Source organism: Puntigrus tetrazona, chromosome 8 (assembly GCF_018831695.1).
Source record: "Puntigrus tetrazona isolate hp1 chromosome 8, ASM1883169v1, whole genome shotgun sequence".
Taxonomy (NCBI): Eukaryota; Metazoa; Chordata; class Actinopteri; order Cypriniformes; family Cyprinidae; genus Puntigrus; species Puntigrus tetrazona.
In genome coordinates this window covers 21,791,162-21,852,109 of record NC_056706.1, presented here as the reverse complement: position 1 = coordinate 21,852,109, position 60,948 = coordinate 21,791,162, and the positions used below count along the sequence as shown (strand labels likewise).

At 37.6% G+C, this 60,948-nt stretch overlaps 1 protein-coding gene across 1 annotated transcript; it reads right to left on the bottom strand.

Moving 5' to 3' along the window:
- Window positions 1-334: 334 nt before the first annotated feature.
- Window positions 335-48,986, bottom strand: disp3 (dispatched RND transporter family member 3). Its single transcript, XM_043246269.1, has 21 exons — window positions 48,723-48,986; window positions 33,496-34,494; window positions 32,857-33,076; window positions 30,030-30,166; window positions 23,590-23,724; window positions 23,341-23,501; window positions 21,322-21,461; window positions 18,778-18,866; window positions 18,478-18,642; window positions 14,594-14,755; window positions 12,740-12,871; window positions 9,863-9,999; window positions 8,713-8,882; window positions 8,455-8,585; window positions 7,586-7,761; window positions 6,204-6,330; window positions 5,898-6,043; window positions 4,930-5,089; window positions 4,599-4,712; window positions 3,077-3,252; window positions 335-1,773 (listed from the first exon to the last, which is right to left on the bottom strand). The coding sequence occupies exons 2-21, from the start codon at window positions 34,484-34,486 to the stop codon at window positions 1,429-1,431; spliced, it is 4,014 nt and encodes a 1,337-aa protein (XP_043102204.1). The 5' UTR covers window positions 34,487-34,494; window positions 48,723-48,986; the 3' UTR covers window positions 335-1,428.
- Window positions 48,987-60,948: the final 11,962 nt, after the last annotated feature.

The window sequence follows — 60,948 nt, the reverse complement described above, 5'->3', positions numbered from 1 at the left end:
TTTGTCTGACAGCAGCCAGTGCTCCACACAGAGATCTGATCTGATCATCATCAGTCTGTCTGGGATGACAAGAAACACAACAAACTGAGACAGACTCAACGGCTCCAAGATGCTTCAAGAAACCGATACAATCGATGCAGTGAAGCCACAGAAGAAAGGAAAGCATCTTCACACGTTAAAGGTTCTTACGGACTTATTTAGACAAAAGGGTTCTTCTATATCTACAGTGGTGTGAAAAAATGTTTTAGTTTTTTTTTTGCATGTTCGTCACCCTTTAATGTTGCAAAACAAATTAAAAATTTAATCAGAGACAACAAGCAAACGCAGCATGCAGTTTTTAAATGCAGGTTTTTATTATGAAGGAAAAACTAAATCCAAACCCACACGGTCTTGTGTGAAAAAGTGCGGCAATGAAGGACAGCCGTTCGTGACCTCCGTTCGTGACCTCAAGCCGAATCGAACTTGGGTTCTGCAGAAGGACAATGATCCAAAACACACCAGAAAGTCCGCCTCTGAATGGCTGAAGAAAAACAAAATGAAGACTTTGGAGTGGCCTAGTCAAAGCCCTGACCTGAATCCTATTGAGATGCTGTGGCATGACCTCAAAAAGGCGATTCATGCTCGAAAACCCGCCGGTGTTCCTAGATTAGTTCCCAGATTCCTCCACAGCGCTGTAACAGACTCATTGCGAGTTATCACAAACAGTCGATAGCTGCTAAGGGTGGCCCGACCAGTTATTAGGTTCAGGGGGCAAGAATTTTTTCACACAGGGCCGTGTTGATTTAGTTTTCCCTTTCATAATAAAAACTGCATGTCGCGTTTACTTGTGCCGTCTTTGATTAATATTTAAATTAGGTTGATGATCTGAAACATTAAAGTGTGGCAAACCCTTTTACTCTCCAACATTTTTCACGCCGCCGTGTGGCATCTCGAAGCGCTTTGATTTTTAATATTGTTTCTGCGAAGCCGCCTGCAAGTAGCTAGCAAGTGCACAGAGGTCAAAAACCGTTTTAAACACAAAGTACGCTCACACCGGATGTTGATTTGATAGAAGTCAATTGATAAGGAAAATCTGCTTTTGACAGCGTCCTCGTTTTACAGCATTTTTACACAAGTGCCTACCTGTAGCTTTGCAGGTAGGTTTCTTGAAGCATCTTGGAGACGTTGGTGCAGTTCTTCTGGATCGAGTCTGTCTCAGTTTCTTCATGCCACTCCAGACAGATCAGAGCACTGGCTGATGTCAGACAAACTGATATTTCTTAGTGACACACCACAGCAAAAGATAGAAATAACTGACTCGAAACCGTTTTACTGATGCGCTAATAGTTTAAGTCACCGCTGGGCATTAAATCATTTTCCCAAACCTGCTTCCCAAAGAGTTCTCAAATAATCCCAGTCGCTGTCTTGAAACCCGCATGGGTCCTGGAATCAGATCAGTGTGTCCGGAGCGAACTGCGATCCGGTCCACCACAGCACACCTCCACAGACCCCCAGGACCAGGACCACCGCCGCGGCTCTGAGCACGGCTCTGGGGGGACGGCTGAAGTCGGGGGGGCCCATCGTCGCCAGCAGCGCGCTCGTGACGCTGAGCGTGAAGGCGATGGAAATGGCCGTGTTGATGGCCACAATCTGACCGAATTTAGCGAAAGGCACGATGACACAAAAAAAGAGCGGAATGGTTGAAATCACCGTCGTCACGGCGCTGGAAACTATAGCAACGCCCACGTGATTGGCTGCTTCGAGGGTCCGCGTCTGCCGTTTGATGGAGGGCTCCTGCAAGCCGAAGCAGAAACACGCGTGAAAACTCTTAACATTCCCTAAACTTTTTTCTGCTTCGCTGCCCTCACTTTGTTTTTAAAGTCCTAGATTTATTAAATGAAGAAGCGCGAATTGCCCATCATGTTTACCGTTCAACTCTGTCAGCAATTATATTCACAATAGCAGAGAGAGATATTGTGCTTTCAGCCTCCTCTCCTCCAGCTTCACGAGGATCAGGAGTGTTTATCTCATCAGTATGCTGACATTTCTCCTCATCGCCGGATCTGGGCTCAGAAGCAGCAGCTTATAACGCTGCAGTCAGATTCGTGTTTACGGTTTCCCGACTTAGCCTTTAGTTAAGTTTCGCCTACTAACAGAAATATTCTTCATAATTTTTACAGTCATTGATTTGTCCAACTTTCTCCAGCTGAAAATATTTAGTGTAAAATCAGGCCGACTGTTTAGACGTATGAAATGTTTGCGCAGAAACCATGCTAAATTTTAGCTCGTTGATCATCTCTCGAATATGCGCGTGCGTGATTCATAGAGTTTGGTTTTCGATAATGTCCTACTAATATAAATAAACTTAATCTTAAAGGAATAAATATATTATGTACTAAATCTTTAATAAATATAAAAATAAATGAACCTTTTATTAATGCATCAAGAAAGCCATTATAATTAATTATTAAATACTTCTTAAGTAAAAGCAGATTACTCCAACAAATAGCTTTTTGTGGGGTTTTTTTTTTTTGGCAGAAGCAGATAACGCTGCTTTTGTAAGGTTGCATGAAGACATTTCAGCTTTTATTTTTACCCTGAAGAAGATATCACAGTTCATCAAGTTCCACCCTAGACCACTTTTAGTCAGCTTTGATGAAATTCTTCTCAGCCAGCGTCTCTTTCAAAGTAAAAGTAGCCTTGTCACCTGACCTGAAAACAGCGTGCTGATTCGCTAAAATAAACTTACTGGATTCTGTGTTTAGAAACAATAAAGGCGCTTTTCAGCTTCACTGTAAAAACAATAACTTGCTACCCCGCTACTTAAAATGTTTTTGTTGAGTCAACTAAAATATAACATGTTACTTAATGGTAATGGTAAAAGTTGAAAAAACTATTGATTTTTACGGTGTTCTGCGGTAAAAAGCAAACCTGTGATCAGCGTTGCCAAGTCTGTGATTTTCACGCAGAATTGGGCTACTTTAATGGTCTTTCCACAGTACGTTTCGAGTGGAAATTGGGCTGGTTCTGCTGTGAAAACCTGGCAACCCTGCTCGCTATGCGTTTAAGTATTATTGATCTGTTTTTGCAAACATACCGAACTGTGATCCGTCGGTCCCGAGGTGTCAGCGTCCCCCGCCAGTAAATATCCCTCCACCAGATGAAGGCAATAGTCCACAGAAGAGCCCACCAGTATGGAGAGAGAGATGGCTTCAACTGCACCCATCTCCCATCCCAGCCAATACATGACCGCCACCACCAGACACACCATCCCTGCCAACACACACCCAGCTTGTTTAAAACTCTTCATCGCTGTTCAAAAACGCTCCCAATTATTATTATTCCCTCCCCTACTTGAAATCAAGCACCATTGCACATTTTTTGAAATCTATTTCCTTGTTTAGTTGGACACGTAGGAGTGGGGATGATTTTCCCAGTCTCTTTTCATTTCGCATAATTTGTATATTCGTTCAGTCTGAGTAATCACTTGTAGTGATAATATTCCCGGTTGAAAGCGAGTTAAATTACGGTCATGTCTGGCATATTGTATTAACATATAAATGAGATGGGAATAGAGGCGCACATTTCAAAGGCAACGATTTTCACCGTCAGTACATATTACACAAGTCAATTAAATTCAAAAGAATGGCTAAAGCAGGCATTTGATGGCAACGTCCAAAAGGAGACACCGCATTTAAGTATCCTCGATGAAAATTAGTTGGCCCGTAATAAACAGCGGTAAAGTATTTCAAGGGGCTACGGTAAATTACAGAATCAATCTCACATAAGCATGTCCAGGTCATATTTCATTCAGAAATAAAATGACATTATTACCTTTTATCAAGAAGACATTATTAAGAAATATCGAACCGTTTAAAGAAAGTTTGTCATTTTTTTGCATCGCGAGTAATTGCGCATTTAAATTTGTATTTCGGTAATGTTTCCGAATGTTATTTCTATTTTTTTGTTATCATCTCCATTCTCAATGCTTCTCATTAGATATTGTCGCACACGTGGACCGTGTTGTTGTTGTTTTTGTCTTGTGCCATGTGCCCTGTGTGCCTTCCGTTCCTGTTAATTGTATCATTGTCTTCAGCTGTGTCTTGTTCATTTAGTCAATTACTTTGTGTATTTATTCCCTGTGTGTTTCAGCTCCGTTTGTCCGACCTCGTCCGTGTTTGATGTGGTTTAGTTTATCTGCCCGAGGTGTTGCTCCTTTATGTGTGCGTTTTTAAAATGGTTATCTCTATATTCTCGTCGTGCGCTCCTTTTACTAAATATAAAGCACAAATCATTTTTAATAAATTTAATTCAGTGCGAATCCTACTAAATGAACTAATGTAAAACGCTGCATTACGTGTCAATATAATAAATGTTTTTGGCATCACAATAACGTTCGCCTGCTTACAAAATCAATCATTTTAATTCAAAATATCATCACTATGCAAACAAATGTAAATGATTAAGGCTTAACCTTCGTTGTGCATAAAAAGTGCATTTTTTTTGTGATTTTAAGGTTGGAAATAACAGCACGGAGTCATTAACAAAAAAACTAAACGAACAAAAACGTAGGTTTAAAATGTAAACGCTACTAGTTAATGTTTTGAGGTTTGGCATACCCAGAATGCTCAGCAGGATGGGCAGCAGCAGCAGCGGATGAGCGGTAAACACAGCCACTGATGCGACGCATATGGCAAGAGACAGAAGCAGGCTGTAGAGGGCGCTCTCTACACCTACAGTCAGCAGATCAAAGAGGTTAATGCAATATAAATAGAGGATCTGAGCAGAGATTCATTATTGTCAGTTGTTGAGAGTGAAGTTAATGAGCACTCATGTTAATGATGTCTGCGCCTCAGACTAATCGCTCTTAAATTGCTCATTTATTCAAGCAGGGCCATTTTTATCGGAGCTCCTTTCTGTCTTCGCCGCGTTCTATTTTTGCTCTCTTGCCTATGATTTCCATGAAGATCTGTTTCCAGTGCTGGCAGGTCTGAAAGCCTCGTCTCAGAACCGAGGACGCTGGGAGCGATGCGAGCTGCTTCTGCAGGAAACTCTCCCATTGGAGGAAATCAGAGTGAGTCTGAAACGAAGACTTTCCTTTGTAGGTGGTCTGAAACGCAAAACAATTACGGATGTCAAGTCAAAAACATTCAAATATCGAATTTATACATTAAATATTAACGCTGCGATGCTACATAAGGGCATACCAGATTTAGGTTGCGTTTGAGCTCTTTTGAACCAAGAACGTTTTTTTCTAAATAAGTATGTGATCTACAACGGTTTAACATTTGGTTGGTGAAGCTACAAATCAAAACACGGCCTACAATCTGCACGCGTATATACTGTTTACGTGCACTCCCTATTGAGGTAGTTTCTACCCAGGTGACACATTTTTTTTAATTATATGACACAAAATCAACCACTGATACACAAAAGATCACAGTCACAATTTTATTTTCAGTTTAGGCATGTATTTTTTTTCCTTAGCCAAAAATTGCTAATTACCAATTTGCAAAGAAGTGGCGTTTAGGTAGATTTATGAATACTGTTCAGAGGTGGCATGGATGCATTTACACTGCAATTAGAATTGCATGCATAATGCTACGAGGTTTTAATTTGCCATTAATTGAAAGTTCTATTAAAACTCTCCAGGCGTGCAACTGCAAGTCACCATCTTTTGTACTGCTCACAGATGCTCAACAGTTTTGCAATGAACGAAATTGAGAACAATTACTGATATTAAAGTGCTCCTATTATTGATTTTTGAAAATGATCTTTCATGCGGTTTGTAACACAGCTCTAAATGAATGAAAACATCCTGCAAAGTTGTAAATCTGAAAGATTTCCAAACAAAGGATGGAAAAAGTGCCATAGAAGAATGTCAATAAGAACTTTTTGAAATGCAGCAATGAACTCACTGATTCAAAAGCCATGGAGATCCAGTGCACTCTTCCGCCCTGCATGCCCACTGCACCATGGGAGAGCTGCCCAGGCAAGAGGTTGGGCTCCGGAAGAGAGTGACACTCAGGGTGGAGTAACGGCAGGATGGATGTGAGGCTGTTACCTGCACAATATATACAATACAGACGGTTTCTAAACAGCTTCGCATTTGAAAAACAGTTTTGATCTCGTTAAATCATCAGTTCATTTAATCCAGTGTAGCAAGAGTGTCGATATCCATCTTTTAAAGGGTTAAGCGAGCATTTCGGATCGTCGCTCCTCACCTGACGGCAAGCACTGAGCTCCACCAGGCTTCACCAGCTTGGTATTGGCACTGATGGCTTTGCACAGCTTGCACAAGTGCCCGATCTCATTAAAAACATCAAAGTCTGGATCATAGATCACACTACCCTTTGAGGGAAAGGAACGTCAATAATCATTAAATTAATTATTCATAAAACAGCTTCAAAGGAAAACAATCAATATACAGTGTGCAGACTGAGACCTCATCGACAAGCGTGAGTTTTCGAAAAGATGGAAGTCAAATTATTACCATTTAAAGTCTGAAATACCAAACAACAGTCTTCTCTTGAACATCATATTTGATTTCATGGCTTGTATGGTAAGATATTAAACAATATGGCACTCATACCCAAAAGGACGAAACGCCTCATATTTATTTATTAGTAAAATTAAATTCTGATACCTTACAAGGTAAATCAATGAGACCTACATACATGAGATTACATGAAATTCATATAAATATCACTCAGTCGTCACTGTCTGCCAATAATATATGTTAGGAACTTGATATTTAAATGCATAGTTTTATGATTAAAATCTGTATAGTACGAAAAGCCACAAAAGCCTGAATATCGTAATGCTTTAAAAAATGCATCTATGGATAATCAAGTAAACAAAAAGTTGTTTGAGTCCAGTAAGTGTTCATCTTGAGGTATAATTAACACTATAAAAGGAATCCCTTTATCAAAATGAAAAAGATGTATTTCACAAGCTGGATGTGGACAGATTTTAGAATTATACTGAAAGAAGCATAAACTATTAATCAGATGATCGTGTATAAAATCATACAGAAGCCGAACAGGGTTGAGCTTCTAGGTCTTTAATTTGCACGAGGAAATTTGCGTCAATCAAAATATAAGAAAACGACCTGTAGCGGTTATTTTTTTTCCGCGCCTTGCATTTTTATTGTTGTTCCCAGTAGTGTGAGTCGTGGAAAAAAGTTTCAAAGCCTGCAGGGATTCATACCCTGAAAACGTTAACACATTTTTAACAATTACCCAGCTACCTTTTTCTCGCCGCTTTTAAAACACCTCGAGACGAATTAATTCTAATCTCTAACTATTTATTTTAGTATGCCAGGTGGGATATGATTCTATGATTCTCCCCCTAAAGGGAAAAAAAATTTAAATTCGCTTTTCATTTAAATGCAAGTCAGTGCTTTCATTTCGAGTCAAAAAAGCAACACAAATTGAATACCTGTGGTCTACTTACTTTTCACTCTATATACGCCACAGGTATTCATTTAGTAACGACTGACTTTTTGTGAACTATCCATTTTTAGATGTTGACTTTGATTAATCCATTATCTATTTTCACGAAAGGGCTTCATATTCGTGATGCAAAGAGCTGTATTCTGTTGTACCAGGTCTCCGATAACATGGTTGTCTGAGCGCTGAGTGCGGTTGATGCCCAGTATCCCGAACACCACGAACACCATGGCTCCGGTGTCCACCAGAGGACGCACCGCTGGTTTCCCGCACTGACCTCCACCGCAGGGGTTAAAGCCCGACGTCCTGGAGATCTTAACCTGGGCAGGAGCTGAGCAGATACACACCATGCAGCTGACGCTTACGAAAGAATTAAACGACAAACTGACAGAAAATGAAGCGTTTAGTGTTTCAAAATGATTGGGCCAGGTTATTTAATCGCTTTCATTTCGGGAGAGCCTGAAGAAAATGTTGTGCTTTTATACGTTATACCCTTCTGATCGACCCCACACTATTTAGTAACGGTCATATAATTTGGTCAATTTTTAGGAGTCGGAAAGCAGCCTTCAAATCTAATAGACTAAAGCCACAAAACTCTCATTTTAATTTCATGAAGTCTTTGAAAAATCATTGTTCTTACCACAGGACTGCAAAGAAAAAAAAAAAGAAGAAAGAAATAATCAGCTACAACACCTACAATCCTTACTTTATTCTGCACGCGTTTACAGTTCAGTCTAAAATCTTGATGTTTGTTTTTATAAATGTAGATACGCTTAAAAGATCAATTATTGTTGAATGATTATTGCAGAAATAATGTACTTATTAATAGTAACTTGGTTAGGAGTAGGGAAGAAGAACATGGTCATGCAAAATATATGCACTAAAGAGTTAATAACAGGCACGATAATAAGCAACTAATTAATAGTGAGAACTGGTCCCCATACTAAAGTGTTACTGATACATTTTTGGGGTGACCTGGCCCTTTAAATGAAATGCACATCTTCGAATACACTGAAACCTGTACCTGCAGGTAGAGGTGCGTAGAAGCTGCCCTGAGTGGGTCCATCCGGTCCGGAGCTGAACACACACCCCGGAGGCCCCTCACACACGCGGCTGGGATACGGGCTGATCGTGTGCTGGGCGAAATACAGCTTCCTGCCCGAAACACAGACGCCAGCTCATTTCCAGACACTTTGTTACGCCGAAACGGGTCACACGGGGGGTTAACCGCTGCACTAAGAACGATGCGACCGCGTGTTTTGTTTTTGTTTTTGCCACTCGCCTGCTGTGCTGCTGCTCGACCGACGCCACGTAGAAGTCAAACTCCGATGTCCAGCGCCGGGTGGCGTCACACGAGCGCAGAGTCAGCATCCAGCGCGGCCGCGGGTGATACGCGTGAGACACGCACACACTCATCCGCGTGCTGAAGTTGCTATGGGGACTGCTGTAGGCCTGTTACCGTGACAACACATCCATCAGTGTTCGTCAGCTCAGACGGAAAGGGCTGTAAAGGCGATCGACGCGCGCTGAGGTGATACGGCATTACGCTGCGCAAACCCCTCCGAAGACGATGGCATTCTGAGGGCTCCCTATAGACCTCCAGCTTTGTATTTCGACCAGGTATTAGCAGACGGCCGGTAATGGCTTTCGTCTGTGTACTGAAGGTATTTAAGAGATGTGAAAAACACATTTGCCAGCCCTAATTATGTTTTCAAGAAAATGGCTTATCACAGCTGTCTCTCGACACGGCTGTTTGTGCTCGCCATTGTTTTTCTTTTCTTTGCTTAATGGAGAACATTAAACTCGCAGCCGTGTGTGTGTGTGTGTGTGTGTGTGTGTGTGTGTGTGTTTGTCAGTGTCAGGCAATAACAATTCATGAGTGTGAATCTGAATTGAACTGACAATAGCATGCTGAAGTGGAATGACTGGAAGAGGATGTGAATGGCAATTCAAAGATGTTCAGATATTCAGATATACAACCGAGGAATTTCTTTACTTCAGCAGTATAAAAAATATTAATACTGCCATTGTTAATTTTACCACTTATTTGCAAGTGCAAAAAAAACAATAGATAACGGATAAGCTGAACTATTGCAATTATTTAAATAAAACTGAAATTAAAGCAAAAAAAGTGCATTCAAAATATTAATACTGCAATAGTATATGAATCTAAAAACAACACTGGTGCAGTTTGAGGTTTATGTTTATAGTGACAATTAACAATACGCTCTATATTATACAGTAATATGAATTTATCTGAATCTCATTACATTTTATTTCTGCTTGCTTTAAATACAGTTATATATATGCCTCGTTAGTTTAAGTTCATCTCATAACATAACTAGAATTTAAATCCTCAATTCGTTTCAATTAATTGCACACAGTCGTGTGTGTGTGTGTGTGTGTGTGTGTTTATACGTGGCCAAACAGACCTGAAAGAAGGGCACATCCCCGTGTGTAGACGATGACGCCTGCCAGGGTGCAGGTACACTGGCACTTAGTGAATAACGATACAGAGGAACGGCAGAGCCCAGCTCCAGTTTAAACACATAGACGGTAAGGAGACCACCTGCAGAAAATGCACAGAAACGGTGGTTCACTACATCAGGGCGGAAAACATCAGACACCTGTCAATTCTAAATGAGCTTGTTACTTGCTAACCAAAGTGAATATATCTTACAATATACAATATATCTTTGTGGTCCAAAAAAAAAAGTGGTTTTCTAAAAACATTAACAAAAAGGACATTTTTGAATAGTTAACAGACAATCTGATTGATAGCAGTGGTTTTTGAAGCAAAGTTGTTCAGAATGAGGAGATGCATGATATGATATGATATAATGTGATATGATATGAATAACCATGCATATAACAAAATTGCATATATCGCCCCACAGTGGCTGATTTTTTTCAAATTTCTGAACTAGACTGAGTGCTTAATATGCATAGAGTTTGGTGTTAAAATTATAGCTGTTTTAGAAAAAAAGTGTCCATTCGTCTTTTTAAAGTTTTGATGAAATTAATTTCATTTTTTGTTTGGTTTTGACTGGGCGTAAAGTTAGCAAAGAAAAGGCTAGTTAGCAAAATTAGGTTCTAAAAAAACCTCCAAAATAGCTGAAAATGTTATGTCAGTGATATAAGACACCTGAGTCTGTAATAAGCACTTTTGATGTGCTGTATGTAGAACTGATGATAATGGTTGAACTAGGTATTGCACTCCAAATTCAAAATATTGTAGACGTTTTGTTTTTTCCTCCTCCATAAGTAACGTTTGCTTTTGAAAGCAAAAGTTTTACGAAAACCAGTTCAGCTGAGAAACTCTGAGCCTTTCCCGTCAGGTAATATAAGGCATTAGCATCGACTCGAGCCTTCGTTATTTTATAATACATCGTGTTTATGCTAAAACATACTTTTCTCAACCTCTAGAAGTGCGCTCCGTTTATGACCTCGCGGCTAATAGACATGAAATAAAAGCAACAAAACATTCATTTGGATTTAAGGGGGATTTAAAAAACCAATTAAAATTGCCAGCGTGAATATATATCAATAAAGGGGTGCGTTGGCTCGCATTTTATTTAGTGATTTCACAGGAGCAGAGTGTGTGTAAGAGCTGTTTGTGCCACATAAAACAGTGATGATCTATATGAATATGATGCCCTTAATAGGGTCCTGGGTTTTTTTTTTTAAAGGGGAGGATTCAGGGTAAAATATTCTTAGCTGCTGCAGGGATGAGGGACTGCATAATAACATAAAAAAATCATTAAAAAGCCAGTGCAGTTTAGAGAATATCCAAATGTATGTTTTCACAGTACATTAAGTTCATCAGGTTAATTAACTGTGGGAAAATGCACTTTGTAATTGTTAAGCAGCCAGTTTCCGAATACGCTGTCAAACTGAAATCAGGTTAAAACTGAATTTCCACGGTTTCTCGCCGGACGTGAGCCGTTATACGATTACTGCAGATAAGCTGGAGTACAGTAGCCAAATGATGACACGGAATCAAATTAGTTTCGTAACTGATGGATGCTGTTACTGAATCAACACTGAAATGACTCGAGTTTAATAATGACTCCATTGCCTTCAGTGGAAATGCTTATAGCTACTATAATCTTGTTTCATAATTTGTTAGCTTTACATCTGCGGATAGAGACAATATATAATTCCCAAAGCAACAACTTTTTTATTTCGGTGTTATTATATATATATATATATATATATATATATATATATATTACATAATACACTTCTAATTAGATTATATTACATTTTAAAATACCCGTAATCATATTACAGTTACTCTTTACACGTCACATATTATTTACAGAATGACAGTAAATTATTCATAATTAGATTTTTTCTTTCATTTTTTTCCCCCTTATAAAACCCTACCGTTTTTTACATTTAGAAAGTCGTCCTGTTTTTTATTAACTCGCATACCCAGGTTTGCAGGTGTTTAATACACTTCCAATTTTGATAAAAAAATGTGATAAAAAGTGCTCTGTGACCTACTTTCTGTTCATTGTCTTATTGTGTTCAGGTGTTTTGAGTTAATTATGTCGTTTGCTTTGTCTATATAGTTCCTGTTTGTTTCAGTTCAGTCCTATCTCGTCGTTTATTGTGTGGTTTTGTTCTGCCTGCCTGCAGCTATGCTGTTGATTCGTGTGGAGAAGATTAAAAACCGTTGATGTTATAGTCTCATCTAGAGTTTCCCTCTACATCCAATGAATTACATTACTAATTATTTCTATTATGTCATTTTGGTCAGATTGTACAATTTGTAAGTAGCACTGTAAAAAAATATAGTAATAATATATATATATATATATATATATATATATATATATATATATATTGCCATTCAAAAGTTCTGAATAATAAATATTTTTAGTGTTTTGATATTAAACTTAAATTATTGCATTTAATCGATACAGTAAAAAAATATTTGATACAGTAAAAATTATACCGTAAAAAAATACAGTAAAAAACATTAGTAATTAGGGACTATTGCTACAATGTAACATGTGTTAACACATTTCTATATGATTGTGTGTTCACAATAAAGGGATAGAAATGAACCTCGCAGTCGACCATCTTGACCAACCTGGTTAGAGCTAGTTCTAGTACCTCAGTTAAGCAGACGGAGGCCTAGTGAGCTGATTAACCGTGCTCTTAAACTAGTTTGCCGTCCTGACAACCTTCTGCTGCTACGACCTGGTTTTTCCAGCAGGGACTGCATCAGAGACTGATTAAGCTTTGATAAAACAGGTGTCAGTGTTTTTCCAGCCTTTCCTCGCAGCGGAGAAACAAACCTGCGAGCGTCTGCGTGCTGTTGTTGGAAGCTGGTTTGGTCTGGTTTGAGGGAATTGTGGGATGGCTCCCTGAGGTAGAGCTTGTGAAGTCAGCAGTACTGTGCAGATTATGAGGTCGCTCCATAAAAACACCTGTGAGATAAAGAGAGGTGGAAAACTTCAGTCTGTAACACTTTAGGCAATACTTTATTTTAAGGTCCGATTCTCACTATTAACATGCGTGTGATTAGCATATTGGCTGTTATTAGCAGCATTATAGTTTTATTCTAGCCTAATAAGTCGTATTGTTCTAGTCTATTCTGCCTTATCATATTTTAGATTTCTTAATCTCGATATAAACTCAACCACCACCTATATTAACAATAAATACTGCTACAAACTTACTATATATGAGGAGTTTGCTGAGGCAAAAGTCTTCAAATTGGTCCTTAAATTAAAGCATGATTAAATTACCGACATAGTAGAATTATTTAGGCATTTACTATATAGATTTAGCTTAATATTAGTAATATATAATTTAGTTGTACACTACAATGAAAATGACATGATATATATGCTATGGTAATAATTTAGTACCATGGTATTTATCGTAGCACCGTGCCATTACCATGCTATAATTGCTATTATTTAATATCATCAATGGAAGCACCAATACTTGAGCATTGTTATATAACATAATATACTATAATTAAAACATTTTTGGGACTCGTAAGAAAAGCTGTATTTATTTGAACAAAAATATTTGACTAGATTTTGAAATGCAATTAATCACCACTAATTGTTTGGCATTATCACTGTAGTCTTTAGTAATCTAAAAGTAGATTTTTTGATGAAAAGATTGTTCAAAAGAACAACATCTTTCTGAAATGTTTTTATGAGTGTAAAACTATTTTGGGTAATTTTGATTAATTTAGTGCATGTTTTTTTATAAAAGTATATAAGTATATTTAAGTACTTTCGAATATAGTAGAGTATAGTATAGAATGGTATAGTATAGCATGGTATGGTATGATATGTTATAGTATAGTATATTATGATACATATATTATGGTATGGTATAGTATCATACTATACTATACCATACCATATTATAATATGTGTTGGTATGGTATATTATAATATAGTATTGCATCATACAATATGGTATGGTATAGTATCGTATGGTATTGTATTATAGCATATGATATGATATGGTAGGGTATGGTACAGTATCTTATGGTATGATATAGTATAGTACTATATGGTATTGTATCAGATAATATGGTATGGTATGGTATAGTGTAGCATTGTATGGTATTATATAATATAATATAAAATGATATGGTATTGTATGGTGTAGTAGAGTATAGTATTGTATAGCACAGTACATTATAGTACGGTACAGAATAGTATATAAATGATGTGGGGGTCAGGGAAAAGGTTTCATTATTTAAATTTTTTTCAATCAAAATAGTATGTTTTTGTATATTATGACTGCACAAATAACCACTCTTGATTTTGATTCAATTGTGGCATTTCATGGCAACATATTTTTGCTAAACAATGTAACTGATTATAAACACCATACAGTCGGCCCATCAAATCAATGAAAAAATGAATCCCTTCAATGTGTGAGAGCTTATTGATGAAAGTTGCCCGACACCCATATACTGGCGCTACTCAAAAGCAAATGTTTCACCTCATTGCCTGCTGCCTTCATCTCAGAGGCCTCTGCGTAAGTTTGGTGCGGTTTTACTCTTTCCCTAAGCAGAAAATCTGTAAGCTAATTAAATAAGGCAGCGCAAACGAGTCAAGCAATTGTTTTTGATGAGCCACTGGAGTATACGGCCCAGCAGCGGCGTTCGGAAGACCCACCCGAGCACATATGGCAGGCGATGCCCTGGGCGCTGAGGTTGCTGCGCATGTCCAGCAGTCTCTGCAGGTTGGTGTCTCTGTGGAAGAGCACAGGCGCGTGACTGGCCGGCCGCAGGAGACAACAGCACCACACCGAGCCCAGCAGAACCAGAGCATACACACCTGAAACACCAGACAGAACGTACGTGAGAGGGCTGAAGTACGGAACGAGTTGACGGGGGGGAAGGGTGTTGATCACAAAAAACTAATGCTGGATTTAACCCTGATGTTGTGTTATGGTCATTCCGACCCAGAATGCTATATTAAGGTCAAAAAGCATATAACTAATTAAAAAAAAAAATTATATCTATTAAGATATTCGGCAAATGGAAGATGACTTGATATGCAATTTTTTGTGTTTTTAGTCCTAATAATATAACGAACCTGACTGTTTCGCTGCCCATTTAGTCTAACCAGTCCTTTTCAGGTTAAATAAAAATACAAAATTTAATTAGGTATATTTAGATCGTATTACATTTTAAAAATCAGACTAAAGTTACTTTTTTATCGATTACATAATAACATAAAAATGTTAAATGATTCATATTTATTGACTGATCATGATTATTGATTGATCTCTGAAATACAAGCCCTGTTTGTGAAACCTTAATGTAACGTTTAATGCATTTAATGTTATTATATGCATAATAACACCAAAATGAAATATTTCATCCTATTTAAATCAAAGTCATTGAGTTAGGTCAAAAGTAATCAGAAAGTAGTTTAAATATATTACCCAAAACCACAATTTTGGTCAAGTAATTTCAAATCAGCAACAAATCATAATATTACCAAATAATGAAATCAATCTATTTTTTTTAATCTTTCAGCTGCAAAGGTGGGACTAACTGTATGTATTTCCAATGCGATGCTAATAACGTCCCTGCAGGTATAATGGTCAGGCGTCTGAATACTTTTGTCCATATAGTGCAAGCTCAAATCAATGGGGCCTACGATCGATCAGCTCCAAAACGTAATACAAAACCAGTTCAGAAAAAGGCTGAATCCAGTATTGGGGCGATGACAAATCATATTGTGAGATTTACAAGCAATTTATAAAAGACGATATTTGCCCCTCACAACGGGTTAAATGCAAACTGCTACATTATGCATGACCGTATTGTTACTGTCTCTAAGTCTATAATTATAGCACCGTTGTCTCAACACTGCTCAGGCTGCTCACCTAATAAGAGGAAAGAGCAGTGGTGGCCTGGGAGAAACCTGGCTCTAATTTAGCTTATTGACATGCATACAGCTGCATAAATATGCATTTACACAATAGGCGTTTGTGGAAATTTCTTGCTATGCTCCGACATGCTAATACAAGCTTAATTGCATTGTTTCAGACACATAAGGGATGCGGTACATCGCTCCTTTGTCTGAACTGTGAATAGACTGACCTTGAGACTAAGAACCAAATACGGAGAGTCTGAAACAAAACAGCCAGGAAATTTTCATCTTACTCATGCATAAATTGTGTGTACATTAGCGGAAAAATCTGAATCTGACTTGCATGAGTTCACTATTGTACTCTTTGTTCGTTTTCAGATAATCATTTATCAGACCTTTTATACCTTTTGTAAGCATACTTTTGTTAACCATCCTTTAGATCATATGAAGGAATAAAGGTATATTTTTCACAATTTTATAAATAATAATGTATCGGTTTTAGTTATATTTTAGATATTCGATTTTGTAATTTATTATTATTATGATTGTTATTATGCAAAATCGTTGACGTGTGACATCATCGCATTGCATTTTTAATTCAGTGAGTGCTGTCTAGTCCTTTTGCACTAAGTTTGTGTAAAAATGCCTCCACCATTGACAGTCTTATCAAATGCTGAGTGAAGAAGAGAATGTGGCTGATATTACTGGTTCATCCATCACACTGAAGATCATGTCAAGGGAATAAGATTGTGTGATACAGTATTCCATGCAGTAGCTCTGGTGTGTGTGTGTGTGTGTGTGTGTGTAAAGTTTTATATGGAATGGTATAGTATGCTTTCAAGCGAGACGCTGCAGAGGAATATATATTATATATATATATATATATATATATATATATATATATATATATATATATATAAACGAATAGTTATCTCCTTATTTACCCAGCTAACACTGATTACATTGATAAGCGCTACTGAAGTGGAGATTTATGGCTCAGTGTAGGAGAACACTCATTTTGACCTTTAAAAATATTTATTATAATTGAAATTGAAATCTGTTAACAATAACAGTGCTATAAAATAAACACCTAAGAGCCTCTTTTCTGTGTTTTTTCCACTAGTCTGATAAAAACACTTTATGAAAAACCATAAAGCCCAAAATCTGGCGCATTACAAAAATAAACAATTTAAACAATTATTAATTATTGGTTTTTGTCATGCTTTAAAAAAAAGTACATTTATTTTGATGTGTTGACTAACATACTAAAGAACATGTAAAATACTTGATCATAATTTTAACTTAATTTTACATATAGTTAATATCTTTTAAATGTAAAAAAATTGCAGCTTCATCATTCCAAATGTGTAATTACAAATACAGGTTTTAGTGGAAAAGACATTATACAAGTTTTATATAAGTATATTATAGTTGGTTATAAATGCTTGTCAGATACATTCGGCACTTTAACCATATTTCAAAGACAATAGAAGTAACAGAAATAAATGTAAAGGTTTAATTAATCCTAAATTAATTTAAAATCTATATCAAATCTATATCAATGTTTAATTCCTTTTCACAAGAGCAAACTAACAAAAGCTAGGTAATTCTGAGCTTGGACATGCTGTGCTGTAGACACATGAAGTGCTCAAGAACATCCAGATGACGTGCAACAAAATGACTGAAATTCAGTTCTTACGTGATATTTTACATGAAACAAATCCAACCTGGTCTCATAAAAATACGCACCTCTATGCACATCAGTGTTTTTACGTACCTTACTGCACATTTTGCCACAGTTTCAAAGAGAAATGTCCACTGAGTGGAGTTAAAACTCAGGTTCAATACGTAAACCCTGGAGCTTTTTTATTACGTTGATATAGGTACGTATCGCGGTGGTTCAGAATTTAAATATCCATGGACTGTCGCTAATTCTATCGTGATGGAAATATGCCCTACATCAAATTCAATCCTAAACTTCCCCAACAGAGTTAACAAATGCAACCAATAACTGGTATGTTGATGCAACCGTGTCATTTCATTTTCCTTTTACACAGATCTGTTTTTTCGAATTGTGGTTACACGGGATGCAAATGTCGTCTCTCAAGTACATCTCTGTACCCTGTGAGATACAGAACAAACCTACCGTCTATGAAAACCCATAGATATGAAGCTGGATATGTGTGATGGTAACGTTCAAAAGCATCCGTTTTCAAATATTACATTACCAGCACATTACAATTCTTTTGAAGTCACATGATATTTTAAGTAATTTTGTGTAAATTAAAAAACCATTGTGTGAAAAGGAATAAAAGGAGTCTTTTGTTTTTTTACTGCCTCCAGTGTTCACTTCTTTTGGAAACTGCAGTGATATATGTACCTATTGGTACATATTTTGTGCATTTTCACTAAAAAGCTCAACCAGGTACGTTGACGCCGTGAGACCAGGTAGGGCAAATCACCTTTATTACCTCAAACTGATAAAAACCTGTGAACCTGTGCCAGTGAACCAGTGCTTGACATACATCAGTAATCAGTAAGCCAGTGCTCTGTGGGCGGCCTGTGAGAGCGCTGTCTGCGGCTGAGAGCAAAAGAACTAATGCTGAACTGACGCGAGCATCTCGTCTTCCGAGATAAACCTCTAAACATTACTAATCATGACAAGCGTTACACACCTATAATGGTTTTCCGTTTCTCCACAACAGGCTCTGCCACCCATTGTCTCAGCAGCCTCTGAAGGTGAGCGCTGACCACCCCTACACTTCCTTCAGTGGACACGGACAAAGGAGCTTCAGCCGAGAGCGACAGCAGCACCGCATCTGACTCGGAGTCACACACACCTGCACGGGAAATCGACAACACAAGTGGCCCCCGCGGATGAATGTGGTGATCTGAGATAATCACGACTGATTCAGTTTTCCCAATGTCCTTTTATCAAAATGAAATAGCGTTTGTGGTGATGACATCATCGTTACCTGGTTCCATTTCTACCGTTATCAGAGCGACATCGTCTTCGTCTGAGAGCGGACTGGGGCTGGTGGACAGTTTAGTTAGAGTGGTCCACCTGTTAGGGTTAACAGTTAAAGGGAAAGATGCATAAAAAAGCAAGTAACTGTATGTAAATATCAATGTAATTGTGACCAGTTATTACGAAGATACAAGTCAAAAGAAGAATTCATGAATCGGATTTCATTATTTCACTCTCTGGGTCATATCTGGACTTCTTTATGATACATTTTTGGTCCTTTTGCATCATTTTTGAATCTTCAAAAGGTTTCATCTGCATTCAGTGCATTTGAAAAGGAAAGGAAAAAAGAAAGTCTTACAGTGTTGGAACGACATGCTGTTATTGATGACAGAATTTGTCTTTGTCAAAATAAAAGCTCTGTCGCCATTTACTCACTTTCATGTCATTCCAAACCTGTATGACTTTACGTCTTCTGTGAAGCACAAAAGAAGGCATTTCAAATGCTTCGCTTGTCTGTTTTTTTCTATGCAATTAAAATGAACAGGGGCTGAAGCTTTCAAGCTTCAAAAGCAATGCAAAAGAACCGTAAAAGTGGTCTATATGACATGGGCAAGTGGGAAACCAACAAATTTGACACATTATTCCCTAATAATTGGCTGTCGACTTAAAAAAAGCTATATAAATGGATCACTTAGTCAATAAATTTAACTTTAATCTAGCTTAAAATACCATTCATTCATTCACTGACTGATTTTATAATAAATGGTCCTTTTGCATCTTCTTTTTTCGTTTTGAAAGGTTTCATCTCCATTCAGTGTAACTGCAAGGAAAAGAGTGACCAGCACCGTGGAAGAAAAAACAAGTCTTAAAGGTTTGGAATGACATGAATTTGTTATTCAGGGTGAACTATAACTTAACAGATCATTACCCAAAAATGAAGACAAAAGAAGACATTCTAAAGACTGTGCTTTCACTGTTTTCCATGCAGTTACAATGTATGGGGAATACAGCTTCAAAAGCAACCAAAATAAGTATAAAAGTGGTCCATCTGCAATAGCTACAGTAGAGAAACAGACAAATTAAAGAGTTAACACTTTATTTTAAGGACCCATTCTCATTACTAACTAGCTGCTTATTAGCATGCATATGCATAGCTACCATATTGGATGTTTATTAGTACTTCTAAAGCACATATTAATGCATGACATAACTACCTTACCAACTATTAATAATAATTAGTGAAAACTCTTAGTTAACGTTGAATATGTGAATATGACTTTAATTTGAGAAGTGAATAGGCCTGGTTCATGAACATCATAGGGACCAGTTTTACGAACTGGATCAGCTGATTCATTAACAAGATTCAACTCAATATAATGATTCATTAAACAGACATTTCTATTTCTCTCTTGAGTCATATCTGGACTGCTTTTATGATACATTTATGATTCTTTCACATCGTGAAAGGTTCAGTCTTTATTCGGTTTAATTGCATGGATAAGAATGGCAGACATGTTGGAATTTCTAAGAAAGACATACAGGTTTAAAACAGCATGACATTAAAGATGACAGAATTTGAACTTCTTGGCGAAATAGGCCTATGTCTTTAAAGGATAGTTTGCCCAAAAAATAAAAAATTCATGTAGTTATAAAACTTCTGTGAAAAAACATAGTGAATATATTAGTGATGGCTGTTCAGGAGTCCCTGAGCCGGCGGGCTAACGGGACGGCTGGCGGAACCAGGTGGACGAGACGGCTGGGCGGATTGGGCGGAGGAGCCATGGCATTACGTCCTAAACAGTTACGTTTAGAAAAATCCTTCAGGTTCCACAAATTCCACAAGTTTTGCATTAAGAGCCGGGGGGTGAAAACTTTTGAAAAGAATCTCTCAATTTGCCTAAATATCTTTTTTTTTTTAATTTAGTGCTGACCTTTACAAGCTACAAAAAATACATAATTTTATTATATCTTATTAAAACAATTATACACAATCAAAACCATGGTAGCCCATAACTCTGTAATATTTTGGTCAATTAGAGTGTATTTCATCTGAATTCATGTGTATGCTTTTGTACAATCTGCTTATGCTTCTTTGATATTTAAGATGGGATCTTGATGTTTTATACTACTGACATTGTACAAATTCATACAAAATTTTAAAATTAAAATAAAAGTGCTTCACAATGCCATAGATTAGCCTTTTTGTCTAAATGGTCCCGTAAAGAACCTTTAATATGATATATTGAACAAAAGGTTCTTTTTGGTAAAAGAAGGTTTTTTAGATTATAAAAAGTTGAAAGAGATGGTTCTTTAAAGATTTTTTGACTGAATGGTTCTTTGTGGAACCAAAAACGGTTCTTCTGTGACATCACTGTGAAGAACCTTTTTAAACACCTTTGTTTTTTAAAAGTAGATGTTTTTCAATGAAAAACAGGTTGACATATTTAGAAAAAATGTTGGCAAACAAACAGTTTTGGTGGCTATTGTCAATTCGGAAGAAAGAACATGCACATTTCTCAAAAGACATTTTGGAAGAAATAACAAAATCTACCATTTGGGACAGGCGTTGGCATGGGCAGCTCCACACTGGCTCCAGATGCAAAGGGCAGCAGGCATGAGAATGGACACCCAAAGCCAGCAGCAGCTCACAATGAGAGACATGAACAGACCGAAGTCATGAACCGCTGGGATCTAATGACGCATACAAAACAGATAAAGGTCACGCGTCAGGTGTTGTCAGAATTCCTCACTCCTTTGCATGTTTTAAAATAAATTAACCGGCAGGATTCTCATTACGCCAGTATACGCTACTGAATAAACATGAGTCAGTGACAGAAACATAAAAGCCCCATGGGTACAAAAGCTACCGTGAATAAAATAAGACCCCTCTTTAAAGATAAAGCAATGTTTGACTGTCTACTCTACATGTTCTTGCTGCTTATTTCATCATTTGTGCTCATGGTGTTTATTTTTTGATTGATGTTAGATCCTGAGCTTCAAAGTAGGAAGTCACATACAAATCCTCAAGTTCACTCAGAACTTTAGCTCGTTTTATCACACCACTTAAAGCTCAGATGACAGGAAAGTTACAGGATGTACAGGTCACGGGTTGTGACTCAAAGCAGAATTTTTTTAAATTGTGTTATTTTTTTTTTCATTATGAGCAGCAAACAACTCTGAGGAGCAACAATGGGAATTACATTTGTATTTTCAGGTTAGCAAATCGTAACAGAGCTCACTAATATTACACTTACTGGACTGAAGCAGATTTGAAGCAGGTTGAAGTCAAAAGTGTACATACCCCTTGCAGAGTCTACAAAATGTTAATTACTTTACAAAAAATAAGAGATATCATAAATTCATGTTATTATTTATTTGACCATAAAAGATGTTTACATATAATCCACAAGAGAAAATGTTCATTTTAGTTTAGTGATAGTTTAGTTTATTGTTTTTTTTTGTTTATTGATGGCTGTTCATGAGTCCCTTGTTTGTCCTGAACAGTTAAACCACTGTTGTTTAAAAATCCTTCAGGTTCCACAAATTCCACAAGTTTTTGTGTATTTAAACCCTTTCCGACAATGACGGCATGATTTTGAGATGCATCTTTTCACACTGAGGACAACTAAGGGGCTCACGTGCAATGATTACAGGAGGTTTAAACACTCGCTGATGCTCAAGAAAAAAAAAAAAACATCCATTAAGAGCCGAGGTGTGAAAACTTTTGAAACTTTTTAAATATCTTTTTTTTTTTTATTTAGTGCTGCCCTTTAGACGCTATTATATTAAAGCATATTAAATATATATACTGTATATATATATAACTTGATAAAAATCGAACAGCGTAAATTATCATCTTACTTGTGCATCTTGTGTTTTTTGGAAATAACTATAATTTGATTGCCACCGATTTAATTTGTAATTGTAATGAAATACAGTTACTCGTATTTTGTATTTTGAATACGTAACTAATTTACATGTATTCTGTTACTCCCCAAACCCTGCTGGCATAACATGCAGAATTTATATATTATGTAGATACAAATATGAACCCTGTAGGGGTAAATAAAGAACTGTGCAAAGTATGTCCAACTAGCAGATTTTTTTAACCTTTCCATCTAAGAGTGTTTTATAATATCTCATTGGTTTACAACACAAGCTTGTAAATATGGCAAAACAGCACATTTTTGCAGTTTGAGCCTCTGAATAGAGCCTTTTCCAACTCTTAAGTCTGAGCTCCATATTGTCAATGTATCGTACTATATGACCCATAAAACCCTGATGTATATTTTATGACTTATTTTAAATATTTTGACAAAAGCTTCCAGAAACTTGAACTTAAATGTAAAATTTTGACTATGCGAGGAGCAAAAACAGAGTGCGAAATGTTTTTGGTGCAAGAAACCTTGACTTGCATTGTAAGTGAACTTAACAAAGTCCTCCCGAAGAGTAGGTTTCTAGCCCGAGTACATTACTTAAAACGCACCCGTCAAAATGGTCAAAATGTTAGCACATCTCTGTTTGGAGAATAGATTTTCTGGGCATGTTTGTTCTGCGTGGCTGACTGCACCTGTGAGAAGGTGTTTGCAGCATATGCCGCTGCTGTTGTGAAGGACGTCAGGAACGTGGCTCGGCCTGCTGTCTTTACTGTGTAGATCATACGCTGCATTGAACAAGTCAGGTGAGCTGACTGTCTGAACGTACTGATGAACACGAACACGTCATCCACGCCTGGAAGGAAAGAAAGAGGAAGCTTCAGATGGGAGCCGTCCATATGTTCGTTTACATTCCTCGTGAGTCGATGTTTTATCATTCTCACCAATGCCGATGATGACGAAAGCTGCCACTCCGTTGAGAATGCCGAGATATTTCACCCCGAACACCACGTGATACAAGAAGAGCGCCACGAGACAGCTCAGACCAATACTGGCCAAGCCAAAGAACGTCAGAAACACTGCAGAGAAATTAAATGGATACTGTATGAAGCGTAAGGTCAAGTGAAAGAAAGGGCTGTGCTTTCGGTGCAGGGAAAACTATTTTGAGAGTATATCTCGCCAAGTTGTAAGCTACTCAGTTCAACCACAGTAAAGGTCAAATTTAGGTAGCTATTCCCTCCAAGATACAAAAAAAATCAGCTAAATTATTATTTAAAAGGGCATGCTCCTTTCAAATAAATTGCTGCAATGAGATCGGAATAGTATTTTCCACATAATATACATATCAACATTTACACTTAGTTTACTTCTATTAGTTCTCTATTAATTCTAAATTAATTCTAAAATTTTTTTTTAAATTATATATATATATATATATATATATATATATATATATATATATATATATATAAAGGCTGCATTTATTTAATAAAAAATACAGTAAAAACAATTAAAACATTATTACACTTTGAAATAACTCTATAATTAAATAATAATTCTATTTTGTTATTTTGTATTTTTTCATTTGTAAAAAAAAAAAGTAAATCTTTCTGACACCAAACATCTCAATGGTAGTGTAATTGTTTGCTAAATAATTTGCTACAGATGTTGCACAAGGACTCAGTGAACATTTCCGTTTTGAACTAGTTGAGTTCTAACTGAGTGATTCACACACAATAAACTGCTAGCAAAACTAGCACCTAAACCTTGGCTTTTTTACATAGACAGTAATGCTATTTAAAAATGCAAGTTTGCAGCAATAAATCAAGCTAATTTCTCCAACGCTGAGTTCACCAAAGGCCTTTCTGCCAAGTCCCTGCAGTTTTCAATTAACCATTATCCAAGATATTTTTGACTCTTGTGCTTTACAGCAGCGCAAGAAGATGTTTTCTGTGCTTTCACGCTTTTATCCCTGAATTACCCGAAAGTGCTGTGGCGAACAGAGAGTGCTAAAGGTTTCGTAACAAACATTTACAAATTGGTGCGCAAGCTGAGCGGAACGACAGCTTTTGAGAGCTCTCTATTGTTTCTCTAACAAGGCGGCACATTGCAAATTCAGCTGACGTGAATGAATTCTGAAGGTTCAGGGAAGGTTATGTGATACACGGATAAAGCGCAGAGGTCAAGTTACGTAATTTGAAAAAGCGTCATTGAGTTTTTTGCAAAAATGTCAAATGGAAAAGTGGTGCTCCATTTCCCATTATCCGGTTGTTGATGCAGCGGCTGTGAGAAAATAAGCCTCATTTTAGCAATGTTCTGACAAAAATAGTATAATGGCCTGAATATTCCAAGAAAACCAGCTGTGGAGCTGCGAGACGGCCAAATCAATAAGGTTTACTCGATGAATTGCACAACAAGCGAAGTCACGGTTCGTGCGCCTTCGAGTCTGCATCGTCTTGTGCTTTTAATAGAGTCGTAGCCGAAACGCGTGTTTACTGCTGCGCCTAATTAAGTCACGCGGCACAAAGTTGTAAACTCCTGCTGCTGCGTGTCTGGGTAGTCTGCGCAGGTTCACATCAGTCAGATTTCATTTCACAAATCGTTTGCAGCTTATCTGTCGACACATATGTTGGCTCAAAGCGTACCGAGGCCTTTCCGTAGACGGGAAAATCCAGGTGCAGTTCGAATGAAAAACATGAATCGTGTCTGCTGCAATATTTTAGCCGAAGCTGAAGCCATCCATATTGTTTTTATTTCTTTTATAAATGGGAAACACTTTTACAGGGAAAAAAAACAGCATATTAACTGTTCATTGATAATTAATTTTAATTTAGACGACTTGAAATGAAGCAGGAAATATTGGTAGTAGTGTGCAGCGGTTGTAAGATCCTAAAATAAAATAAATAAAATAGACAGTATGCACTCATCGATTCGATTCTGCATTCAAGAAATCAATCGCACAAGCAGTTTCAAGTGTTCAGTATTCAAACCGACAGCACAACTGGCAGCATGTACTGCTTTTATAATGTTTTTATATAGTTAGAGCAAAATGAGACGCGCTGCGTTATCTGCGTTTGCTCTTCCAACAAAATATAGTTCAATATGAAATCAAAGGCAGAACCAACCGTTCATTTTAGAGCAGCACAACGTGGTCTTTCCCTGCTAAATGAATAGGTGCGTTTATATGAATTGTTGAATGAAAAATGTTAGAGCTCATTTATACAGTGGCAGCGTCTAAAATCGCTAAAAGTGCTTACTTTGTGACTATATAGTATGAATGTGGACGGAATTAATTAAATCTTGACATACTGTACTACATTCACCATGTGGTCATTTTCACGATGCATATTTATTTCACTTATTGCCACTAATCGATAAATACAATCTTTTTAACATATATCTTAAATGAGTGTGTGAGACTCTTATACTGTACAGTGCTTTGATGCAACCTGTGTTGTTAAAAGCGCTATATAAATAAAAATGATTGATTGATTGATTGATTGACTCATTTAGTCAAGTGTGGCACCAGCCACTATTCATAACTGGAAAAAAATAACAAAAACAAAGTTTTAGCTGTTAATGCTAGTTAACTACATTATTAATTAACTACATTATTAACAATATACCATTATACCATTTATTAATATTTGTTCATGGAAATTTCAGCATATACTAATGCATCTAAGCCATCGAAAATCTGTTAACAATATTGTTTATTCAACATGAAATCAAAATTGACTATATTTATTTTGTTAGCTCACGTTGCTATGTTTGCGGTGAACAACTAATCTGTAAATCAATCCAAAAAAATAAAGTTTGCATTCATAATCTTTAATCCAACCGTCAGTGTTCATTGGTGAATGCATACTTTACCAAATCAAATCAATTCAAATTTGTTTTTTTTTTAATTGATGCAGTCAATTCAAATATCTCTCTACCCCAGAGACTTTGCAAATATCTTCAAATCATTCGTTAAAGTTGAGTTTAACATTTAAATACTTACATCTATGAATAAAGTATTTGCGCCAAATACAATAAGTTATTTATCAAAAAGTCTAGGTTCTCATCTTTCAACAATGCTCCGACTTTAATTGAGACCACAGTCAAAGGTTGTGCTGTTATATGTTTAGAGTGAAGTCAAGCCAGAAGCTTTGTACAAGTTCAATCAATTCAGAGTAGAAAAAACAAGGAAAGCACTCTACTTTCCTCATTCATTATTCTGTTTCTCTCAGAAGTATGTCACAATTAGGGATGCATCAATCCAGTCGGCTCAGATACGGTCGTTTTCTGTGGATCGAGTATCAGTGAGACGAGACCTATCCAAATCCCATCTTCTGCGTATACTATTCTGTGCTATTCTTAAGCCCCACAAAAGGCACACAAACTTTATAATTAATATAATATAATTATAATTGTAATGTGTTACCATAATAACAAACTACAATAAAACTGTTTGTGCTAGAAACCAGTGTGCTCCTTAATGTGATACCAGTCTGCAACATCAACCAGCAAAATCTGAAATCTGAATCTTTCTTTTAAGCAGCCTGTCCTCCTAAAAAAAACGACTTTATAGGTTGTTTGTGCAAGTACCTTATACGACCTATATTTACGTTTTTAGGTTAGGTGTCCTCTAGTGGGCGTAGTAAATAATAATAAGTAATGACAGTGATGCATTGCGTATGGCTGCCATTGGCGATCAAAAAGCATGTTTTGTTTAAATGCAGTGCGTGGACTATTTTTTAAATTAATTTCACTAGGTGTAATTAGTACGAATGACCACATCTAATCGAACCAATGTAACGGTCTGCGCTACATGAGGCCCAAATTACGACACAGATAAAATTGAGTAGGAGCGGCGCAATTGCAGTACACACTTTGATGGGTCGTATTTTTAGGGATTTCTGCAAACGACCTACACAGACATATTGTTTGGAGGACATTGTTTGCCTTTAAGCCTAATATGCAATTCGGTGCAATTTGTAATTCAAAATATGGGTGAAACATGAAAAAAAAAAAAAAGAAAAAAACCTTAGAGCTCCGGCAGTCACGTGACCCATTCTGTTTACTCCACCATGCTGGCAGGCCACAACAGCCGGGAGTGTATATGAAATTAATGGAGCCAGCATGAATTTTAAGGCGAAAGAGTTCAATGCGCGCTTTAATTCAAAAGACATAGACCTGTACAGCTGTAAAACTCAATGTATTAAACATAACAGATCCCTATAATGCCCCCAGAGTGTTTTTAAGGTGTATCAATAAAGAAACAGATAGATTTCCTGACCTGCAGTATGCTCATATCTACAACTACCTCATCAACTTTCCATCCTTAGATTACTCTGAAGAGTTTTTAGAACCCTGCAGAACCTGGAGTGGTACAGACGAATGAGATCTAATTGCTTGATGAATATTCAGGAGTCTGCCGGCTAAAACCATATATAGACTGTAAAATGTCATCACTGGAAGCATCATACATACTCTAGTGTTCTCATACATGAAGTTGAAATGAACATAAATCAAGTATACAAGAAGATATAACTTCTTTAGTAGCCAGACATTTTAATAAATTGGGACATGACATCAAACCATTAGAACGTATAGGTAAAGACCTTTTTCTTCGCTTCTTTCAATGGAGATCTACGAGTTTTCAGGTCATCTAACACTTTAAACTATGACAGGTCCTTTAATGCAAAAAGACATGGTGAAGTAATGAAACGCCATTTGCTTTTTAAAACCATTTTCCATTTTCACGTTATAATGGTGGCTCGGAAAATATGTAAGTATGCATGTACCCACTAGCCGCCGCTGGATGCCTTCTAGCCTTAACCACAATTCAATCAGAACAGTACATAAACTTCAATGGACTTCAACTTAATATAGTGTGTTTCGCGATTGAATAAAGTACTTTCTAGTGTTCAAAATGGCATGAAAGAATTGTAATTGGGTAAACCAGTATGCAATATTGTTGCAGAGTAGATCTTAAGCATTCAGTGTGAAAATAAGTGTTTTTTTAATGACACTATATATCTGATTTATTTTATCATTGTGCTTTCCATTGGTAGACGTATAGCTTGCTGATGGTTTATTTTAAATGTTGGTTTATAGACCTCGAAGAGCGATAGAGATAAGGTCCCAAGTAACATGTTTGAATAAGAAATATATTGTAGTGCAGTGGTGATTATGATAATGGTTTTGGTATTTAAATGCAATTTGTTTAATGTTAAAATGCGCTACGCAAGTTTTTAATGAATGAACATTGGTAAATGAACGAGGCTTTGTATTGTTAACACACTGAAGAAGGTCTTTGAGCCGAAACGTCTGTATTCTTGTCCTACTGATAATATACGTAAAATAAAACAAAAAGAAAAGATGTGCAGATCATCTTGTATAAAAAGTGATTTAAGTTTGTTGAACTACAGTATCATACATTTCATGAATTCTAACCCGTTTAATCCCAAATGTTGTGTTTGTGAGCCCATTTTATTCCATATTTATAATTAAAGATAACCCATAGATTTAAGATGGGCTGCTTTTGGTGCTCCACACTTATTTGTGTGTTTAACAAATAAGATAAGAATCTTACTTAAAATGTTTTTAATCTATTTTGCAATAGCAAAAGAGGCTTCTCTTAATGATCATGTCGTGGCTAGATGGCATTTCTTGCATGGCTGGTTGGACTAACTCAAAACACGGACTGAATTGCCTTTAGAACAAGCGGCGCTTATAGTTAAATGTGAGCGACCAGCCAGCGGTGGATCGTCAGCCAGCAAGGGAGGTCCACCATGTTTAAATAGCATCAAGTCTGTAAGGTCTAAGTAGTCTGGTTTTAAATTATTGTTCTACAGCTGTCGATACCAAGGCTACGGCCGCTCCAGCGTATTCCTGATTGCTTGCCGAAATGCAGAGTTTAGACTGCGTGATGTCAACTGCAGGAGCTCTATTCTTATTGAAACGGCACATAAGCCTTGTATTATGGAGTGCACAGCTAAAATAACTGCAAGCAGCTTAAAAACCCTGCACAATCGAGTTAAAAATGGCTGCGTTAAAAATAAGGTTGATAGATGTAACCTGCAGAATGACTTGCTGAACAAATACCCACAACCACTGCACAAACTGACAGAAAACGCGGACAAACGAAGTGATAAAAATTAAATGCAATTAACATCGGTGCTCAGCCAATGAATCAAAACAATGAATTCTATGCATAAGTTTCTCTAATGTGTCCAGCATACACTTAATTAACTAATTCCTTGAAACAACTGTGTATTGAATTGTAAACACAATTACATATTGAACAAAGGCATCTCTACTAAGTCAATACGATAGTAACACAATCACTGTGGTTTCTGCAGGTTTATTTGATTAGAATGCTTGGAGAGTGTCTTACCAGAAAATGAGGTGAGAACGTACACAAGGACAGTAATGCATCCCCCACTGAATAAAGCCAGCAACATGTCACTGTGGAAGGTCTTCCGCACTTCATCGTCAAATAACTCCGTGCCCCCATACAACACCTTCACTTTACTGAGAGAGAGAGAGAATCAAAAGCAGGGGATGAGAGAGAAGCAGAGTCAAGATGGGTTGTGGTCTTCCTGGTCTCATGGCATAAACCTGGGCGCACTTATTAGCGAGACACGAAATATGTACCAACAAGTACATATCACTGCAGTTTACAAAAGAAATAAAGACTAGAGGTATTAAAACTCTTTTATTCCTTTTCACACAATTTTTTGATTAACAAAGAGCAATTTTATCTCAATTACTTGAAGACTTGTTATGACTTCCAAACAATATTTATATACTGGGAGATTTTAAGCTGATGCTTTTGAACGTTACCATCACACATATCCAGCTAACTGCAGTATCCTGTGTAACAAAATAGTTCAGATCTGCGTAAAAGGAAGTTAAAAAACGACACGGCTGCATCAACAAATGCAATCTTTTTATATCAGTTTTGCATTTGTTAACACAATCGGGAATGTTTAGGATTGGTTTGGTGTAGGGCATATTTCAACATGACAGAGTATTAGTTTTAAGCGACAGTCCGAGGATATTTCAATTCTGAACCGCCGCAATGCATACCTACATCGACGCAATCAAAATGCCACTCAGTGGACACTTCTCTTTAAAACTGCGTTGAAACGTGCAGTAAGGTACGTAAATAAGAGTGTTGCAGAAGAAATGCACAGAGGTGCGTATTTTTATGAGAACAGGTTGGATATGGTTGACATTAGATGATATATTACAATAGAAGGACCAACTGAGGAGGATGAGAGACAAAATGGAAATGGGCACACATTAGCAGATGGAAAAAGATTATCTTAATTACATCAGGGGGCTCTTAAAGAAGTTATTACTGTATCACAGCTTCAATGAATGCCTATTCTGCATCTGGCCACTGGCTCATTTCTAGGCCTCCTACTATTGTCATCCTGCGGTAATGATTGTCATTTGAAGAGCATCTGCTTACATTGACTGTCTTGACAGCAGTCGATACATTAGGGGTGTTTTGCAGATGTAATAAAGCTTTGAGTCATTGTCTCTGATTCATGACAGGTTTTGTTTCATTTCAAAGTCTGTGATCATCCTTCTGGGGTTTCATTTGCAGAGACGACTACAGCCAAAATCGAAGCATTTGACTTCAGTCACTGGCACCATAAGGAATACTTTGTGACTTAATAGTCTCCCATTGTGTGTTAAATCATTTATATATAACTCGTTAGTTTTGTGTTATTAAAGCGAATGGTATCTCCAGCTGCTTCAGAGAAGAGAAGGAGGACTGGGCTATGATTCATCACCATTGTGCCATTGAGAATGTCCTCGTAAGTTCATGGCGCCATTATGGATGTCAAATTTATGAAAGCAAATTCTGTCTTATGACAATTTTCACACACACTTTCATTTTCATTTAATACAGTACATTACTTTTAGAATAAAAAATGCCATGAATGGAGTTGAGAACTGAAAGGAGTTTTTACAAAACTGATTGCTTTTGGAAGACATTTTGCTTGGCAGCGAAGCTTCATGTTTTTCATTTATGTATGCATTCTGAATTGCATGAATTATTTCACAAAGAACAACTTTATATAGAAAATCAGTCATGCTGAACTCTAGCCTTGATTTCAATTAAAACAACATTTTCCACAGGGTCACATTTACCTTTTTCACTTTGTGAAGTATATTTAGCACATATAGTATATTTAGCAAAGTAAACATGCTTAATATAATAATTTAACCTCCAAAGTTATATTTGATTTATAGTATAAACATGTAGGAATTTGTAGGGTGGAAAAAGAATATTCAAAATACATTATCTGAAAACATGTCCTGATGTTTTATAATTATATCTTTAAATGTTTATATATATATATATATATATATATATATATATATATATATATATATATATATATATATATATATATATATATATTTTTTTTTTAACAACTTGAAAATGTACATATGGACATTATATGCAGATATAAAGAAGTCAACATATGAGGTCAAAACCTATCAAAACCTATCATGAAGGTTGTCCTAAAGCCTAAAACCAAAAATGCGTTCATGTCTTCGGAAAACTCTGATTAACTTTTTTGATCCACTTAAAATGTTGAATACTGTATACAAGGCGGGGAATAAAGCCACCACCAAGTGGGATTGAAGTCAATTTTGTGCATGTTTCTATTCAATATGGACTACACTCTAATTTTTAGTGACAGCTTCATTTTTAAAAAAACAATAGTCCCATGTACTTACATCTAAACTAATAATTTGGAACAATGTACTTACTGTGCACATACATGGTTTTAAATTTTACTTATATTATGAATGTGATTACATACGTAATTAGTTTCTGTAATTACATTTATAACTGTTACACCTAAACCCACCCTTAAACCTACCCATACCAAACCAGTCCCTAATTTTCACCACATCCCACCTCAATAGCAGATTAAGCAAATTAGCAATACAGTATGAATGCAATAAGTACTTACTTTTCCTGTAAGTACATAATAGTTAAGGCAAAATATAAAGTGGGACCCAAATTATAAATGATAAATCCATGCCCCACAAGCAATCACGAATCTCATGATGAATTCCCTGGTTTGAAAGTTTGTTAAATTGATTGTGCTTTAACTAACCTTACCTGCCAAATAAACAATAAGCCTTCTTGTTTAAGTGATCTTTACACCAGCTGTGATCTCAACACCCACCTGGTGGACTGCTGTGACAGGATGCCTGCATACTGCACCACAAAGTCCCTGAAGAGACGTCTCTGTTCTAGAGGTCTGTCTTGAAGAGAGTAGAAGGAGGGAAGAGGAGCTCCGAAATGGATCTCACTGCGAAGAAGAGAGGACTGAAGCTTGTCCGGTGTGAGGGTCTCATCAACGTACCAGTAAAATTGCGGATGCGTGATGGCCAAGCTCAGGGCACCTAAGAATAGAATTAAGAATTATAATTACAATATAAAAAAAAGTTAAGTTTTCATTTGATCAAAATTGTAAAGGGGGCCTTGAACATTACAAAAGTAGCCATTTGGGGTTACTCTTTACAATATATATATATAGAAGGGTGTTCAGTCCTGCTCTGAAAGGAATGCTTTCGCAAAGAGTTTAACTCAACCCTAACTGACCCTTCACATGAAGTTTTATTGGCAGGTGACCTATCATAATGCTGATTCTGCCATTTCACGACAAACAAACCAGATTGGAGAGTAGATCAGCATCAGTGATCCATTCAGCTTCATTGTACTTAATATATTGTACAGCATTCAAAACTATTGAAGTCTGAAATAAATGAGGATTACTGAATTGTTAATGGAGAGTGGGATACTTTGGCCCCTAATGACTCACCATGTATATCAGCTAGATCAGGTCCCATTCCATCGTAGTAGATTTTCCCCCCACGCTCGCTGGGAAAGAGGTAAGACAGGAGGGAGCTTGGAGGGGAACAGAAGGAAGGTCCCAGGGGTAAGTCTCGCAACGCCTCCAGTGGTTTCCAACAGAACTGTTGAAACTGAGGGTGCTGCATTAGAAGTCTCTCTACGTTGTGTATGGTGTGAAGGCGTTCGGAGGTGAAGATGTTGTTATCCCCGTCGCCCTGGGCCACAAACACTAGCTCCATCCTCCACAGAGCCTGGGTCTGGAGATAGGAATAACCCGCAAATCTTCGCTTCCTCATTATGGGTGAGTCTGGTTTCCTGTGATCTCCAGCATCACTTGAATTGAGGCTTACTGCAATGCTAGACTTTATAGATTCTGTCTTTTCCTCTTTAGTCTTGTTGTTTTTCTCATTTCCAAACTGTCTGTGGCCATCGTTTGTCTCCGTCTCAGTCTGTCCCAAGATCCCTGCAGGTTCTGTGACATTCACCATTGTAGAGACGTCCTTCCCTTTTCTGTTTACCATGAGCAAAAAAAGGTCCCTCAGAGCATTGGCTTCAAGGTCAAATCCCTCGGCGTCGCGCCTGTGCCTGTCCCATGACCCCAACTGACTTTTCAGGGCAATGGTGAGAGCGTCAAATCGTTCTGCCGAGGCATGACTCCTGACCTCAAAAGCGCTGTAAGAAAGGTCAATGTCTAGTGGTTCACAGCGGAGGAACATATAAGCAGAGAGGGCAAAGGGTACCAAAAATCCTAGAGCCAGAACCAGCCCACTTGCCCAGGGTTGCGTGTAGACCCAGCCGAAAGCCCACCACAATCCTTTACAGACCTGCTCATTTCCATTTGTTTGTTCTGTTCCTCCTTCTCCCTGCTCCTCCTCCTCTTCCTCCTCCTCCTCTTGCTCTTCAAACTCACTTAGGTTCCAGGTACCTTGAAGCAACAAGGGTTCATCTTCCGAATCCATGGCAGCCACTACAACAAAGACACAAAACACTTACATTAACGCCTTTTGGCCTTCTGGGTGCTCCCGTTTGCGTCCAGACAGGTAAATACAACGATAAAGTGCACTTGATTTACGGAGCATCCTTAAGAGAGTGGCAGGTTATTCTCAGCTGGCCGCTGCTAAGACAAGGACACAGCCGTTAAGTCTGTCATTCTGTAAATGTAATAGTGGAAGGTTTTGGCCTCTGGGTAGTGAGTGGTGAAAAGAAATGAAGGAAACAGTGAACCGAGTCTCACAGGCCAGCGATCAGGCTGGCAGATGGTTTGGCCTCTGGTATGAGATGCTGAACCCAGAGGAAGTATGTGCGTGCATGCGATAATATACTCTTCTCACCAAACTGAGAGGAGATTTTATAGTAGGGACCGTTGTGGGGACTGTATGACCACATCATTTTGGAAACATTACTGTTTTTATGCATTGTAAAATTATTTTCATCATAATTTAGCACATTTAAACCAACCGCCCACATTTATTTTTACAGTATAACAGTTATCTCATTTTCTTTCCTCTAAAAAATCCATTCAATCACTTTGAAACTTTGAAAGATATTTATTGCAAACAGTAAAGGTAGTTTTTTTAGGACTAGCAGCTTTTGAGTACAGATGCCTTTGACTTTTGTTATCTAATGCAGTGGACTCAAATGTCAAACATTTGAACTTTTATTTAACGTTCGACTTTTCCCACCGTACAGGCAAAGATATTTTTTTTATATTTCTGCTGTTATAATGACAAAGCTTGTTCTCATAAATTTCCTTATGTGAAATTAATTATTGACAATTCATTTTGGGATTTGAGGTGATTAAGTGTTTGTGATTGCAGTTTGATTCTATTTTTGTTGTTGTTTTATTATTGTTTTCGAAAAAGGTTAATATTTTGGTTTTGGGAGTCCCCAACAACAGATTGGCATGCATGCAGAGTCAAAAAACACTTTCATTTTCTTGTAATGTGCATTTATTTATACCTTATTTCTTCAACACTTCTAAACTATTCATTCAATTATTAATTTTTCCAAACCCTTCCGGTGATTGGTCGATTTCATTTAAAGCAGTGTTTGTGAGCATGTGATTTTCAGGCATCACACAATATGTTGCTATTATTATGTAATCAAAAGGAAAATCACTACTACTGGTCTTCAATCATCAGTGATAATTGCAAGCTAATTTAATGCATTTACACTACAAAACGATATGGATTTATGCTGATATTGTCGAAAAGCCCGCCTTGCTCAGAGCGTTTTTAAAACTTATTCACACTTAAGAGAGAGAGAGCGCGAACTAGTGAGAGAGAGACAGCAGGGACAGAGAGCCAGAGATAACATGCTATCAGCAGCTGACACACAGTTGGCAGCGTCACTGAAAATTAAATCATTCAACTCGTCTAAGCCTGCCTAATTGCTGACAGAGAGACAGCAGTCCAATGTAAGACCTGCCTAATGTACAATACAGCCCGAGGCAGCGTGAAACTGAGCTTGTACTATTTCATTTTCAACACAGATTGCCCCCAGAGCCCTGTGTGCAAGCACAAGGCCAGGAAGTCATTGACTTTCAGCAGAGTGTAGAGCCCAAAGGCTGAGAGAGAGAGAAAGGGGGAGACAGGCAGGTACGGATGCTTCATCCCCGTATCTCAGGCCTGCAGAGATTCAGCTGATTTTTCTCCTGGGATCAGATGGTCTGTGGTGGATCGATGCTTGATTTAGGCGTTAAATAAACCCTTCTGGAAAACTGATAAGCCGTTGAGGTAGTAATTAGCATTCTGAGATAGGAGCCATTTAAAAGTCACCTTTTAATGCAGACACCGTAGGCTAAGCTCAGGTGTTCGTCTTGTGTAAACTCTATGGGCTCTTATGAGATGGATGCTTCATTTTAAGTATTTGTTTGGTAGCTGAAAGGAATGGTTCACCCAAAAATTAAAATGACGGCATATTTTACTCACCCCCAAGCCATCCTAGGTGTATATGGCTTTTTCTTTTTAAAGTTTTCTGAAAATTTATCCTGGTTCTTCTAAGTTTGGTAATGCTGGTGGATGGTGGCCATTATTTTGTTGCGTCATAAGTCGAGTCATAGGCCAGCCAAGAAGAAGGAACTTGAAAAATAGGAAACATTTAAAAAAAAAAAACTCCAACTGTGTTTGTCTGAAAAAAGAAAATCATATTCACATACGGTAGCTTTGGGGTGAGTAAAATATGCCGTAATTTTAATTTTTGGGTGAACTATTCCTTTAATAGACTTTTATGCATAATCTTTTATTACTATGCGTCTACACGAATCACATCTAAATGATGTGAGTCACTCTGAATCTGAAATAATCTTCTGGTGATTACGTCTGTCAATAATCACCTGATTATGCTCAGTTGATCAATTTTCCCTGTATGGAAAATAAATCCTTCAAAAAATCCACCGCTAAATCAATAAGGAGCTATGAAGATCAAGATATAATTAAACATCATCAGTGATATGATTGCATTTGACTTGTTTTGCATTCATTAAAGTAAAACCATTCAAGAAGTTTTAATTGTTTTTTTGTCTTTGGTAAAGCTTTCCATTCAGTCATGATGACAGCATATTGTTTCTCCACAGGAGAAGGTGGTTATTTTGGGCGAGATATTTGGTTGATGGCATCTCGAGAGGATGAGAACCAACATCTGTTTTCACAGTATGTAAAGAGCTCAACATCTGCCTCAGCAGAGGACAAGTTCATTAGTCTGAGTATACATTTTTGGAAAAAGCGAGAGAGACAGAGCAAGAGAGAGAGAATCTGAAGCTACATTCACAGTCAGTGAACCTTGAAGCTGTAAAAGATATGTTAAGATCTTTTTTATTTCAAGGTAAATGCACAGTGTGTGTTTGTACGTACTTGGGTTGAATAAATACAAAAAAATATTGTAGAATATAAAATGTGTAATATAAATATCTTTTAAGTTTTGGGTGTTGCACCAAATGACATTTTACAACCTGAACTTTTTCCACGAGGACTCTTTTTATTGTTTTGTTCTCTATTTGTTGTTGTTTTTGCTGCCCTTTGTTTTTCGTTCGTGTTTTGTTGTATATTTAGTTTTTGTCTGTTTTGCTTTGCTTTGTTCTTTGCTGTGTGTTTTTTATTCATTTGATTTCATTTAGGTTTTTTTTGTTCTGTGTTTTGCATGTTGGTTAGACCACATGATCATTCCCAAAAGACACCTTAAGTAGTTTATGCAAAATCTTGTATTACTATGTAAGCTTTACCACCACTAAATCTTAGTTTATGTGTAATCTTTTATTATTATTATTATTATAACCCTGATATGTTCTTTTCAAGAATTCCCTTGTCTTTGCTGTATTTTTACTCATCTTCATCATGATATAACAACAGTTGTATCACCCTGATATGTAGTGTGCATGAAAATTAAACATTTAAAAAAAATGTTAATTATGGCTGATCGTGGTGTATTCAGGCAAAATTGCATGTATTTTTTAATACATTTATAAACGACTATGGTTCCATTCATACAGCAGATTTGTTTGTGAACAATAAGTTATAGAATGCAGTTGTTGATCTCTTACGTAACCAAACCGTGTATGAACAAAACCATATTTTTTGACTGTAGTATTCTTCAACTGCCGTAAGCATATCCAATATATAAAGCCGTTACTCAACATTCAAATGAATGGCCACATGATATAACTGCTATTTCCAATATACTCAAAATATACTGTGTGCTCAAAAACTAATGATGGTCACAGTTTCCCAGTCTCTCTCTGTCAAACTACAGACCAATACTGTTTATCACACCAATACAGAGGACCATGACCATCTACACCACCTCAAAAAATGAGCAACCGCAAATCTCTGTGCTTTATGTAAGCTTCGCAAACCCCGTCCTGCTTTAAAAATCCCACTCCCTATTCCAGATCTGTCACTAAATGATTTGTGAATCTTTCTTGCGGTGTAAAATGCGGTCGCACCGTTTTCTGAGATATATAGCGGTAGGTTGTTGAGGAAATCCTAGAGACTGAGAATGGTCATGATTAATTCAGCGCTCCCCGATGACCTGCAATCCATTTGTTGTATCAGCCGTGATACTAAACAGCTTAAGAGACAATGTAAGATGTTGCATTCTGACACCTCAGGTAATGAGGCCCATTATTTACAGCACAGCGCCATTATGCATGCTTTGCGCATTTGCCATTTCGCTTAAATAAACATTAGTTGTCCCCAGATCAGAGGGGGGTAATACCTCTAAAGACATCAAATACACCAATTTATCATTCACACCGAATACACATCCCCGGTGCTGACCACAGCAGCTTTACGCAATTCAGGTTAATGTTCGCTTTGACAGCCGAGAGTCTGATGATGCTTCACCGGGGCTGTATTTTGATGCTGAGAAGACAGAAAATATTCTGAAATGTCAACATGCCAGATCTAATTTGTTCTAATATGTGCTTATTCAGTATGTTCCAAAATAACCTGGCGTGATTTCATAAGAGCAATTACAGCAGGTGCTGTCAGAAATATTCTCTTGCACCATCTCTTAAAGATGCGATATGTATTTTCCAATTTCAATTTCAACGCTTTACGTCTAAAGTAATGAATAGCACTTTTGTCAGGTTTTGTAATTACATACAACTGGCCTATAAAAGCCGTTTTATGTGAAAAAGATTGCTGTATTGAATTTGCACTGGTATTGTATTTCAGTCTTAAGAGTATACAATATGTGACCCTGGAGCACAAAACCAGTCTTGAGTAGCACGGGTGTATTTGTAGCAATAGCCAAAAATACCTTTTATAGAGCAAAATTACAGATTTGTGAAAGATAATATTTAATATTTTGTCAATTTCCTACCAAAAATATATAAAAACTTTTTTGCGTAATATGCATTGCTAAGAACTTTATTAGGAAAACTTTAAACACAAATTTTCTCAATATATATATAAAAGTATGCTAAAGTACCATGACAGCAACAATTTTTATTATGGTAACCCACTCTATTATTAGACACTAGCTATTAACAACGAGTGACAAATATGTTATATTTTTATAATGGCATCAAATTCATTAAAATAATAATAAATGCTGCTTCCACGATATTAGATGTCAGTATAACACACTAGAACTGACCAACATATTCTTAGCCCACCTATTGCATTTTATGTTTTTGTACACTATTTCTCCTGGTCATTTTCTATAGTCCATTTCCATTTTAATTTCATTGTATGACACATTGCAGACTATACAAGATATAGAATTCTAAAAAAACAAAGGTCCCAAAAGTTTCACCCCCTGACGCCAAATAATCACTTTTGATTCCCTAAAGAACCTTTCATTCTTAAAAACAATACTTTAATTATCTACAGAAACGTTTTCACAGTGCCCTTTGTGGAATGGAAAGCTTCAGCGTTCTTCATGAAACTATTAATGCCAATAAAGAACCTTTGTTTTGAGGAGTTTAGAACAAAAAATGTGTGTAAAAACATTTAATCATATGAGACTAAAGCCAGTTGCTTCATTCAGAATAGCACAGATAATGACTTCAAAAATAAAAAATCTGATTAATTAGAATCAAATTAGAATCAGTTCCTCTATCAAAAATGACAACGCAATACTGAGTGTTAAGTGAATGGATGTGAACCCTACGAATGACAATGATATATGTGCATCTTTCAGAAACCACAGCTTGTCAAGAGTGACGTGCATGTTCATATCTGAACTGTGTATTCAAATATACAAAACCCTCCGAGTTTGAAATACAATGCAGTGCTTTTCTGTTTGACTCGCTCCTCGAGACGGTGAGCAGACGTGTGATGTAACACCGTCTACAGCTCGAGGCTGTCTGTACTGGACCCGTCTCAGAAATCACTTTACTGGCTCGTATTCACTCGACACTTTCGCTGATTAGCATGCTTTCTATTGGTTTTTGTAGTTTCTGACCAACTGGAGTGATTTCTTATTGAAGAAGAATTGCTAAGGAGGGAGAGCGATCCAGAGGAACACAGACAAAAATACCCTACTGCATGGAGCTATTATTTAACATTTAGTATTAATGTTTGATTAAATTATATATATGTGTGTGTGTGTGCATATTAATTGGCATATTTGCTACAAATAAACTATAAAGCGCACAAATTGACATTTTCATACAAGCATACGCTTTATGCGTGGTTTTAACTGAACACAGATGCAAGAACAAATAATCTTTCCCCTGATACAGACACTCACTGCTAGTTACCAGGGTCTATTTTGATTTGATGTTGATGTTAAAACTCCCCTGCTGTGAGTGCGGCTGGTTAAAGGGGTTAATAGCTTAATTCTTCTCCCAGAAGAAGGTGAAAAACAGTCCCCAATAAACTCCCGCTGAATGTCGCCCGAGCCGTCATCCGTTTACTGTAAGCGTGCATGCTTGGAGAATTGAAACAGTGGCAGATATAGCATATCATGAGCACATTAATTACGGCTGCTCTTGTGCCGTTGCTGTGCTGTCATTGCTGGTCCCCATGCGTGAAAGACACCGGGATCCTGTACCCGCAGCTGAGAAATGGGACAGACCCGCTCGTTTCTGCCTGCTTGTTTTTTTTCTCTCTCCCTCCTGACTCGTGAAAATGAAAAAAACGGAAAGCTCTCTAATGCTTTTTTTTTTTTCTTTTTCAAATTTACTGGTATTTTAATTAGTGCTGTTGAAAAATTTATCACATCCGAATTAAAAGGTTTGTGTGTACTGCATATATTTTTTTTATGCATATATATATATATATATATATATATATATAAAGGAAAATTATATCTTATATAAAAATAATATATATAAACATTACATATTTTTCTTAAATATATACATGCATGTGTGTATTTACAAATACATAATAAATATAAACAGCACACACATATACTTTATTATATAAACAAAAACACACAATGATTTGGTTTAACAATGGTTTGATTGACAGAGGTGCGACAGTGTTTACTAGATCTGGGAAGCGGTCATGACTATGTAGGGAATGGGAATGGGATGCAACGAGAATCGTGAAATAATTCAGAGAGATTTTCCGAATGCATCACAATCGCTCTCGAATCGATTCTGAGCTTAATTTTGAACATCAGGTGGCGCTGCGTGCTTTAAAAACAGCCAAGGCAGAATGTGCAGAAAAAAAAGATTATTCTGCTTTTAAAATCTAGACTCCAGACGAATCGCGATTTTCGAAACGAAAATAATCAATCCACGAATCGTTTCTGAACCGATGTATCATTCCAGCCGTAAAAAAAAATTACCAGCATTCTTGAAAATATATTCCTTTGTGTTCTATGGAAGAAAAACAAACAGATTTTGAAAAACTTGAGGGTGGTTAAACAATTTTCCAGAATTTTCATTTTTGAGTGATCTATCCTTTTAATCGTGACATGATGCGTTCTATGGTGGATTAGCAGTGATTTATGACATTGTTTGGGAAATGGCCCCTGATTGATTCATTAAAAAAACATTCAAACGTAACATACCCATATGTTATGTCTGCAAAATTATAAAATGAAATGCTACCTTAAAAGAACAGTTCACCTAAATTATTAAATAAAAAAAAGACATATATGACAAACTAAGCCTACTGAAGCGAAGCATTCATTTGTGTAAGAATAACAACCGTAACTGTCACTCATGTAATAGTGGCGTCCAGAAAATGACATAAACGTGAGCGTAGCATAAGCTCACCATATTTTTGTGTTAACTATCCCTTTAACAGGTGCACAACGTAGAAAAAAAAACCAAAAACTGGCTAATTTGAATGTGAACTTCAGCGAAACGTTCTTAGAATTTTTTGAAATGTTCTGAAATGCTTTGAATGGTTTTGTCTCCAATAACCTTGGTGTGGTGTAAAGTAAACTTAGCGAGCGGTTTGCTTTTCTGCTTCAGCTCCACGGTTCGAGATTTCAGCAGCAAACCAAAGCGAAGATTCAAAGCCACTGTTCAATTTTACGCTGTTTGCCTTGACGCTGCAGTCGTGATCCACTTTATGGGGCTATGAAAATACTCAGCTGACCCAAATTGACCCAAAAGTGCGGTTGCCAAACTATTACAGACTCTGTTATTTGCACTGTCTGTGGTTTCGTCCAGAACTCTTTAATGCGTGTTTTAATACCCTTCTATATCTGAGAAATAAAGTGAATGTAATATTTATGGTGCGGTAGCTTACAGCTGTAGTTCAATACGGTGATAAAAAGCCTTCGCGCTAAGCGTGGCGGGATTCTAGTCATTTCTTCTTCCCTGGGAGACTTGCAAGTGGTGATATCTAAATAGATTCAGCTGCTGATTGACAGCGCGGGGATGAGCCGTTATCGGCTGGACCACAGTGTTGTGTTTGCTGAGGTTGTGAGGTACAGTCTCCCGTGGTATTGTGTTTTTTGCCACACCGTGGAAGCCCAGCATGCTCTCTGCCTGTCGCAGAACCGCATTAGCATTCGTGATTGACAGAAAAGGAAAGAGACTTGGCAGATTTCGAGATGGTTTTGTAACGTGATGAACCTGGATATTTTAAGGTAACAGCCGCTCCCTAAAAGTGTGAAATAAGCAGCCCCACATTTCTGTCGTATTTTGTTGCATCTTTCAGTACGGCAGTGTATCTTAATGTCTCTTCTGACTGCAAATAATAAAAGAAACAATGCTAAATGATATCGATAAAACGCTATGCTCTATATGGTTACTATAGAGAGCTGTGTGAAACAAGGCCATGGTTTTGTTTTAACAATGCTGACGTTTACATAGTACGTGTTCTTACATCTAAAAACAAGACATGTTTTTTAAAACTTCTATTACTTTTTACATCTTAGTCCCTAATATTGTCTCCTACAATACCTTTAAATGCATGCATGGTCAAAGATGACTTTCGTTTTCTCAAAATATACACTTAATATCGCCTCATTCTCAAGCGGTTCGTTCGAAGCAGTTCATCTAAAGCCTAGCTTCCCTTGAGCCTACTCTGCTCTGATTGGTCGGAAACAATACACCCGTTGCCAGTCTTAATTTTGAATGGTCAATAGTAAATATAAACGTCTCTTATTTATCACACGTATAGGTTGTGATGCACGAGAGCCAGTTGGTCCAAATAAACTGGGTACCGAGACACGTTTTATGTGAATTCCTCATTGAACTCTTTGAGATTAGAGAAGCGGTTGATAAAATTCGGCTCGTACTGCTGCGGCACAATGGAAAAAAAGAACCTTAACCACTGAAAATAAAACTAAATTACTTTCAGAGCGTAGGACAAGATGTCGCAGTGCAGTTTACATTTGCCTACATCTACATTACACAGCGAATAAAAGGCAACATACGAAATTGCACAATGGGGCTGTATAGTTGAAAGTATAATCCACGTTCAACTGGCAATACATTTCCATCTGGATACTTTAGATCGGTTGCGAGCCCTGTATCTCATCTGGTTGCCCATTGAGGCAATATTGCAGGGGTCACCAGACTCAGTCCTGGTTTAAAGTCGAACTCTGCAGGACACCGGCCCTCCAGGACCGAGTTTGGTGACCCATCTAATATTGCGTAAAGTTTCCTGGCTACAGTTGCCCCGTTTATCATCACCTCAAGAGTTTCTTGACTTAGTCAACAATGAATCCAAGATGAAGAATGTATGCACAGCCCGTTTCCCGTGACTGTTATAAAGTCCACATTTTGTAAAGTTTACATTATAAAGTGTACATTAGTGTGTTTTGATTTTAAAATGGAATTAGATTGGCGTTTCGGCTGCGTTTCAGAAATGATCGCTGTTCACACTACACAAACTAAAACACATGTCACATGACCACTGACGCAGATACAGTCATAAATATGTATAGGTAGATGTATCTATGGGTAATAAAATACCCATTTTTTGTTTACACGGTCGTCAAAGAATGTCGTTTTTTAGAAGTCTCAGTTTTGGTCCGTTTACACTGAAACGCAACCCCGGCGTTTTCAAACTAAAACAGTGTCTGCAGTGTTTTCAAAATCTCTGTTTCAAGTAGTGCAAACAACAGGCGTAACCGTAGCAAAATGTATGCGTTTTAAAACAGAAATGCACGGTTAAGGCTGCTCCAAGCATGTAGAAATATCCGACATCAAATTTTTTTTTTCATTTTAAAGCGCCATTTTAAAATCGAAGTCAAAATTTGTGAGCTTCTGAGAATTCGGAGAAAAAACAATTCTGAGATAAAAATCATTTCGGTGGCGGAAAAAGGCCTTGTATTTTCAGACTGGACCTCACCCTGCCTTCAGTTCTAGTTAATTGTCTTTCAGCCGTGTCTCGTTAATTTAATCAATTACGTTGTGTATTTAAGTTGTGTTTTGAGTTCACGTTTGTCCGATCGTCAATGTCCTTACGTGGTTTTTGTCCTGCCTGCCTGCCTGTTTATATGTATTTTGCCCCTTGAGTGGATTAAACCTGTTTAAGTTTATTTTACGTGCCGTGACAGATTTTGAGGTAGAACCATTTAAATAAATGCATCCTATACATATTAAAGGAATATTAACATATTGCAGAGTATCCCTGCACAAAATTGATCTTGAACTAAAACTAAAATGAAGGAATACGATGTTAACTGCAAAAAAAAAAAAAAAAAGACCAAACATATAGCATATGTTCGTCAAAAGACAAAAAAGCAATTAAGCTTGCATTTGGAAGATGTTTCTCCTTTTGGAAGCGCTGCTGCAGATTCTGCACTTTTGTTTCTCCGTGAACCGATTAAACACCTGTGCACAGCTGCTCCTGGAAATTGCCCGATGCCAGCCAATCGGGTGGGAGCGTGTCATTTCGAGACGACTGTTGTGATTTTTGACTATGCATCAGACAGCACGTGGGCGTGCCGCCTCGGGCCGCGACTAACAATGCTGTAACAGCTCTCTGTTCCTGCTGGAGACTCTCGGGCTGTTTTCAGAGGAGTTTGCCGGAGTGTCCCACTGCATCGGATCTGAGAGCACTAGTCGTTTCTCCAAAAGGTTAAAATGAAACTTTCAGCATTAGAGAGAAACCTCAGGCCATAGCAGACTGATGGATGGCGCGGAATCAAATCTCTGTCAAGGTTGCGGCCCCGCTGAGGGCCCTGCGCTGACAGACCGAGCATATTTTTTTCTTTCACATCGCAACTTCTGCTTTTGAAGAGCTTTTTTTTTTTTTTTTTTTTTTTTTTTCCATGCACACGTGATAAAAGACACAGAAATATCTAAGGTTATCTGGGAGTTCACTGTTCGCTGCTGCAGTGTTTTAAATAATTAAAGCAAAGCAAAGATAACAGAGACGCAGCCGGAGTTGCTGAATCAAACGCGGCGAGGGGGCAACGTGATCGATGTCTGATAGAAATGTATACTGTCTGCTATGTAAAAACAAAGTTCGTGAAACGGCGTAGGTTGAGCAACGGATGCACGTACGGAGCGGTGGTACGCTACACATGAGTTCACCGTGACGCTTGTTCAGCTCAATATACAGTTGTTCCCTCTGACATAGAGAGACATTTTGAGTTCTGAATCTATTCGTAGTGCGAAAACATCTTTTGAATCTAATAATGAATCAAAAAAGAGGTAACAGTTGCAGCTAAGGTCAAGTCGGCAGCATTATGGGATAAAAGAAAGAAGTAGTGCATATTGCCTGTTTTGCACAGCACTGTATATTATATTTTCTAGTGTATTAGTATCACAGTAGCTGAATATTACGATGGAAATATCGTGGGCGACATCCACCAGCATTTTAATAGCTGCTGTTAATATTATTAATATAATCTAAATAACCTCACTTTAAAAGCAGGGTAGTTTCTTACGTTTGTACGAAATATTAGAATTACAGTGCTGTCTTTTATTTATTTTTTATTAGCTGCAATCTGATTTCTTTCTTCTTCTGTTTTGCCTCTCATGTCCCGCGGGATGATTGTCAATAACCAGCTAAACCAATCACCAAGGCAGGATCACTTCACTTTAATTTGTTATCGGAGTTGGAGGCCAGGAACACAGCCGAACCACCCTTAGGAATTAAAATAACAAACACGCAGATATTTAGATTAGGCGTAACTATTATAGTCCGCAAGCAAACATTAACCAGGGACTTCACTGGCATTTCTGAAACGGAGGTGGGATTGCTGTTAGCTCAGAGTATTGAAACACCGTTATTGTGTGCTTTTAATTTATAACGCTTATCCACATTAGCATAATTGTTGTATTTAAACCTCTATATATTGGAGAATGCATTTCTAATTCTGTTCATGCAGAGACGCAATTAATGTGCGCAGAATTCTCAAAGGGCCAGACCAAAAGAATAGTTTGCTCTCTCTCGTGTTACTTTTTACCGAAAAACGGAAGGAGATAGATGCTTTTCTATACGTTGAAAGTCAATGCTAATCCTCCCAAAAATGAAATGAGAATAATATATATAGCCTCAAAAGGAGGTTGTTATTTGTTGGCGCTGACAAATGATGCATCGCATTTAAAATAAACTAAATAAATAAATAAAATCAATTTTTGTTGCACGCATGTATACTTACTATGAATATATAAATACAAACATACGCAGGTGAAAAATGTAGATGTTAAATATATTTATGTATAGTATAATAATAAATACACATGTATAAGCGTGCAAATATTTTTTAAATATATACCGTATGTATATGTGTATATTTCGGTATGCGATTTAATCAAGATTTGTTAACGATGAAATTCGGTATACGCCTTGAACATGATTTATTTCATTAATATCCAAAAAGAGATGCAAAATAGAATTATGGGCGCTTAGAAACACCCCCGAGATTGATAAAATGATGGCATCATTTTTACATCGTCGCTAAATAACACCTACTGTAAGGCACATGCTGCGATTTAAGGAAAAGAGCAGCATGAGCCTTCTTCTGAGCTACTTTTTCGGCGATCCAGAAAGGAAAGTCATATGGGTTTTGAACGAAATCGTAAATCATTATTGATCGTTGTTACTTTTGGGTGAACTATCCCTTCGAAAGGGCACACTTAGAGTACAGTCGGATGCAAATGCCCGGGTGCTATCTTCCCCAGGTGGATGAAACCGTCATTAATAACACCATTCCGGTCAAAGTTTCAACGTGTGGGTTTGCACATGATCAAATAAATCATGTGCAAACGTAACGCAGGTATCAGAAATGACCCTCGCGGGCGTTCCTTTCGAATCGGTTGGGGCGCGAAAAGAATCAAGCCGAAACGTGCCCCGCGCTGGCTCTCGACTTTATGGATGCTGATGTTTTAAACATCGATTTTAACCCAGCGAAGTCCCTTCATAAAGGAAATTCAATAAAAGCAGAGCCAGCGGTCAATATCAATACAATAAGGCTCATGCAAAACCCCCTTTGTTTTGAATTACTCCACGTCTTTCGTCATATTGCCAAGCATTTCTGTGTTTATGTGTGCACGTAAACCCAATCTCGGGTTTATGTGGCAGACTACATAACCTTCTCATCAGATGGGAGCTAAAAATAGTCACACACACCCCCCCTCCTCCTCCCTCCCCTGCTTGTTTCTTTCTTTCTTCACCTGCCTCGGCTCACCTTTTTCCTCATCCTCCTTCACCACCTCATGCAGCGTGAATCCCACCCTCCGTTTGGAGACTGAAGTGTGCGACACCACAGTTTAAACGAGCATCGATCTCGCCTGAACAACAGTGACTCATTCCACCAGTCGCTCTCCAAAGTTCACAAGTATCAATAACTGCTTCCGAGATGCACTGGAGGCGAAGGACAATCAGTCTCCTAGAGGTCTATTAAACATGTTACGGGAGTGATGGAGAGATTGGACGGGCTCCGCGGCAGTCCGTCAGATCCAGCGCTCCTGGGTCGCGCGGGACGAACGATTCCGGTTGCGCGAGAGAGTTCGCGGATCTGGAGGTGCGGAGAGCGCGTGCTTTTAAACACTTCGGAGGTCCGCGCGAAGACAAAACCTGAAAGTCACACGCATTAATGAGGGCCGCGGGAAAACGCGCGAGGGGGTCACCGTTCAGGTTTAGATCACAGACACGGCACCATCTCGCAATAAAAATAGTAGAAGTGAATGGAAAGTAACGGACGTGTGCGTTTTCTGTTTAGGAGCAGCTTCGGAGATGCTGGACGAGATGAAAACAGCTCACCTCAGTGGTCCACGCTGACACTTTCTTCACTCTTTTATCAAGACCAGCGTGCGTTTTAGCCAGAAAGGCTGCTTGCTTTTAGGCTGAATGATGTTGAGGTGAATTAAAAACGTCTTACCTGAGTCTCTCGTGGATGGACGTGAAGGTTTCCTGCGAGTCTGTCAGCTCTGCAGTCAAAGCACTTGTCTTTGTTTCTTAACGTAAACAGCACAAACTACTTCATTGACATCTTAGTGCACCGCGAGGCTCCTTGTGTCACTGAGGGGGTTTTTGGAGGGGAAAGGGGGGCTCGCTTTGTTGGCAGCTGTTTGTTTGCACTGCATCTGTTGTGTCTCTGTACTGTATGTTGACAGCATCGCTGAGTTGAGCGCGCGCTCTTCCACTCTCCTCAGCTACGCTCGCTCTATCGCTCGCGCTCGGCTTTGTTCGCTCCTCCATCCGAGACGATTCATCGGCGCGAGACCGAGAGAGGGGACGGGGGAGACGCTCGTGTGGGACGGGGGAAGGAGGGGGCAAAATCACACGATTGTGGTTCATGTGGCGAGTTTGAACGCACGTGAGCGTTTTGACGCATTAATGCACATTCAGAAGGAAAAAAATGCGATGCCGTTGTGTTAAGACGAAACGCGCACCCCTCTACAGATAAGAATGGTTTATTCTCACCTAGAGAGAGAGAAAGCGGGAGAGAGGGAGAGAGGTATATACTGGAGGAGATGTATAAGATAATGAAAGAGCGCTATCAAGTAATAATGAGGTAATAATTGGACTGGCTACAGCAGAACTCAATGTGAACACATGATAATAGCGGAACCTCGCAGAGCCTGTCGAGAACATCGCGCTCAAATCAAAAGAAAGAAATTAAATGAATCGTATATGAGGAGGGTCGCTAGAAAGTCATCGTGACATCCTTTTCAAAGTAGTTCAAAAAAAGATAGTCGACCAATTCTATTTGGGCTGCACTCACCTTCACGTCGCTCATGGCCGCGGAGCGTTAAGTAAGTTATCGTGAAGAGTGTTGGGCTATTGAAAAATAAGACGTTTCTCAGCACGTTTCACCCCTTTTTGCGTTTCACCGAAGGAAGAAAGAGGAGGAGGTTCGGAACAACACGAGAGCGAAATGATTTTCAAGAACCTTCTTTCGTTTTAGAACTTTCCCAGCTAACACGTTCTAAGAATATCGCGCCAATGTTATGAAAACGTTCTTTCTGAACGTTGTCGGAACGCTCAAAATGTTTTAAAAATCTAAATTTCTTAATTTTTCTCTTTTTTTCTAAATTACATTTTGTAATCTTGCAAAAAAAAGAAAAACCTGTCATGTTATTCTGAAACACCTAACCGCCCGTAAAAAATTATATTAACTTATAATTAAAAAAACACAGTAAAGAACGTTTTGAAGACCTTGTTGGTTTTTCTACAGTTTTTAAGTTGACACCTTTAGACCCATTGTGCCAGGTTGGATGCATTACTCAAGTATTACTTAGTAACCTTGTAAATGTATTGCTAATGTAACTCCTGTCACGACCGTGTAAAGTCACTAAACCTTCTGGCTTTCATTTGATACACAGAAGCATAAGAGACTGTTTACAGAAGACAACCCACCCACGGGAATTACATCAGTATCACGTAACCAGGAGCTCATCCATCCGTCCCGTCTCTAAAAGGCCGATTTAAACGAAAAGCGCATTTTTAGGTAAGAATTACGCAACGCGAGCGCTTAATAAAAACACAAGCTGCACAACACTGCTTCCAAACCCACTAACCTGTCTCCAACGCTTCAGCCGTGAATGCATCACCTACAAACGCAAATCTCTGCATCCACAGAGCTTTTTTTTCAAACAGAAAACGCGTATATCAGTAAAACAGGCCCACATGCAGACACACGGTATCCATCACGACGCTAAACAGCAGTATTTGGATGACATTTAGATCCCTGCTGGCTTTTTAATTAAAGAAACTGCCATTGTGAAGAAGGCGACGCCGCAGATATAAAGACCCACAAGCATTTCTTTTTTTAGAAAAAACCTCTCGCAGTTAACCTTCACATTCACCAGCTAATCATTTTTTTTAATTACGCCTCTAGGTTTTGGGGTACACGTGTTCAGTAAGTTACAAGTGCAAAGGTGGTTGCGTAACAAACCACCGTTTAGTCGTAAAATGCCGTTGTGTTTCGGCATATCTGATATTTGGAGGCGCTTTCAAGGAACATGATAAAAAGCGCCGAGCTCCGTTATGACACTTCATCATACGTTATTTTAGAGAAGCCGCTGTGTAATCACCTCCACTGCTCGTTCAGTGCCTCCACCGAACACAAGCACTGGGGTGTGTGAGACACTGGAGTGATGATGATGATGATGAGGATGATGATGATGGAATTGCTATTAGGTCTGTGATATTGCATGGAGAGTGGAAACTTGTTAGCAGGACAGAAAGTGTGTAACTAGAATAGAGAAAACCCGAACACTTACTCTATTGTGTGACTGGGTGGTGCTGCAGGATAATTGCATTTCTCCATCGCTGATATGATGACAAATAGAATTGGTTTGAATAGTAATGCACCAATATATCATCCAGGGTGATTAACTGGCCAATATGTGGCTGTTATGGAATCAAACACTGTGATAACCGGGATGCATTTGTCAGTTGACATGGACTTTTTGCTTTCTGTCAGCAGCAGCCAATGCTTAGGCCTACACTGTTCTGCCTTTTTTATTATTAATTAGACTGTTCAATTTTTGGGGGGGGATAAAAGTTGCAAAAACCACTGATTATTTGAGTATGTTTTTCCACACCAAAAAATGCAATTTCAGTCTTTCTGCTTTTTTCAGTGTTGTTCTCAACCCATATACTTGATATAAGATTGATAAGGGGTGAGAGGACGCTGATTACAGCTGTCGAGCTCCAAAAAGCACAAATATTGTAACGTTTGCGAGCTCAGCTAAGCTCATAAGTTTACACACCCCTTCCAGAATGAGCAGAATGTTAATAATTAAAACAAAACAAGAGGGATCATGATCGTGCGCGTTATATTTGTGTTATGGGGATGGTTTTTATAATTGGGTCGTTTGCGTATATTCCACAAGACAAAATAATTGAATTGATATGTAAACATCTGTTATGTGAAATAGTTTAGTCAATTAAAAATATCATATAAGTTTCAATTATTAACATTTTGCCCGTTCTGCAAGGGTTATGTAAACTTATGAGCACAGCTGTATTTCTAGATATTGCAAGAACAGACCAAAACGTATTCACCAATGTTAGTTTAAAACATCTAACTACTACGGAGCAAATGTACGTGTGAAGGTGAAATCCAGGCAGCTTCTTTTACTTTGTCTGCCAAAACACACTCGGTCTGCATCGTCCTGCCCATATGTGATTACAGAGCCGCCGTGTCCAGATGTCACCTCCAAAACTCTTCACCGTGACTTTTATTCTATTATAAACTGCCTATCTTTGCATATTAGACAAGAACTTTATTGGCTTACCTTTATTTGCTGGACCATGCTTTGGTCTGAGATCAGTTTATTTGAAAAATATGCTTCAATGTCATTCCTGCATCCTCCAGAATAATCACTGGCTGCCTCGAATCGTTGGATAGATGTATTTGAGCAATTATATAATTACAAAACCATGACCCAGTTATAAAAAAGATTTCATTTCTCAAATGCTTAAAATAGAATGTCAACGTAAACTGCTATTATTATGTGACTTTTTTTTTAATTAGCCAGGTTTTTAATCAATCTTTTTTTCTTGTGATTACATAATGTTTATGGTTTTTTATTTCTGATGTAACTTAAACAACAGCAAGTAATATTTATTTTATATAGCATATAATATTATGTATTACATTATACATTATTATGAATTTATATAAATATTACATAAAAAAAAAATATATATATATATATATATATATATATATATATATATATATATATATATATATATATATATATATATATATATATATATATATATATAAATTCAATAACATGAAACATTTTCATACATGATTTATATGTCATTTTTGATTTATGTCTATACAACTATTCTGGACATGTTTAACTCAATATAAAACATTAAAAAGTCCTTAAGGGGACATTTTTTTTCCACTCTATATCAGATCAATTATATTGAGCAAACTCTTTACCACAATGATAACCACAAAACCTTAAAATGAACAGAAAACATGACTGAACATTAAAAACTAACATTATTTTCCCTTTACTCAAAAATGCATAAATAGCACTTCATTTCAACATTCATTCTCTTTATTTAGTCCTATGCAAAGCATGCTTGGAACTAATAATCCATTAATTAATGTAACAAAAACGATTAATGCAGCCCCAGTATACTGCCGTTTTATTTTCAGATACTAAATGCGACGCAATAAAGTTGCGAAATGTTCATGTTTAACTACTGTGCTGCTTTAGCTCGTTTCAATTCATTCAAATCAACAAGAAGAAAAATCCTTATGTAGGTGATACCGTAGATGCACAGACAGAGAGTCAACTGACTGAAATGGGACGAGCAGGAGAGTGTTTGGATGAAAGCTGCGGAAAAAAAGAAAGTTTCTAGCCTGCAGTTTTACTGAGATTGCCTTTAAATCTCTCTTCTCAGAATCTGTCATCTGCTCTAATCACTAATACCTGGAATCCAGTGCGACTCGGAGCTGATAGATGGAGGTAATTTGAAACAGACCCATATGTGACCTCACCTTCACGAAGCTGTGTGTGCATTTACAGAAGAGCGAAATTACCGCCAGTCAGGATAAAAAGTTAGCCAAATCCGTGCGCCGCAGAAATAAATGGCTTTTATTGGCCGAAATAAGTCATTTAAGCACATCAAGCGGCATATATTGATTTCTCATCGATTCATCGCCGCGCGATTCGGCGACATCAGCCGTTAATTACGCTTTAAAAATTTTATCATGTTTCAGAGAGTGTATTTTTGTAACAAAGTCTCACTGCTTCTATTATTCTATATGAGTACAGCCTGCGTAAAAGCTGTGACGCATTAGCAGAGCCACATTGATTTCAGCAGTGTCTGCCTCTGGAGGCAAACGTGACAGCAAACCTTCAGCCGGATGCACAGGAGCCCAGATCTGAGCTGTTTGTTCTGCGTGAGCATCGCAAAAGGAATTCCGATTCGAGCATTGTCTGAAGTTAATGTGAGCGTGTTTGCTCGTGCTCCGGTGCTACGTTCAATTCAATTTCAATTTATCTGCAAAGTGCTTTTCAAAACACACATTGTCCCAATGCAGCTTTGTAAAAAAAATCTGAAATGGGTTTTCTTTCCACGAATTTAAACTGATAGCCTAATGAATGATTTACTCACCGTCATATCGCTCCAAACTATCTTTTATTGTGAAACACAAAAAAGGACACTGACAAGGCTTTTAAGCATCTTTCTTTTTCTCGTTTCTGCACCCACCCTGTTTCCTCCTTTTCTTTTCCCGTCTGCTTTCACTGTGTTTCTCTCAACAGCTCTCTGCGAGAGAGGATCTGAACGCAGAATGACCGACGACAGGGTTTATTAACACAACAGACCGGGCACAATAAGGTACACTCTTGAAAAGTGCTTCACGGTGTCATGCAGAAGAACCTTCCAAAAAGAACCTTTGACATCTGAAAAGGTTCTTTGCGGAAGTAAAAATGGGGTGTTTTCGCACAGGAGGAACCTTTTCATTGGTTCCTGGAACTACTGGCGGTTTTCACACCTGTGGATCGATTGCTTACGAAACAGAGATTCAAATTATTACAGTGGTTTGCTTTCACACAGCTAGGTTTCTAAACGGACCAAACCAAGTCATTTTTTAATTTAGCATTTTGTGAAGTCCAACGTTAATCGTCAAAACGTTTTTAAATGCTATGAAAAAGAGCAATAAGATGGCAGTATAAAGTGAAAAGGCGGCGAAGACGTACTCCCCCACAGACATTCACAGGTTCATTTTGAGGTATTAGCAAAAAAACAAAGCCAATGCTTTTCACGAAACTCGTGTAATTACCCCATTTTCGTATAGCCTGGTTCGTTGGTCCGCTGGATCGGATTGCTTTCTCACTGCAAACGAAGCGCTTCAGAGTTCGTTTTCAATCGTTTCAACCACTTCGTTCAGCTAAATGAACCGAGCTAAGAGGGGAGACTCGCCAGTTTCTGAAACAACGGGCCAGGTGTGAAAACACCCTTACTTCTAAGAACTCCATTTGAGGGAATAAATCAGCTCCTAGCTCAGAGCAGGGTCTAAAATAGATCTTTAGGAATCATTATTGACTAAAGACATACGAAACACCAGCTACCTGGCATTTTCAGAAAGACATGTAGAAGTACTTACTCTAAGAACACAAAAAACAGCGATAAAAGCATTTCAGCCATGACAACTCTCTGGACATTTTAATACGGTGATGGATGGGATAATGTTAATGTAGATAAAGAAGGAGGAGGGTTTCAGATAAACTCTGAATGCTCTGCTAGAAACTAGCAAATACTTCAAAAACCCAAACTTGAGGTCCTGGACACAACAGGAAATAATGCTGAAAAACAGTTTTGCGTCTTAAAAAGAAAAAAATTCCTAAATGCATGTAAATCTAGCTCTGAAGTGTATCCTATCATGCATCGTGTTCTTGAAATATTCTCTTTAATTATAATATGTCTTTATGTGTGCGTAAGCAGTGCTGAGGTCCACCTAAAGTCCATGCATATGTCAGTAATATGATTTGAACTATGCTTAATATGAAATAAATGTTGCATTTGTACAACACTAAGTGTGTCTCATCGGGTAATGAAAAGTTCCGCACACACTTTAACCAAATACAGGGAATATGTCATACATTTATGTCATATACCCGGACGTCAGATCCCTCCAGAAAATATCAGTCCAGAAACAAAAGAATAGTCAGCAGAGCTGTTGGTTCTCAAAATGAGTGTTTACAGGTTTGTGTCAGTCAAGACATTGACAGAAAAACCAGAGAAGAGCAGACGCAGGGGACGAAGGGATGATGGTAAAAAGTAACAATTTTAGCTGCGAGTGTCTCAATGTGCACACTTCGTCTGACATTCGTCTGACAAATTCAACATGTACTGTTATATCAAAACTGCTTCAGAGCGACATCCCATAAACCTTGGGCTTCCGTAAACATCTCCTTTAATCTATCTCTATTCATACAGACAAACGTTCACGGAAACCTCCCAAGCACGTGATATAAAATATATAAGCAAGGAAAAATGAATAATAAATAGAAAACATAAATACAGAAACATTATAAATGAATAATTATTTTAAAAAATGCTTAATAAAAAAAGATAAATGTTAATAATAATCAGATGATAAAAAATAAGTCTAATATTGATCTAATAATATATCATATGAATAACTAATGATTATAAAATGATTATGTAAATAAATTAATTCAAAAAAATTAAAAACTAGCTGATTTTCAGTGTATAGACTGAAAAAAAAATTGCTGAGCAAAACAAAACACTTCTTCAGATCTTTTTCTATCTCCCAAATATCATCATACTAGTTAGGAAAGATGTGAGGATGAATACGTAATGACAGAACTTATTTTTGGGTGAATAAATCCCTTTAATAGAGGATGTGGCCACGTATTGGTTCAGTCAATGAAACAAACAGCCAGCTAAAGAATCCAATTAATAATAATGATGACAAAAAAATCCTTCTCTGGTGTTCTTACTGGCACGCATTGTTAAAGCACTCAAACCCTCAGAACCAGGATCTTCTCAGGCAAAACAGGTATTTTACTCTCATAAACCCCCGGTGAGCAAAGCCAAAGGCGAACGTGAAGATCTTACTAAGATGTTGAAGCAGATGAGGAGCAAACCTTGGAAGTTACAAGCCCTCAGCTGGGGAAACCATTCTTCTTGATGGCACATATTTAAACACACGACAAGAATATAAATGTATTACACAGCGACAATGATGCTAATGATTAATATAGTAGAAACGTAATATTCTATTAATGTATAACAATAGAAGTGACTGGTATATATGTCATTTTAAGGCTTTAGTTCAATGCAATGCATTTTTTTTATAATTTTAGTATACAATAAGACTGCAAGTGGCATCTGCTTTCAGGTTTCTTTCATATTCCGGTCTGCTTTTATATGTGCCTCCTTCTGCAAGTCTACGCTTTTCTGTGCTGTTTTTATTGTCCACTAGGCAAAAATCATTTGGAAAAGAAATACCGTCTCTTCTCAACAAGCAATCTGAGGAATCAGTCATATCCACTGCGGGATGATTTATGCACGGAGGGCTTTGTTCAATTCCCTTACCTTAAGCATGAGGAAAAGTAATAGTGATGCTTGCCCTAGTAAACACCGCTAGTGAACAACAGGAACAAGAGCATCAGCACAGCTTATGGCACAAAATCAATGGGCAAGAAACATACGGTACAAGCTTGTTCCCGCTTCTGCGAATTAAAACATGGTCTTTGTGTGCAAAGATCACAGAAGGGACAAAAAATATGCTGTATACATTCCTATCTAGTAACATAACCTATCTAGTAGTTAACCTATCTTGAGGTTAAGAAATCGTTAATAGTTTACATACTGTAAGATAAATATATTAAAATAATAAATACAATAAATTGCTTTGTACTGTAAATAAATGCATCACTATAACCTTTAGTATTTTAGTATTTTAGTATTTTATATGCTTTTCATAATAACATCTATTGTCTTTGAAGTAAGACTGTGCTACAAACGTTGTCATGTATTTAAATATATTTGTAATGAAACATTTGTAACAAAGCATGACATTTATTTAAAATCGTCCTCATTGCAGTTTAATTATTCATTTAAGTACTAATTAATACTAATTAACTAAATATACTTACTATATTGGATTAGGCTTTGGGCTACTTGCATGAAATTATGGATAATAAATTGTTATTTTAATATTAAGTACATGCAACGTGTAAGTTAACAAGGGCACAATAAAATAAAGTGTTACCTTTAAAAACTTTAAATGTATTATTGAATTAAAATGAAAATTTGTAATGTTAAGTTCTAATTAGGTACTGTATGTGTGGTTTTCAACATTAGTCTAAAATTTATAGAATAATTAAAGTACAAAATTCTATCATTTTTGTGTGTCCCAACTTAATATGTAATATTGTGGGAATTTCTTCATTTCATCTTCAAATCAGTTTATTTTCATTTGGGTTCCATTGGGTTCACTGGTAACATTACATCAGTTGAATCACTTGAATGAAAGAAAAAATTCTGAATTCAATTTGGGACAAACTCCATGCCATAATGCACTGTAATAAAAGCTGATTTCTGATCTTAGTATTTGATGTGGTGTTTAGTGAACACGAGGGAGAGGTTTAAAGATCAGTAATGAGGTTTGTTGTTGTCGTGCAGGTTTTATCAGTCCAATTACTGCACATCTTCATTGTTTCATCCTGCAGCATCAAACATTTCTTTTTGGTAAATAAACAAAGGCAAGTACGAGATTGACGTTTACTGGCATATAACTGATGTTAGTTGTCATAATGGGCACCTCCCAAATCCCAGAAGAGCCTGCAGAGCAGAAATAGCTGCTCCCCGCATATTCCCATTCTATCAGAAATGAGGTCAGAAACTGTCAGGATTTACTCTGACAAACACCAAACAAACGCTTGCCTGCCTGACGCTTGTCTCTCTGTCTATCATCCATCTATCCATCCACACATACATACATCCACCCACCATCCATCCAATCAACCAAATATCATCTATCCATCCATTTCATCACTCATTCATCCAACCAATCGTCTATTCTATAATCTATCCATTCATCCTTCCTTTCATCCAACCAAACATGTATCATCCTTCCACCCATTCAACCATATATAATCCCTCCATCTTCCCCATTCATCTATTTATCCATCCATCTTTCATTCTATAATCCATCCTCCCATCCATCAATCCAACCAAACATATATCATCCATCCATCCATCCATCCATCCATCCAACCAACCATTCAGTTATCCACTCATTAATATATCATCCACTCCATCATCTATCCATCATACATCCATCCATTCAATGTCCATTCCATTATTCATCCACCCATTCATTCACACATACACGTGTCCATCCATCCATTCATCACTAATTCATCACATCATCCATCAATCCATTCATCCACCCACAATCCATTCATCCATTCACAATCCATCTAACCATATATCATCTAATGATATAACCATATATCATCCATCCACACAAACATCCACCATCCATCCATTATCCATTTCATCACCCATCCATCCAACCACATTTCATCCATCCATACATTTATAATCCATAACATCATCCATCCATTCTCCTATCCAACCAAACACATATCATCCTTCCATCCATTGTCCCACCCTCCATCCATCCAACCAACCATATCTCCATTCAACTATCCACTCATTAATATATAATCCACTCCATCATCTATCCATCAAACATCCATCCATTTAATCTCATTATTCATCCATCCATTCAGTATCCATTCCATTATTCATCCATCCATCCATTCATCACTTATCTAATCATCATCCATCAATCCATTCATCCATCTACAATCCATCAACCATATATCATCCATCCATCCACACATACATTCATCCATTCATCGATCCACACAAACATCAACCATTCATGCTTTATCCATTTCATCACCCATCCATCCAACCATATTTCATCCATCCATACATTTATAATCCATTCCATCATCCATTCTCCCATCCAACCAAACATATACCATCCATCCAACCATATATAATCCTTTCATCCAATGAATCCATCCAACTTCCCCATTCATCTATTCATCCATCGATCCAGCTATCACACCAAGTATGCCAAAGCAAACATGGCTTTATTTTACTTTTATGTTTTTGGCTCTGTTATTAACGTGATTCGACTAAATCTGGATCTCACTGGAATATGTTGGCTCCACTATTAGAACTGATTAGCTTTGTGTGAAACAAACTTCTCTCAGTTTATCCAACATCAGGGACAAACTGCCAAGATAATAATTATCCATAATTACATGTTATTCCGGTGTGAACATCACCAGAATAGCGTTATCTTCTTATATATACAGCAGAGCTCCTCACTATCTATGCCGACACAGTCTGCTTTGTCAATACTATATTATGCTACATTTAATAAACAACACTGCAAACGATGATCATTACATGATCAGCACACATAAAGTGTGATGTGAGCGACGTAGCGTGCTTAATACTGAACTTGTAGAGTACTTCAAACGTATCTGGTCTTCTGAAAACGTACAAATCATCCTCAAAACACAATTTTAAGAGTTCATTGGGGTAAATATCCAAATAACTGTCAACAGCACAGACGCCGCCTGAGACTTTTTCACTGAGCACACATTCCCGTTTTTGTGTCGAGACTGCAATAAGTTTTCTGATGATGGGCAAAAAATAGCCTGCGTGCCCACAGCCTTGACACGAGTGCTGACAGAGCGATTTTTGTTGTGTTTGGATGTTCGCGCAATTCCCCAGGGAAAGATCTGCGATACCTCAGAGGAAGAAAGCCACGGCAGAACCCGGCTCCGCTTTCTCTTTGATTTCTAATCTAATTTTAACCGCTAAATACTCCGGCACACATCGAGGTGAAGATGACCTTTTATGCTGGCATATTAAATGGCTGTTTCTCGGTATGATATCCAGAGCTGGGCTTTTACCTTTCTTTGCCTCGCGGGGAAGTTGAAGGGTCTCTGCGTGAAGTCCGTCTGACTGCAGCTTCTTCTTTTCTTTCGTGAGAAAGTGTCCTGAGGCAAACCGAGCTATTGCTGCATTCATTAGCTCTGGACTCGTGGACTACCTTCACTCTCAAAGCCATTTGTAATTGTGAAGTGTTTTTGTTTGCGGATGTAGTGCAATACAAGGACCGTCTCATTTATTAGGGTAATTTGCCAGACGCTTGTATGGAGGAATCATTTACAGAGTCTGTTTGTATCCTGGGAATTGAACTCACGACCTTGACTATGCTGTTAAGCTACAGCAAGGTAAATGAGAGAAACAAATTATGCACCGCAATAGAAATTAATATCACATTATGTTTACCAAGGGATAATGCAGGTGTTATGTTGTTTTTAATGGACCTACATTTTCCTCATAGGTCCACTTATAATGTTAGTCGAGGTTTCTTGCACCAAATAATTTGTTGTAGAGTTTTACATGTCTCTTTGCATTGTAGAAAAGAACGGGCTGTTTTTCTGAAGTACCTTTAAAGTTGGCATGAAATGAAAGTTGCAAACGGCTTCAGTGTTGTGAAGTTATTCTGTTTTTCTGAAATGGCTTTAAAATGCTTTAAAGTGATAGTT

Excerpts from the sequence above, each read along its gene's own strand:
- disp3 (XM_043246269.1), bottom strand. The coding sequence starts at position 34,486 with ATGGATTCGGAAGATGAACCCTTGTTGCTTCAAGGTACCTGGAACCTA. Across the intron at positions 30,167-32,856 it reads CTGTCACAGCAGTCCACCAG|TAAAGTGAAGGTGTTGTATG; the intron begins GTGGGTGTTGAG and ends TCTCTCTCTCAG. Across the intron at positions 18,643-18,777 it reads AACGGTAGAAATGGAACCAG|GTGTGTGTGACTCCGAGTCA; the intron begins GTAACGATGATG and ends TTTCCCGTGCAG.